This window comes from Pipra filicauda, unplaced genomic scaffold (genome assembly GCF_003945595.2).
Source record: "Pipra filicauda isolate LSUMZ 115617 unplaced genomic scaffold, ASM394559v2 scaffold77_size3566232_pilon, whole genome shotgun sequence".
NCBI classification, from domain to species: domain Eukaryota; kingdom Metazoa; phylum Chordata; class Aves; order Passeriformes; family Pipridae; genus Pipra; species Pipra filicauda.
In genome coordinates this window covers 1,986,318-2,050,563 of record NW_024104953.1, presented here as the reverse complement: position 1 = coordinate 2,050,563, position 64,246 = coordinate 1,986,318, and the positions used below count along the sequence as shown (strand labels likewise).

At 43.0% G+C, this 64,246-nt stretch overlaps 2 long non-coding RNA genes across 2 annotated transcripts; both read right to left on the bottom strand.

The window, feature by feature from the left end:
* Nucleotides 1–5,138: 5,138 nt before the first annotated feature.
* Nucleotides 5,139–27,112, bottom strand: LOC114002197. The gene is made up of 6 exons (XR_003545794.2): nt 26,893–27,112; nt 20,193–20,347; nt 19,533–19,650; nt 11,878–12,041; nt 8,264–8,457; nt 5,139–5,198 (listed from the first exon to the last, which is right to left on the bottom strand). It is a non-coding gene; the product is annotated as an uncharacterized LOC114002197 (long non-coding RNA).
* Nucleotides 27,113–29,332: 2,220 nt separating this feature from the next.
* On the bottom strand, nt 29,333–57,615 carry LOC120324931. Its single transcript, XR_005566641.1, has 6 exons — nt 57,532–57,615; nt 47,835–47,959; nt 46,344–46,500; nt 36,251–36,338; nt 32,980–33,067; nt 29,333–29,398 (listed from the first exon to the last, which is right to left on the bottom strand). It is a non-coding gene; the product is annotated as an uncharacterized LOC120324931 (long non-coding RNA).
* Between the last annotated feature and the right edge of the window lie 6,631 nt (nt 57,616–64,246).

Below are 64,246 nucleotides of genomic sequence, written 5' to 3'. Positions count from 1 at the left end.
CAGATTATGATGTGTGAATTCACAATTCAACAGACATTCAGCTGGAGGCCAAACTACATCTCCTGCATAAAGCAAAACTGCATCATTTGTCTAGAAGTGTCCTGAATGAAGCAAACAACCTGAAATAAAAGGTTTAAAATCATCTCCAAATGAAGAGTAGGGGTAGGGGGCAAAGGAAGATGGGGTGTTAGCAAAACAAAAGTAAAAAAAGATTGTTTGAACAAAATGGCTTGTTTGAACCAAAATTAAGTGGCTTCACTGTAACTTTTTTTAAAAGAACTTCAATCTAGGTCCATCTCTAAAGAAAATACTGCTTCAACATGAAAGGTTGTAAAAGTTCTGCCTTAAAAACATCTAAATGAGCTTTTTCAAATTTTCCAGGAGTTTTTTTTCTCTCCCTTTAAAACAGCTCAAGGACTTTGATGTGAATTTCTGACTCGTATCAGTTCACTCCAAAAGACCCTTTTTGTAAAAAAAAAAAAGCAAAAACAATAATTCCAGTTTGATCTTCTTCCCCTGCCCTGCTCCAACATGTCCTAATCACGCTGCTACCATCCTGCAGGAGAAGTTTTCCCACTGCATCCTAACAGCAGGAACTGTATCATATCCATTTCCCACACTCCCTGTCTGCCTTACACATCCGGGCAGAGTCTGTGCAGCACCTAACAGCAGGACACATTATTCTTCTTTTCCCTTAGGCATTATAATACTTAGCAAGATTAACATTTTCTGTGTGATTAGCATGCTAAAAAAGGAGGGCAGTTGTTATTGTAGCATTCATAAGGGTACAAAGATATCCATCTATTGAGTAGATCCAAACACTGCCGCTGGGAAACAAACCCTTTTCTGATATTAGTCTTTCTTTTTCTCTACCTGTTTACTGAGAAGGGCTGAAACACAACAAAACATGAGTAATGGTCCTTTTGCTTTCCTCCTACACTTTCAGTTATTGTTCCCCTGCAGTTGCCTAATTAATAGCTTCCAGTTATGCACACAAAAGCACAACATTGCTGTTAATTATGGACATTGTATTGCCAGGATAAAATAAGAATTGTGAAACAATAAAAAAGTTAAAGACCAGCCCTACTTGTTTCAGTCACCTCAATGCTGTGCAATTATCATTGTTTATATCCGAGAGTACCAGATTTTGTCAAAACTCTTGAAAGGAAGTAGACAAAAAATATTCTGCAAGCTGCAAGTTCACAGAATAGCATTCACCCTTAGAGAGAAGTGGTGTTCAGGAATAAAAGGAGGATACAGTTGCAGCAGACCACAAAACAAGCTCTTCAGCCAGGGAGCTGCAGCCCAGGACTTTATCGTGTCCATAATTTTACAGACACAGTCACTATATCATAGAATGACGCAAGTTGGAAGAGACCTGAAAGATCATTTAGTTCCAATTCCCCTTCCATGGGCAGGGACACCTTTTACTAGAGCAGGTTGCTCAGAGCTCCATCCAGCCTTGAACATTTCCAGGGATAGGGCAGCCACAGCTTCTCTGGGCAACCTGTGCCAGTGCCTCACCATCCTCAGTGAAAAATTTCTTCCTAATACCTAATCTAAACCCACTTTCTCTCTGTTTGAAGCCATTCCCCCTGGTCTTGTCACTACAGAGCCTTGTAAATAGTCCCTCTCCATCTTTCTTGTTGGCTCCCATCAGGTACTAGAAGGCCACGATTAGGTTACCCTGAAGTCTTCTCCTTTCCAGGCTAAACAAAACATTCTCTCAGCCTTTCCCCATAGCAGAGGTGCTCCATCCCTCTAATGGACTTGGTGGCCTCCTCTGGACTCGCTCCAACAGCTCCATGTCCTTCCTGTGCTGGGGACCCCAGAGCTGGAGGCAGCACTGCAGGTAGGTGGGGTCTCACCTGAGTGGGGCAGAGGGACAGAATCCCCCCCTCCCCTGCTGCCCACACTGCTTAGGATGCAGCCCAGGACACAGGTGGTTTCTGGGCTGTGAGTGCACATGTCTGGGTCATGTCCAGCCTCTCACCCACCAGCACTCCCACCCCAAGTTCTTCTCCCCAGGGCTGCTCTCCATCTGTTCATCCCCCGGCCTGGATTGATACCAGGGGGGTTGCTCCAACCCAGGTGCAGCACCTTGCACTTGGTCTCGTTAAACCCCGGGGGATTTCCATGGGCTACTCCTCAAGCTTGTCCAGGCCCTCTGGATGGCATCTGGTCAACAGCACCACTCAGCTTGGTGTCACCTGCAAACTCCCTGAGTGCTGAGGGATGCCCCAAGCCCAGGTGCCAGACTGGGAGGCAACAGACCTGGAAACAGCTCCTAAGGCTGACCTTGAAGCAAGAGCCCACACGTGTGGGCAGCCATGGCCAGCCCAGCACCCGTTCCTGTGTGTGCCCACAACTCAGACATTGCTCCGCCACGTATCTCACACAGTTATCCCTCCCTGACACTCCATGGTGAATTCCACACAGACATGCCAGGATTTTCTGCAGAACACTGTCAGTCATGCTTGAAGTCGCCAAGTATTTCTCAACGCTGTGGTTTAACCCCAGCTTGGCAACCAAGTCCCACAGAGCTGCTTGCTCACCCCTCTCTCCTCACCCCCAGCAGGGTGAGGTGGAGAATCAGAAAAAGGTAAAAGCTGTGGGTTGAGATAAGAACTGTAATAATCAAAATAAAATATTATTATAGTAGTAGTAATAATAATAATAATAGTAGTAGTAGTAATAAAAAGGGAAAATAGCAAAAAGAGAAAGGTGAATAAAACCCAAGAGAAACAAGTGGTGTTTCATCAGCATGTTATCAATGCTATTCTCATACTAAATTCTAAATATTAAATTCTCATACTAAATACTAAATTCTCATACACAGCACTGTACCAGGAAGAAAATTAACTCCATCCCAGACAAAACCAGGACACTTGATAACACTTCTGTGCACGTGACAGCCACAACTAGGTAATTTATTATTATTATTTTTGTGGTGGTGTGAAGTTTACTGCTTAGTAGGGTGGGACAAAACAGCAGTTGCTTGGTTCATTTGCAATCTAAAGCATATTTAAATCCCAATTTTATATGTTCTGCACCATTTTGTCCTCCTAGTGCTGGCAACATCTGGAACCCAATGAAATGCTGAACCAGCATTGCATTGCCCAGGACTGCCAGCTGGCTGCTGGCATCAGCACTCCTCAGAGGGTCTTTAAAATGAGATATTTTGCAGCAAGATATAGTCCCCAAGTAGCAACTCCCCTCCAAACCCACAGTCTGGGATGCCCAGTTCTTCTAAGCAATGTGTTAAAGCAATTCAGCAATCATTACTATTATTTTTAAAGTGGAATTCAAGCTGAACATTTTGGGTTGGATGGAGGGGAGCTAAATGACAGCAGAGGTAAATTTTAAAATAAAAGTTTCATTTCAGTGGCAGTGGAAAGCTTAATTTTGAAAACCTCACAATGAAATAATGCTTTGGTTTTGTTATTTCCTCAAGCAAAGAAATATGCAGAAATCCACACAAAAGCTCAAGGGTCTCCATTGACCTAAAACTCCAGTTCTGAGCTGAGACAAGAAAAGACAAATTCCAGGTATTCTTCAGCAGTAATATAGCAAGGAACACCAGGTAGCGCAGTGTGAGCCCGAGAATCACTTGGGACACCATTTCAGAGTGAGTGGAACATGGGGTTTCATTTTTCTGGTCTTCTCTCAGGTCGCCACGTGGGGCCTGGCAGTCAGAGGGAGCAGCAGATGTCCAAGGCCACGCTCCGGGTCTGTGTCTGCAGCAATCAGGGATGTTTGACCCTGTGATTCCCACGTGCAGTTGGGTGCTCACCCTGGGAGGGGATTTGCTGCTGGCTGGTGTTCACACACATGGTTATGAGATTAGTGTATCTGAACACGGGCCTTCGTGGTTCCAGACGTTACTAATTTGGGATTATTGTCTACAAATAGTTGTGGCTTGGGGGCCTTTGTGGCTGTCGCCATTTGGGTTATGACTTTTGTTAGTCATCACTCAGCTCTGATAAATCTACATAAGAAAAAGATCATCTTACTAAAGCTGATAAGAAATTAGACCCTCTCATGTTCAAAGACAGCTGACATCTTGTTCCAGGCACGGATGAATAGGGCTGACAGTGGAATAAAAAGTTATTTGCCTTAACCAAACTCTCTTTATAGGGGAAAATATAATTCGCAAAGAATATGTAGCAGATTGCTCCGAGTAACCATAAAACTAGATGGCTGGCAAACACTTATCTGAACAGCTTATCCTCATACTGTTTCCATTACTCTCCCTGGTTAGGCAAGAAATCCCAGGAGACAACATGTTCTCTGGGAAAAACTCAAGACCCTAACCCAAATGTCAGTAGCAATCATATAGATGTAGAGCTGGCTGCCTTTTGGTAAATGCTGATGCCTTTTCAGAGTTGCTGGTTTGGCTTCTTTTTGAAATAAATAAAAATATAAATAAATATAAAGGAGGGTAACTCACTCGCAAAAAGCTGAGATACTGTTCTTTAAGATGATACATTTTGGCAAAATTTGCTTTAATTTTAATTGTTGAAGAAAACCAGAAAGTGTATTTTTTTTTCCTGAAATCTGCTGCCACTTCTTGGTGCTGTTTCTGCCTGGCAGAAGGAGAAACAGCACAGGAAGGCAGAGTTGCACCTAATATTATTAATTTTTGTGTTCTTGCAGGTATAAGGCAGAACATAACCCAATGTCCACCTCAGTGAGGTTCATATCGTATCCTCTGGGTCTTTTTGCATGTTGCATTTTGAAAACCGAATGACGGATTGTACGTTCACACCAAGGTTACTGAGCTATTCCACAGTGCCTAAGGAAAGTCTGTGAATTCCTTTTACACCTCCTCCAGCAGCACATTTCTTTTATCACCAATAACACGAGCGATGGACTGAAGTTCACCTTCACAGAGGTTGGAGCAAGGTGTGATGTGTCTCCCCCATCCTGCCTGGGTGACAGCGGGGCCCAGTGCCTCTAGGTGCAGTTTATCCTTGTGCCACTTCTGAGCCTGAATTTCACATCAAGAATTCACACCTCTTTTTTTTTTTTTTTTTTTTAAATCAAATAAACTGGGTTGAAAAGTTTAAAAAAGAAAATATTCCTTTTAAAGGCTTTTTGAATTTGTCAAAAATTTGTCAAAAAACAATATTTAACCACTTGGGGGGTTCTCCCCCATTTGGTAATTCTCTGAACTTAAGCTTTTCTGGTTGAGACACCTGGGGAAAAAGAAAAAAATAATTAAAGAGTAAAGAGATTGAAAGCCAAATCTTTCAGTGGTTTACAAGTTGGTATTTTCCATTATATTGAAAACCAATAAATATAAAGTTATTTTTACTCCCTCCTGGAATAAATCCATTTTCAAAAGCTTGGCTGGCAAAACCCAACAAGTCAATTTGCACCTAAAATCTTTCACTCGCTCACTTTCATTCCACTTTGAGAACTGCAGGAGAAACTCAAGGTTGCCTGATGTGTGAGTGGTTTTTTGGTGTTGCTTGTTGTTGCAGAATATGAGGCATAGAAGGCCCATGACTGAGGCTCCCTTTTTCCTTTCCTAACTGTATTATGTTGTCATTTGGCTGCACAGCAGGGATTGAAAACTCTCCTCCTTTGAATTACTGGCATGTCAGTAACTCACTTACCACATGCTGCTTTCTGAAGGAAAAACACCCTCTCAAACCCATCAAAGTGTACGTTTTCCTTGATATGGACAACATTTCCTATCCCTTATTTCAGTGACAGATTAAGTCATTTGTGCAATGACCTCTGACACGAGCATTAATACCTTGGTCCTGGATTTCCATACTGTTTGCTCACTTTGCCACCGGTGTTGGTGACAGTGTGCAAATATCTTGATGCATTAGAGAGCATCTGAGCCACGCAGGACTGCTTCTTCTGACCTCCTTCCTTCCAGTTGGTTCCTTTAAAAACACATTTCCCTGTGCTACCAGACAAGCCTGGCCAGGTTTTGTTCCAGCTGTGAAGCAGCTTGGATGGGGGACAGCTGGAAGATTGGAAGTCACAGGGCAAAGTGTGCCCAGCGTGAATTTGCCCATCACAGGATTGAAACGACGTCTGTAAATCACAGTCACTTTTAATAAGCTCCTGAAAAATAAAATCCTGGGCATTAAGTCTCCTGGAGGGAGCTGTACCTCCCACAGCAAAACAGCAACATGCCCCCTTTCCCTCTGCCAAAGTAAAAAGGAAAAGGACGAAACTCCTGAAAGCTCCACACAGTGCAAAGGAAGCTGCACATCTCCTCACATCCAGCAACCACACAGAGATCCACACTGACTGGAAGAACGGCTCCACTGTTTCTTCCCTCATTTATTCTCCAGAGAGATGTTGTTAAAAATATTTTGCTTTTGATGTATCTGCATAGATTACAGGCAGAGAAGCTGCTGACCACAGGGGGATACACACAGAGCTTGCCTCTTAACTGCTGGCCCTGAGTCTGTTCCAGAGCCACAAAGCTGTGCAGTCCAGAGCTGAACTCGGGGTGAGCAGTTCAAACAAATCCCAAATCTCCAAGCTGCACTCGGTCAAACTGCTCGGCTCACCTTCCATATCAAAAGCATACATAATTACAGAGATGAAGGGATACACCAGCCCTGATGTACTCAGAAGGATGGTGAACTTCAGCCTTCACCTGGAGATGATTCTCCTTTGCTTAGATCTGCTTGGGAATGACATGATTGATTTTTTTTTTTTTTTTAAGGAGCATTAAAAAAGCAGTGACTGCATGGAGCTGTTATTGCAAACAGGTTCACATATCAGCATTTCCTGAAGAACCACTTGTATTGCTTTTCTGCTGCTCAGTACTACCATTTGTACAATTTGCAAAATGAAAGCTGTTATCATTCAGAAAACTAAAATCCTTTTGGCCCTGTGCCATGCAACACCATTCACCTACTAAAATTAGCAGTAGCTTCTTCCTAAGGAAGTTTTCAGAAGGGGAACAAAAATACTTAGAAATGTTTTCCCATGAAACCTGCTGTGCAGCCACAGACCTGCACTTCTAATGTATAGCAGACCTCAAACCACACTGGGATCCAAACTATAGTCTCAAATGTTGCTGGAAAAACTTCTTGCAGCCTGATGTGGAACACAAATACTGTCTTGAAAGACAAGGTACAGCTCTGTATCCTTTAGCTACAAGACAGAATTCCCTCCTACAAAAGGTACCTGAACGAAGGGGAAGCAGTGTCAGATCCTGCTGAACCCACAGGGATTCAGATAACCTTGGTGTGGACACTGAGAGGGTTTTTGGGTAAGTTTCTTGACCTCTCCACCTTTCCTTGTGTTAAAATAAGGTGAGCAAGCCTAAGGTCCTTCTGTAAAGCACTGCATTGAAACAGTGACTTCAAAATTAAGGTCAAAAGAAAGTAACTTCACTGGGCTTTGCATATATTTCAACTTATGAAATAAATATTTTGCTAACCTGAGGTTGAAGTAATTTTCCTTATGTCAAATATATATTTCTTTTGAAGGAAGTGGTTTATAAAACATTCTGGCTGCAGGGGAGGAGAAATATGTGCATGTGCAGAGCTGCCTTACTGCTGCCCTGGTACCTCTGCAGCACTTGGCAGCCTTTGCTGGGGCAAATACTCTTTTACTGGGTTTGGTCAGGCCTCTTGTTAGCAGTAGGAATACTTGAGGTGAAATGACACAACAGGTTCGGTGTAATTCAGGGTTCCTTGGGTGAGAGTTTGTTTACTGTGTAAGGACAGTCAATAAATATTTGCATCAGAGTTGTCACTGACTGTGGGATGTCAGAATAAAAGCACCCAAAATCCATCTGTCTTGGAGAGAGGTGCCCAAGCCTCTCATGAGGACAGACAGGCAAGTCTCCGAACACATCCCAGTCAAGGCCAGGCATCCTAAGGAACACATACCTTCAGGCACGGGGCTGTGACATATGGCAAACACTGAGCTGTGACAGCAGTGAGGTGTTTGGGAGAAGGCACATGACACAGCTCACAGCCAGAAACAAGGATGAAGCCGTGCAGGCGTCGGTCAACACGGATTCCACACGCTCCAGCTGGTACAGAACCACAGCCAGGCTATCCCACAGTGCTGAGCACAGCCAGCACCTGGCCTGCAGCACTACCAGAAAAACCCACAGATAAAAGCTGAGGAGCAGCCTTTCCCAACTGCCCCCCGTGCATGAGCAAAGTATCACATTAGATTTCGATTTTTTTAAGAAATGTGATATTAGATTTTCTCATATAAAGGCTAGAAATAACACAGAACACCCAAAGCAGCAAAACCCCCCAGATTTTACCTTTCATTTCCTGGCCGAAGCACAGCCTGGGTAAGAGCAGAGCCTACAAAACAGACTTCTCAGCACAATCTTGGCAGCCTCTCCTTGCAAGCAGGTCCTGCCCTCAGCCAGGTTCCAGCTCACCCAGCCAGGGGCCCGGCCAACTGTGACTGGAGCTCCTGCAGAGCTTTTCCCACTAGGCTTTCTAATTAAAACTGAAAGAAAGAGAAGACTAATTCAGCAACAGCAGAACAGCCCAGACGAAACACCGCTCACAGAGCAGAGATGCTGAGCACGTGTTTGTGCTCTTGGCCCCACACACCCCTGAGCTCGCCTTGCTGCAGCAGGGCTGCTTCAGCCTGTGGGGCTGGGGTGGTAGTGTAAGATCCTCAGGCCATTTGGCAGAGAAATCTCCATGCCCCAGTTTCCCCACCTGTGAAAAAACCCCAATATTTTTCCTGTAACAGCTGTGAAAATCCAAGCAGGAAAGGAGAAAAGGTGCTTGGCTTCAATAACACAATCAACGCAGCAATGCCCAAGTAAAACTCCTTCCATGCCTGTCCTGCAATGTTGTCCATGGCTGGAATCATCCCCAGATGATGGGAGCCTAAAAAAACAGGCAGCTACTGCTGGTCCTAAGGCTCAGATCAGTGGTCCCATTCCCACCACGCTCCTCACCCAAAGCCTGAGCTGATTGTGACTCCACCACTGAACCACCCCACGGGGCACTGAGGTTGTTGAAAGGCCAAGGGTTTGGTGTTAAACACTGCCTGGTGGGTCTGACATGGCTGTGCCACCTTCTGCCACACTGGCAGAGGGCTGAGTGTGGCACTGCCTGTGATTATAAAATTCCTGTGTTCTCCACAGCCTTGTTTGGCTGTATGGAGTGTGCATCTCTTCTGAAGAGCATCCAGGTAAGATGCCTCAGGGCAAATACAAAAGCACAGAGGAACACTGGTAGAAAAAAAGCCAAGTGTCAGTTCAGAGGAATTATAAGGGATGTGAGGATTTCAACAGAGAGTAATTCAGCCTGGATATACCCACCCTCTGAGGGACAGAGAATATTGGCAATGGTGCAGCAGCTGTGACTAAACCAGGCTCATGCTGACATCTCTGTGATGGCAACAGACCTGCCCTCATCATGCTGCCCAACATCCCTCCATCCATCCCTCTCTCCATGCCCATCCCCAGCCTCTGAAGCCCAAACTCCAGCCCCATCTGGATTTAACATGGCACTGCTGTGATCTGCTGAGGTGCTGAGTTACAGTTGCCTAAAGCCTGGGGTCTGCTGAGCCAGGCCCTGCACACTCCCACTTTTCCTCTTTTAATACCTGAAAGAAAATGGCTCAGGCAATGCCTTCTCTAAATGGAGCAGACACATTACTGTCTTTGGTATAGGGTGAACAAAAGTGGCTAAAATGGAAGGTCTGACAGTTTTTCTATCACAAACTGTATCATCAGAGTTTCACTTCTCCGCTGCAAACAGCTGTAGGCTGGGACTTGGCAACAGGATGTCCGACAAAAAGCGCATTTTTATTTTCTGAACCTTTATTTTGTTGGTGCCCATCCCTGCATTCTGCACACACAAACGTTGGGCTGCTGTTAGAGATGCTTTTGCCATCCTTATGGGATGGAGGAGACAAGACAGCCTGTGTTTAAAGGTGAACTTAGTAGTGCAGGCTCGTGGCTGACCCCTTGATGATTTTAACATAGCTTTAGGAGTGTGAAAATAGAGCTATGGGCTAAACCTATAGTGCCAATGGAAAAGAGCAATGAGATCCCCCTCAGTGTGCTACAGACACACGGTGGTTGGATGTGACATGTTTTTCTCTTTGTCTTTGTTAAACTGACAAGCTGTTCTGTGGAAATAAACACACCCAGCACAGTCGTCTGTCTGTCCAGGGCGCTGAACTTCCCAGCAGGATTCTCAGCTGCTCTGGTACCTGCAAAAATCTGATGTGTGAAATTGTGGGTGGGAGGCAAGTGTGGGGAAAGAAAAAAAAAAAAAGGCTTATGGCAGAAAGCACCAAGGCAAATCGTGTTATGGACTTTGTTGTTATTCTCACTCTGGACTATCTCTGTCCTCTAGTGGAAAATCTCTCCCTCAAAACTGGATGTGAGCCTGACCCTGAATAGCTCCTTGCTTTTCTGTATCATATGTTTTTTCCTCTCCCTTTTACTGTCAGAGGGGATTCTTTGATGCTCTTTCTCCTACAGAGTCTGTTTTCCAGTTGCTATGGCTGTGAACAGCCAGAGAAGCAGCATTCCCAGGAACCAGAGAAAAATGTGGTTGGTGATAGCTTAGCACAGTGTTTCAAATATCAATTGTCCTGACTAACAGATCACACAGGCTCTGACATAAAGTTCAGGTCTCGGCATTCAAGCCTGGCCGCAAAGAGTAGGAATTTGGTAAAAGGACAGATTTTCCTCCAGGATTACCCCAGCGTGTCCAGGCTGGTGAGAAATCTGCAGTCAACTGGAGGAGTTTGTCACGGTCAAAACCAAAAAGCAAAACATCACGAAAGATGAAGATTCTAGCAGATCTTTGCTTGTCCCTGGCAATTTCTTTGATGTTGTTCCAGGAGGTGTGGTGGGCTGTTCTGCCCAAATGTACATTTGTAGGAGCTTAAACCACCTTCGAGAGCCCTGTACGAGACCTGGAGGCTGTTCCCTGGCAGGAGATTCAGCGCTGGGATGGATTTTCTCATGGAAGTTCAGTTTGATGTTAAACACCTGACTTGAAGGTGTTTAACCTTGAATCTGGGGACTTTTGAGAGCTGTGACCAAAAGCTGCCAAAAGAAGAGACAAAACAGAGACACCCAGGAGGTGCCCACAAGGAGTGTTACACTGCAGCCTTGGGAACATGAGAAGTGGCAGTTGGGAATGGATATTTTACATCCAATTCGTTGTTCCTGAAGGTAAAGGATGATGAAAGGCATTTCCCTAAGGTAGAAAGAACTTTCTTGTGTACCAGTTTAACCTAACTCCCAACTGTGGAAGCTTGGGGCAATCCAACAGCCCTTGCTATTTTATATTTTCCCATTCAGTATGATCAAGCTGTACTGAAGACAAATGGAACTTTTTAGTCTAATAGTGCATTCACTGGAAAACATTTATTTACTTCAGTTGAAACACTCCACAAGCCCCTGTCAAATTCCTTTGTTAGAAAACAGCACAAAACAATCGAAGGAAGAGTCCCTACTTTCTCAAAACAAAACACCCTGACCTGCTGATCTGAAACCAATTCATCTTGAGGTTCACCTAGCTTTTATTTCAGAAGATAGAAAGGCCATCTCATTCCCAAATTCCATAAACTTTGAGTTTAAACCAAACCAAAAAGCATCTATTTGTGCACTTGTGCATTAGACGCTCTTGGCACCTGTCAGCTTCTCCATTTCAGTCTACATCTTATTATATTTTCAGTCTTGACACTGCCCTGCAGTGACAAGTTCCACAGATGAATTGCCACATGTTAAGAAAGGATTTTCCTCCCTCCCTCCCAACTAAGAGCCTGCCTTGAACTTCAGACTGGTTTCCTTATGTGTATTTAAATAAATAGCAAGCTTGCAAGGGAATATACACACTCATCACTTAGCTCAAGGTTCATAATAAGCATGTAGGAGCTCAGACTTACTTGGTTCCGTGGGTCTGTGCTTTAGATAGCTGGAAAAACTTCTGATTACTTTCTGTTCCCAGAAATTGAAGTGTAAACCTCGGGTCCATCTCAGAGCCTCAGTATGAAGCAGGGAACACATCCAACTGACCCACAAAAATCCTTTCTCGGGCCACTGCATTGTGCTGAAAAGGGGAAATATTTGTGAACAGAGAACAGCAGCTCAGAAATAATTATTTTCTAATGGTACCTGCTCTACTTGGGTCATTTTCTGCTCATTTCCTTCTGCTGTGTCAATGCCTCTGATCCTCCATGGTCTGGTTTCAACGTGGGGAACAGCAGGCATCTTACACATCCATTTGTGCAGGGCTGAATTTGGATGTCAGCAATTTGTTATGGATACCTCCTGCTGCATGATAGGGATGTTTTCTGCAGAGTGACAGCTGAGTAATCTCTCCCTGCATGTACAGCAGATTAAAAAACCTGAAAATCCTCTGTCCCTACAGACTGCCAGGCAAACAAGCACAAGGAGACAACGATCAGCTGGGGCTCTAGAGATAAACTAAATAATTACCTGGTGCTTATTAGCAGCTTATTAACACAAATCTAATTTTATCACTGCAGGTAGAATTCTGCATGAAAATGTTTGATGAGCAATGACAAAGTTTTCACTCCTTGCCACACAGCCTGCAACACCCTTGAGAGAGCAGAACAGTAAAATCACAAAACTCCTGGTGTGTGAAAGGGTAAAAGATTACTGTTGGAAGCACCTAAAAAGAAGGGAATTGGTCCTATAAATTTACAGACATTTGCTTCCAGAAGGCCAAAGTTAAGCATTCACTCTGTGAAGCCAGAGCAAACATAATATTGCTGAGATTTTCTTTTGCATTAAGTGATATATATATAGATATAGATACATAGAGAGAGAGAGAGGTGTATATATATTTTTCTTTTGAAGTTACAAGAATAATTTCCCATCTTCAGTTATTTAGGAAGAAATGATCCCTGTGACTCAGGACAGAAGGGCTGCCTGCTTTTTAATAATCACATCTTCTGGGTTGAACCTGAAAGCAGCAGCAGCCAGAGCTGAGGCTCAGCAGAAGCTGACCCAGGCCACCCCTTCCTCACTTCCCCACATCACCATGACTTCCAGGCAGAAGGAAGCAAAGCAGTCTCTTTTCTTTTTTTCTTTAGTGCAAACAGGTAAAATATTTAAGCTTTGAAATAACTAATTACCCTCCCTTTGAACTCTCCCAAGGACAGTTTTAAAGAAAAGACGGAAGATTGCTGATAAATGCATATGCTTCTGGGTAAGAAGGAAAGCAGTGAGGATCTGAGGAGCAGTGAGGACGGCAGCGTGCCAGGCAGTGTCACGTCCCTGCCACCTTGTGACAAGGCGCTACAACTGCAAAGCCCCAAAGCCGGCAAGCCCTGGAGCTTTCAGATGGACCTTGTTCTCTCCCCGGCTCCCCAGGGGGAAACACAAGGGCGGATGTCCAGAGTCCCAGGCAGGGATAAAGTTCCTGCCATGCTGTCTGGGGACAAGACCCTCTCTGCAGGTCTATCACAAGCTTCATTTTGTTAACATCCACGTGCTGTGTTAGAGCTGGCAGAGGTCAAGGCTTTTTAGAATCATAGGTTTGTTCAGGTTGGAAAAGCCCTCTAAGACCATCGAGTCCAACCATGAACCCAGCACTGCCAAGCCCACTGCTAAACCATGTCCCCAAGTGCCACATCTACACATCTTTTAAATATCTCCAGGGATATTTAAAGGTGACTCAACACTTCCCCGGGCAGCCTGTTCCAATGCCTGACCACCCTTTCAGTGAAGAAATTTTTCCTAATACTCAATCTAAACCTCCCTTGGCACAGCTTGAGGCCATTTCCTATTGCTTCTTAACTGGAGATGTCTTGTTACCTAAAGTTATCTGCTTGTTACTTAGAAGGTCTCTGGGTTGCCTGTATGAGAGAAGAAGTACTCCCACCACATGGAATGGAACCTCAGGAGTTCCCACACGGAGGCAGGGAGAGCTGTGGTCCTCACCAGTGCTCAGATATCACTTTTCAGTGGTTGGCTCTGCTTTTCCTCCCAGGCAGAGCTCTGCAGAGTGCTTCGAACTTGGCTGTTCAGGAGGGGGGAAAAATAGGTTAGCCAAGTTTTTTATCCAGACTTATCTGATGTTTTTGCCTGCTTTGCCTCTTCCTGACTTCCTCGGCCTAAGAAAACAGCTGCCTTTGGCCTTCTAAGGGGAACTTTTATGTAATGCTTGAAAAAAACAACAAGAAAGCGAGTGTCTTATTTTTAAAGACTCAGCCGAGGAGACACGTTATCGCAGCTTCTCCGTCCCCACTGCCTGCAGAGCTGTGGCACTGAGCCAGCACTGCTCCTCCTTCAGTTTATTCCCAAATCTGCTGGGAGAGCTGAAATCTACTTTGGTTTTCCATTGTTCTGGTTTTCCTGCAGAAGATCTTTCACTTAATGGAAAGGGCCTTCCTGCCTCACACGCTGTGTGACAGGTTGCACAGGCTGCGGTGGCCTCTGCTCCAGCTGGGGAGGGGTTTCTTCTTCCACTGGTTCCTGGAGAACCAGGTTGCCCAGAGAAGTTGTGGCTGCCCCATCCCTGGAAGTGCTCAAGGCCAGGCTGGAAGGGAGCTCCAAGCAACCTGGTCTAGTGGAAGGTGTCCCTGCCCATGGCAGGAGAGCTGGAACAAGATGTTCTCTAAGGTCCCTTCCAACCCAAACCATTCCATGATTCTGTGAACTCGGCAGAGCTGGGCACACAAACAGATTTGTGCCTCTGATGCTGTAAAGGATGAGGTGTCGACTGTGAGAGAGCTACACTATCTTCCTTAATATTTACTTTGCAGAGATGCAAACACTTGAAGAGTTTTCCAATGCTACAAAGTTTCAGTGCAGGGAAACGGAGCCATCAAAAGCATGTTGGATAAGTGTGCAGACAAAAATTGTGGACTTGGTCAACTGTCTGTTTTCACAGTTTAGGTAAAGCATGTGCTCACTACCTTGGTGAGGTCTCTGGTGGCTCCACAGGACGTGGGTGAGCTCACGGGGAAGCTGAAGAAGGGGACTGGCAAATTCCAGGGACAAATGATAAAATGCAGTTGAAAGAATTATTTGCTCTGATCAACACCATGATGCTCATCTTTCCATGGATATTGCAAGGGGTTGGTTTTACCATCAACGAGAAGACAAAATACGTGGTTTTAAAGTCCTAAAAGCAACCAACTGAATAAAGGAAGAAGGAGGAAAGCCAAGAGGTTCACCATCACTGTTCATGTAAGAACACAGGGTAGCAAGTCAGGAGATCAGAGTTCAAAGCAAAAAAAAAAGGACAGTTATTCCTGAAATGGCTTGGTAGCCTATGGAAGGCATTGCTGGAGGATGGGGTGGACACAAATAGCTTACATAGGCTAAAGGAGGGGCTCAAAAGCACATGGAGAAGAAAACCTCTAAGGGACCCTAAATACGTAAAAGCTCATCCCCATCAGGACATTCTTGAATGAAAAATAATTATACAAAGAAGGAGCAGTATCATATGTGTTTTCCCTTGTCTTTCTAGCATTCAGACATGACTTTAGCTACTTTTTAAAGCTTTAAAAATAGTATTTTTAAATAATATGAACAACATTTTTACGCTATTGCAGAAAGAAGAACTGCCAACAAGGGGGCCACGTCAGTCTTTGTGGAGCAGAGCCACAGTAATCTGTGACAGAAATTTGATAGGATAAGTCACCCCACAGTGAGTACAAACTTCCATATGAGTTGGCAATTCAGTTCCTCTACATCAGAACTCTAACTAGGATAAGCCAACCTCAGGCATCACAAATGGCAAGATAATAAGAGACACATTGGGGACATGCCTTGGTAATAACAACAGTACAACTTTCACATCAAGTAAGAGTATGGATGGCACAGAGAGGTTACAGAGCCTTTGCTCCCTCATACTAGAAGTCCTACAAGCCACAGTGGATGTGTACATTCGTTTGAAAATTAATTCAGTGTAATTGAAGATGCTTAATTCTGCTAGCAAAGGTTCATAGAGGTTCTTTAAATAATAAATAGGCTTGTAAAGGTGCAAGTTGTCTCTGTCCCCACGCTGAGCCAACCAGAAGTCAGTGAACATAGCCAGCACTGTCTTGGATCTGGGCTAACTTGCCTTTCCACCTTCTGCCCCTGGTAAAATGGCAGTGACAATCCCCCGTGCTACCTAAAACAGTCCCCAGCACGTCTGGCCAGGGTTTATGCCTTAAACATCCCTTGTTCTGGAATTCAAAGGCACATTACAGGACAGTTTATAGGCAGTGTAAGTATATCTTAGAGGCAGTGCAGTCATGGGTCCCGTTGTTCTCAGCTTTGGGGGGCGGGATATTCACACCCCATTGACTTCCAGTGTGAGTAGGAGACTTTAAAGCCCTGTCGGCAGCAGAGGCATTTTCTAAACCCTTCCTGCCTTTGTTAGCACCAGCTCAGAGTCATGTAATCCTGCAAGCTGGAGGTGATCAGCCACCAGCAACGGATTTAATGCCATGGCAATTACACCTCATAGATTAGATTGGGGCCTGATGACATGGTGTTAAGAATGCCTGTGGCAACCAGCAACCTGTCTGTCTTTAGGCTGCTTGCAAGCAAGGAGAGATTTCGCCTGTCCCACGATATTATGTGCTCTTACACTGTACAGGATGATTAGCCACAGAACCTTTAAGAAAAGGAAAGGATTTTTGAGGAATCCTGCTGCGAGGAAAAGATATCTGAGGGAAAAGGAAATTATATCCAATGCTTCTGAAAATCTCATAGGAGCAGGCTGAAGAAATATTTTTCTCTAGGCATGATAATTTGAGAAAGAAATAACTGTAAGCAATGTAGAAATAAATTCTAGATTTAATGTGTCAGGATGGACAGGATCTTTAGGACTTTACCTTGTGTAAAATTTTGTGGGGTCTCCATGTGAACATGCACAGACAATAGGGATTGCTCCACTCAAGTAACAGGCCTGGGGGCATTGCACAGCAGCCTGGGTGAGGGGAAGGTGTCCCTGGCCAGGGCAGGGAGGTTGTAGCTAGGTGGTTTTTAGGGTCCCTTCTAACCCAAACCATTCTATGATGCCATGAAACAGAAGAGTTGCAACAGAGAGGAAGGATAACTTCCTTTGGAAGGTTAATATTTCTCTATAGTTGGAGACATTTGATGGAAGAATGGCTTTGCTCTTACACTGGTCTTGATTGAAGGTGTTTCACTGTGCAGAGCATGGTGTGAGTATGTAAGAAATCAGGTTCTGCCCATGAACCTTGTGTTCACTGCACGCTGTACATAAGTCTGGTGCATACAGAGTTCTTTGGCAGATCACATAGGACCTATAGGGGAACAAAGCCTGTCTTAGAAAGCACAAACAGCCTCAAGTATTTCTGTAATAAGAACAGATACACTCCTGCTCACCGTGTTTGGAAATATCCATAATGGATGTTTCCAGCAGATGGCAACAGCAGACCAGTTTGTGGCGCGAGGGCAGCATTTGAAGGCTGCAAAAAACCTCTCTGAGCTTTACCCAAAGCATCTTCCAGATCTGCTTCTTCCACTCCCAGTACTGTGCCTACTTGGTACCCCAGGGCACTGTTAATATGAAGTGCAGAAGAAATCAGTGCCTGCAGAAAACTTCAGTACAAACTCTGGAGCTTCTGGTGTGTTTACAGGGCTTAAAACATACCTGCTGCATTGTAAACAACCAAAAAAATCTATCTCTTCTCCCTGAGCAGGCATAATTTATCTCCTACATATCTTTTTACAAAATAATAGTGCAAGGGGTGATTAGAGTGGGAGCACAGACAGACGTGAAGAATTAAAAATACAAAGTGTCCAGTGATGTTTTATCAAAAGGTGTCTCTTCCCTGCCATGTGCAGAAGCCAGATTCATGGACTAAACTTTTCTTCACGTTCTTGTCATTGCTTCTGAGCCATCTTAAACAGCTGCTCTTGGGAAGTGCTTGTTACTGCCTTGGAAAAGTGATTACCCTGCTTGAAATTATAGACTCAGCTCTTGGCCTCTGGAGGAAAGAGTTTTGCTGTGGATCCCAGGTGCTGCAGATGCTGATATCCATGGAAGGATCAGGGAGACTCCACAGCCAAGCTCCACCTCGCTCTGCCCAGGCCCTGGGGAAGATGTGGGAGTTATATTTAATAATCATCACCCCTGTACCATTGTTTTTCCATCAAAATTATGAGAGCACTATTGTTTTTAATAAATAGCAATGTTGTTTTGTCATTTGCAAAGTATAACATGAATGAACCTCGAAGACGTAACACAAGATAAATTTACAGCTGAAGGATCCAGTCTTTTCCTCCAAAACTCAATCAATGTGTAGCTTTTCCCTTAAGCTGAAGTACAGGCCAGATCCACAGAATCATTTAGGTTGCAAAAGACCTTCAGGCAGTGAAAATGAGCATTCAGGTGTAATATGAAGCTTGGGGAGCACTGAAGAGCCTGTGAACGTCAACTGATACTCTTTGGAAATGAAAAAAAGTGGAAAGAATTAATTCCAAATGAATCCCCTGCAGAAACAATACAAGGTACAGATGAGGGGGGAGAAATGCCTGAGAACCAAAGCTGGGCTTCAGTGGGATCTAAAGTAGGAATTTTGCAGTTTGCCTGTACCCGATTTAGTTTTCACTGAGATCAGTGAGCAGTGACCACCCCGGTGCAGGAGGTGTCCTGCCAGCTGTGGCTCAGGAGGAGACCTGGCTGCAAGGAAATTCAAGCCCCTCCAGGTTATTATCCTCAACTCCACCTCAGTGTTCTGGAAAAGGAGGCTATTGGTTGTCATTATTACCATTTTTGATAAATGGAGGATCTGCTGCAATGTTCAGCCCTCTTCCCTCAACTGATGCTCTCAGTTGTGGTGCAGGTGAATGCCATCATTCTGCCATTGTTTCACTTCCCTGGGTATTTTCTGTGCAGGGAGCTGCAATGCTATTGTAACTCTTTTCTGTTCTAACATAATTCTTCAAGAAAAATGAGTATGTTGAAGAGAAAACTGCCTTCTAACTGCCTTAAGATCTTTTATCACTCATGGTAACTCCTGGCACACTCACTTGCTGAGTGTGTTATCTTTAAGCTGTTTACAAAATATGTGAATAAATCCAAGTCCAATATGGAAGGTTCCCCTTTGCTCACATTTTGATACAGGGGTGGATTATCACTTTGGAAAGAACTTTACCATTAGCAGATGCAAAAGAAAAAAATCCAACCTACAAAAGCCTGCCACACCACAGCACACAAAGCTACTGCTTTTAATGAGTTAGACTGAGGGCTTTTCTGTTCCTTTGCTCCTCTAATGAGGAGGACTGTGAGGTGTCTTTGAACTAGCTACAGACTTGAAAGATTCAGTAAACAAGGATTCTTTATACCATTTCTGGTAAAAGCTTGTCCTGACAGATGCCTTCTTCCTCCTGAGGTTTAGACCACAGTTTGATCTTTTTTTGTTGTTGTTGCTGTTTTTCTTTAACCCCTGAAGCATTTCACAACAGGATGGGCAAAGGCCCAGCAGTAATTAGACTGATTGAGCACTGGAAGTGAGACAAAAGAGATGGCTGGAAATCACTGTTGTTCTCCAACAATGCTGGGTCCTCAGGTCTCAGTCATTACAATCCAAGTTTTTGAGAGTACCTGGATCCTGGATCCTTGGGTCCTGCTGGAGCTTGGGGGCTGCCTGCTGAGATATCCTCATACAGCTTGTGTATTCACTGGGACAAATCCTCCTCTCCCTGCTGCTGCTGTGTTGTGCCTACAGAGCAGAGAGGGAAGGAGGGGTGTACAGAGGTGTACAGAGATGGCAGTGTACAAACTTCCAGGTGTCACTCACCTGCACTGCAGGGGAAACCTTATTTTTCAAAAGTTTCCATCATGCCATACAAAACACTGAATCCTTCCAAATCTGGAAGTGATAGCCTGGCATGATGCCCCAGGTCATGTCTTACATAAAGAGTTATTTGTCTCTTTATCCCACTTTTACAATTACTCACCAAAGCTACCTTAAATCATAACATCCCAGCCTCTCATGACCTCTCATGACCATGCTTTCTATTGCTTAGCTCAGGTACCCCTTCCTATTCCTCAGGATTCAGAAACTATTGAAATCTTCATGTTTTCCTGATGGTTCCCTCCTTGCAGCCCCTCCTCACACCGACTGGATTACCTGGCAGGTTTTCTAATGTGCAAGACATGGCAGGGGGGGCTGAGGTTGTAGCTTTGAAGGTGCAAGAATAATTAGCCCTGAAGACCTGAAGGCCACCTCATTGTGTTGAGCACACACTCTGGACAGTTTACCTGACTTTTAAGCTGCACAGGTCCATTTCCATGTGCCAGGGTTGGCCTAGTCTCCATCCATGCTGTGGGAAGGTTTTCATCTGGTCCAGGGTTGATTCCACTTTCCTGGCTTGCACATACTCATCAGCACGAGCAACCTTTGATGCCACAGCAGCCTGCAAGAGGTGTGAATGAGCCCTTTTGGCAGTGTCAGCATCACCACTGAAGCCTGTGCTTGCATCACAAATTTTGCCACAGCAGTCCTACCCAAATTTTCTGCTAGCAGCTGTACAGTCCAGCTTCTCTACTGTTTCTCAAGAAGGAAGGCTCTAGGTGTGTGCCCATCCCACAGTCCCAAGGGAGAGACCCTGGGAGAAGCCCTCAGGGCTGGCCTGAGGAGAACAAAGGGTCTGATCTTGAATTTAAGGGTTGTTCTACCCAGGAGACCAGTAAAGGCCAGGATTCATGCTGATTGTGCAGTGTAACAACCCCTCAGAGGGACGTGGCTCTGAATCCCTTTACTTACCCTGTTCTCTGAGGTTTATCATAAAAGAAACAGGTTACAGTTGTCTTTACTCTGCTTAAAGCCTGATGGAATAGGTTCAGAGCTCAGTTATCACGAGCTTTTCCCTGCTGAAAACTAGCAATTTGCCAGAAAACTTCACAGGACAAAACTTTTATCCCCAAAGTAATTTATAATCATTCTGAACTTCAGAGATGTTCAATTACAAAAGTCAAAGGAAAACTAGAACATGCAGACTGAGGCACAGCTGCAAGGGACAGGAAAGGTGGACACTGATACTGAAACACCTATAAATTTCAACTGCTTCTCAGCAATGTTATATTTCTGACGGGAGAAGGGAATAAACAAGCATACAGCTACTTAGGCCTAATGAAAGCTATAGAGAGCTTCTATCTGACAATAAAGGCCTTTTGGCTGTAATATTGACATTTTTATGACTATTAACTCATTGGAGACTTGCCTACACACAAATAAATGCTGCTTTAAGGGACCAAATCTTCTTTACCAAAGCCAGTGTACTGGGGCATACTGGCCAGCTTATTTTCATCCAGAAAAATCAAATAAGCTTTCCCAGTACAAGGATCCTCTCTAGCAGCAGGACTGCTGCACTGTAATGCTGGCACTGGTGTAATCAGAGAGGTCAGGAATCAGGTAACACCACCAAAACTGCTTTATCTTTACCAATTGAAAAAAAAAGAAAAAGTTAAAGCTGCTGGGGTTAATGCATTGGGGGGTTTGAGTGTGCTTTATTGGTGTGGTGTTCTTGCACCCCGTGCCAGGGCATGAGCACAACAAGCCATGATGTTTGCCTGGAATTAATGAATATTCAGTTACGGGCAGCTTTAAGCACCAGACTGAGTTGGGACACAGCACACGGTAGTATAATTTGTTGGAATAAACTGGTCTGGTGGAGAACAATGTTTTGAAAGATTTTGAATGTTTGGGGAAAGAGCTGGCAAAGCCTGCGACGCAATTCCCATCATGAGGTAACCTATCATCAAACACTGGCTTCGAAAACAAAATCTGGCAGATTTGAAGTTTACCACATTATGTCTCCCAATCTGCTTTCGTAGCCTTTCTCTTCCTCAAATGCTGAGGCTGTGTGGAGTTTTCCATGTTGTGCTGGGAAAACAGAACGTTTTGCCAATGCGCTCCTTACTTTTGGTTATTTTTAAATCTCTGCAAAAAGCTCCCACTTTCTTCTGTAGCCAGTGCCTATTGTTTATGGAAGCAGTTTCAATTTACTTTCTATAAGAAAAAAAAAAATAAATTAATCTACTGCCTCGAAAGCGCTGCAAGTATCCGCATTGTTCCGCTGCATTGTTTTCCTTACAAAAAAGGAATTCCTTGGAACCACAGAGGCATTGAGTCTACTCAGCTCACTCTTTTTCAACTCCCCCCTGCTCTCAAATAGTGGCTTTCAAGCAGTGACCTTTCTTTTTCGTGGAGGCCAGCTTGTTATTGTGGGTTGGATTTCCCTGCTGATTGTTCTGCGTTTCCTCCCGCGCTGCTCTGCGGCTGCCGCTGCTCCCGGCAGGGTGACCAGAGTGACCACCCTGTGCTTGGCACACACACAGCCCTGGGTGGCTGTGGGTGACCATGGCCACTGGCAGCCTCTCCCACCTTCACATGGACGGCCAAAAAACCCACCAGCTGCTCATAAGAGCCGCAAATTATTAAAATCTGGCAGAGGAGGTCATTAACCACCTTGTACACATGGTGTATAATCATTGTCTGGATGCTAAAGAATCCAAGAGCAGCTTTCTAGAACTGCTCTCAAAAAGCTTTGTCCACGGGCATCTTAGCAAGACACACATAAAAATATGAACTTTTCTAGTGAAACAGCTGATACACTTCTCTGTGGGAATAATTACTTGTCATCCCCCACATATTCTCTTTCTTGTAACAAGCTTTTTCCCTTCATATTAAAAACCTTTTGCAAGGACATGAAGAATCCATCTCTTTTCACATAGTACTTCTGCAGGACCTGAAATAGTTTGTGTCACTAAAAAAACACTGAACCCACAAGCAGAAAGCATGAGATACGTAGGAATCAGAGCAAGCCTTGAAATCAGTCAAAATCTCTAATATAATCTTTAAACAAATATCTTGGATACTCTAAGCAGAGAGGAGCAAAGTCCTCACACTTCATTCTTTTTTTGAGAAAGCAAAGTTAAGCTGTAAAATACGTGTTCACTGTGCTGAAAGATCTCATCTTGATTTCTAGATGCTGCCACTGAGCCTGGCAATGAGTTCTGCCAAAAAATAAACTGGGACATCTCAAATACACTCAGCAGCAAAGCATGTGCATCTCGATTCCTTGAGGACTGCTGCAGGCCCAGGGATCTGGAGCTCTGAGGAAACAGGCTTTATTTTAGAAGCAACATGCTCTGGTGTATTCATAAGAAAATATTCTCAGAAATTCCAGTTCACCAGGAGTTTCAAAGCTGCTTGTTTCAGTCTCACTCAGGATGTAACCCAGGTGTGAAGAGACAAGGTTTCTTGTTTTCGTGTGAACTCGAAGTGCTGCTTTTCATCCAAAGCCCATCAAGACCTTACTCTCAACTATTGTGTACAAGGCACAATTAGTGGAATCATCTAAAGATTCATCTTATTTTGAAGTCATTTATATTTCAGGGTTCAAACTGGGACAAAGTGTATTCTTTCACCCAAAATATTTGTAAAATTTTTCGCTTCTGTTTCTTTCCCAAAATTAGTTTCTGTCTGCCACTGACTGCATGAAAAACCTAAATGTCCAAATTTTGAGAAATGTTTACCTATTTTTATGTCTATCTGGTTAATTTTACAAACTTCGGGTAAAGAAGGAAAAAAAAGGTGATTCTAATATAATCTTTTGTCTTGTACTTAGTTCATGGAGAGGTGTGATAGGATGCTGAGAACCTGTGCTAGTCAAACTTTGAATGCACTGCACTAACGGTATAGGTAAAGCTTTAAATAATCAGAAAAATAATAAAATAAGTGGGAACAAAAAAGAGAAAATGACCTCCTCACACACAGTGAATCCTTCAACCTTGGCAAATATCTACTGTGTTCAGAAAACAGGCTGTGAGACAGAAGGAAGGTGACAAAAAGGAGAAAAAACAACATCTGAAATTTCAAAATGTTTTCTAAAAGATGAAAATTTAAATTTAAGGGAAATATTTTGCTGCACTAAATACTTCTTATACAAAAGTCTATTTTACAAGATAAATGTCTACGACACAAATGTTGGCCATCTGTAAGTGCAGCAGTGAGCTAAGGCAGCAAGATGGAAAAGGTGTTGTGGCAAATTGCCTTGCCTCCCTCTCTGGAGCACTGCATTGCAATGAGCTGGCCCGTGGCCCAAAAGCAGCAAATGCCATATTTGTGTTGTGAGAAATGCAAGGTGCTTGGCCTGGGAAAAGTGGCTTCCCAGAAGCACAGCCAGACCCCTTCTTGTGTCCACACTTGCTGTTCCAGAACCACTTCAGTAATATACTTCTCACTGCATCCCAAGTGAAAAATTTCCTCATCTCTATTTCCGCTTAGAGACAAATCACTTTTTCCTCCTTGCAAGTAATTTGGGCTACAAATACAGCAATGAATATTCTACTTAGTAGTAAAAAGGGAAATAAATATGTATGAGTGGCTTTCATGCTATTTGTGTGGGCCTGTGTGTGTGAGCTCAGGCAAACATAAACACGCAAATATATCTTGTGTCTACAGAACGTCCGTGCGAGTTCAGTGGCTCAGTTCCAGCACACCTATAGACACCCATCCTCGACATATGAAAAATGTTTAAAAAACATTCTTAAAACCCTCTGAAATCTCCAAAAACATAAAAACACCTGCCTCACTTAGGAGCCTGCACTTGTTTTATCCAACAGTGTTTATACTCGGAATGTACATCACACTGCTCGTGTGAGACACCATTATTCTAAAGTCCTCCAAAGTTTATTCTCAACTCTCTGAAAAAGTATTAACTTCCTTCTTCAATCCCTCTTTTAACACATCTCCTCACCCCTTCATTGATTCCCCTCCCTGGAATGCTTCTATTCATCCCACTAATGAGAGGCAGATTGATTTCTATCATTTCACCTTCGGTTGCCTTATTGATGCACTGACTGCCCAGAGGGAAGAGAGTCACCTTTTGGTGGCAGTGACAGAGAAACTCAGTCAGAGGACACTGATTGCACTGAGACAGCTGCAATCTGAGTTGCAAGAAACTTGGGGCTATTCTGATTTACACAAATTCAACATCCTTTCACCATAACGATGAGGATTTTCTGAGAGATAAAGCTAAATTATGAACTGATCAGAGCTTCCTGGCAACAGCGAACTTGGTGTTTGTTTTAAAACGAATGGCTGTCTTTTCAGAATCTGAGATTATCTGCTAAGTGATTACATACCTATACACATGGCAAAAGATTAGCACCTTCCACACACACCTTCCATCAGTGTTATTCTTTCATGCCCAGTCACCTCTGCTGGTCCATTCTGAGATGTGAGCTGTGAGAAACGCAGCTGTTGAATTACAGGGAAAGTTAAGAAAGTGATTTGGAGGGCACATCTTTCCAGCAGTTCAAAGACTGTTCAAACAATTCTGTTTCTTCTGTCTCTCTCCTGTTTTTTTTTTTTTATTTATTTATTTTTTTTAATTTATTTTTATTTTTATTTTTTTATTTTAATTTAGTCTTCAGTGTCTCTCTCTTTTCCCAGGAGTACATGTTAAAGGAAGTTCAACTAATCAGGAGGTTATATCCCATTTCCATGTTATTCCAGCCTTACTCAAAGAGATGATATATTTGATAGCTTTTAGCTTGGCTCTATCACTCTGCATTTCCCCCTTTTATCCACATTGCACTTATAATTTGTGATGGGCAAATCTCAAAAGATTAGAAGCTGGGCTTGGATAAGCAACTGTATGTTTGAAGTTTACTTTTCAATTTTAAGAGATCAGGGTCACTGCAAAAAGTGTCTGAATTATCTGCTTCAAATTCATGGGATTTGAATGACCAAAGACTTTGGGAAGAGGAACAAAGTGATAACTGTATTTCCAACTAACATAGCTACAGTGCCCAAAAATTAAACAGGCCAAGGGGATTTATTATTTTCAGTAGCATCGGGAGAAATGAGAGCTGAAGGCATCAGAGGATTTTTCTACCTTGGAGTAGGACTTGAATGCTGTGTTCCATGTAAAGCTTAAAGGCTTTATCCTTTGGATGCTCTGGCCAGAGAAGGGGCAGGGGGCAGAGCTAAATACTGTGAATGCTGTACAGAAATTAAAATCTGTGTGCTCCCCAAACAGACCAGTAACTGGAAGGCACCTCTATTATTCTCTGGGCTGCAGAGTGCACTCTTAACTCACCCTCCCTACAAGACTCTGTTATTGTTACTGTGGAAACCTTAACAGTGATTTTTCACTGACATTTGGCACTACTTTAAAATCAACTTTCCATAGAGATAGATCAACTCCAGCATTGGCCTTGACTGTATTTTCTCACTGAGAAAGCAGACAGGAGATGAAAATCAAAGTTTAATCCTGTTGCCTGCTGTAGCAAAGCACAATGCAATGCCTATCTGGGAAGTAGCATCTCCCTTTTTATTTATCTATTGTATGTCTGTGTCTGAGACAAGTACGTTCTTGCTCTGTTTCCAAGCAGAATAGCACCACAGAAAATAGTTCTGAAGAACAAAACAAATACATCTACATTTCTTGTAATGCTGTTCATCAGCTAAAAAAATTATGGCTACAGAAAACAGAAAAGTCTGAGTGAAACTGGGGGGGTGGTGATGAAATTTTGCTTTGTCAAAAAAATTCTCATCAGGGGCTCATGAGGGTTCCTGTGGGTTATAAGCAGAAGACAAGCAGTTTACAAGGTTTTGAGCTTTATTTTTGCAGACCTGCAGAAGTCCAAGACACAAACATTTTGGGGCAGGAGTTGGGGAAACATTACTGACATTTGCCACAGGCATCTAAAGTGGAACCCAGACACTGCAGCTCTTTTGCACAAAGAAAATAATTTCTCTAGTGCAGGCACAATGGACGCTGAGCTCTTTGGAAGATCTGGCCTAAAAAAAGTGGGACAATTAAAAAAAAAAATGGTTTCCTCTAATGGGTGGTATGAGGCTTGGGGAATGAATGTTTGTGGAGCACTCAGACCCTGGTATGAAAAGGTGCTGTAAAAGTTCAAAGTATTATTGTTATGGAATACTTACTCAGCAAGGCAGGGGAATATCAAAGGCTTTCTTCTCCCAGCTGGCTCGGGCTTATCTCAAGGAACTGTTGGTGGGTGGTGATTGCTCTCAGGGACTGGTGATGACAGAGGAGTGAAGGCACTAACTTTGCTTGCAGAGCTGCTCTGGGCACCCTCCTGGACCCGCCAAGGCTCCAGTTCCTCCTTGGTGCTTTTTGGTGCGCACACACACCCTGTTCCCAGAGAAAAGCCTGGAATGAAAACAGAGAGCTCTGACACCTGGCTAATGGAGGCACTCAGGCAAGGGCTTTCACTTGAAACTGGTACATTGGGAAATAATTGATACAAATTGCTTCAGACATTCAAGGCTGCTGGTTCTCCTTCCCACAGGCTATTTTTAGGCCCAATTAGGCAGATAAAATGACACCGGAATTAATTTGGGTACACTCGAATGTTTGGGCTTGCTTTTTCTTTTTTTTTTTTAATGCTTCTCTCTAGATATGTGGCAAATGTCTGAATTATAAAAGGCAGATAAAGGGGTTTTTATTTCCCTCCCTTCTCTGCTAAACAATGTTCAAGCACTGAAAGACTTGCTCGCTGCAAAACTACTTAGGGCTGATTGCTGGGGAATTTCCTCTCACCACCTTAAACCCAAAGCAAATAACAGAATATGAAATAACACATATTCTTGGCATCAGGTTGCACGAGAGCTCCCCTTGGTCTGCTGCAAAGCAAAGGCTACCAACCCACCCTTCAGAAGAAGATAAAATACAATTAACAAATTCATTATATAAATATTTTGGGTGGGGAGATATGAATTGGCTTATCTCTATTATTGTTATCATTATTATTAGCTGCTGTTTGCTAAGACTGAGTTTTTCAAAGCCCTCTTTCACATTAAGAAGACCAAATCCCCATGCTAAATCCCACCCCTTAATTTGATGTTGATAGCTTTTGCAAGCTACTGGGGAACACAAACAGGGAGAGAGGTACAACTGGTGAGATAGTATTATTCAGTGTTATTACAGGAATTTATGGACAAGCCATTCCCAAGCCATTTGAACATAATTCATACATTTCGGCTAAAGGGAGATCCGTAAGTGTTCTCCAGCCAAGCCCCAGCCTGTGTAATGTTTTCTAAGATAAGCAGCTACTGCCATGGAAAAGGCAAAACCTGCCTGCTGGCCTCTGTGGTCATTGTGCTGAGATCAAACTCCTCCAAAACCTGAAAGCTTCCCGATCCTCTGGAATACACAAGTCATGAACTGCCCCTTCTGCGGCCAGGCTTGAGGGCCCAGAGGCTGGCTGGCATTTCGCTCAGATGGGTGAAACGCTGGCTGTGTCCAAGCCAAGAGGAGTTTTGCCCCTGAATTCAGTGGGGCAGCACTCTGCCTTTGTAGTAGGAGCCGATGAAAAGCTCTGCCTCATAATCACATTCCTGTGGCTTAACATGTGAGCGCACGTTGGCCGTGCGGTGGTGACGGCTCACGTGCACAGCTCTCAGCCTGCAGGACATGCCAGCCATGCCACTGGCTTTGCCCCACAGGGGAGGAGAGGTGAAGAAGTCGGGTTTTTGCACTTGCCATGTGCGGGGCTGGTAGGATCAGCTGCCACAGCGGGTCTGATGAGCAGTGGCTCATCAGCGTGATACCTGATGGGTTTGAAACAGCACGTGATCCTGAGACACAACCATCCTACCCCCAGGGAAATGGGTGCTTCATCTTCTGATGTAAATACAGCACTAGTTCATAGCATTCCAAGTGGAAGTGAGAGCCAGGCCTCCCTCATTCTGATATCTTATGTCACAGTCCCAACATTTCACTGTGACACCTCATACTGAGTACAAGAATTTGAGTCTGACTGCAGTTTACCTTCACATAAACCAGACTTTAGGAAGTATCTGATACTTAGGAAAAAACCCTCCAATAATCAGCAGGAATGAAGGTTTTTTTTCCTGCATTATTAGTACCTTTTGTGGTATCACACATACTACTTCTCCCTTAATTTCTTTCTGAAGGCTGCATATACATGACATTTGAGTTTTTTCTCCATTGCCTCTCCTAAACATGTCTCAGCACCAGTGTGGATGGTGACAGAGGAGTAATTAGTACTTCCTAATAATGAATTACAAATCTGGGGCAGAAAATATCACCAGCTGCTAAAGACTGAATTGCTCCAAGATGCATTTATTTTAGACAATCCATGCTGTAACCTTATCTCAAAATACTGGGTTGTGAAAGCTACTTACAAGAACAGAAGTCCTGATCCTTTGAAAAAGTCCTTTTAAGGGCAGTTTTTACACCTAAAGACTTCATAAGGTACTTGGCTTATTTGCTTCTCTAAAAGGGTTCATAGTTGCTGTGAATTCCTGCCCCTGTGCCTACTTCCTTGCCTGACATCTAAGCACCATATTTTCCTTTATATCTCCACTACTATTGAACCCTGCTTTGCAGTGAATCTCTCCGTGCCATCTCTTTTTTCAATCCCAGTTGGTGATGCAGAGATCCAGTAACACAAAGATCATTTGTCTGGAAAAAGAACAAAACACAATTTTTGATAACAGTATGTTTTCAATTCTTGCAGGAAACATTAGCAACACGTCTTCAGCAAGGACTCTCCCATGACGAGCCATGAGTGAAATACTGAGCTTCCAAAGCAGCAAAATAACAATTTCACAGTCTTCTCTGTGACAGAGATAATGGATTAGTCAAAACCCCTGTCTTCTAGCAGCTTCATAGCAGGACATCCCTGCGAGGTCATCTCGTGAACACTAAAAGCTGAATTTCACAGAGAAAAGTCACTTCTTCATAGTCTTTTCAGAAACCTTTGTAAAAAGGGACAATGGAGGGGAGAAGAAAAAGGAAAAACTGCTGAGAACATCTGAAATGTTCAAAAAGAAAGTTGAGGTTTATCTGCAACAGTGTTGTGTTGACATTAGGTAATTTTCTTGACTTTTCTAGCAGAAATGACTCCAAAGGAGTAAACACTTTGCTTCAGTCTCATCTTGTAATGCCCATGAACATACCAGAGATGAAAGGTACCTGGCTGAGTTTGGGTAAAAATAGATGGGATTTTGAAAAGCGGGAAGAAATGCCTGGGAAAAGTCACCTACATATGGTCTTAATCATGCCAATGGATAACCCCCACATTACCCTTTAAAAGGTCATCTGATAAACATCAACATTGGGCTTTTCTCACAAACCCAACACCTAAAATTGCTTCAGGCTACTGTAATACAGCATGAGAAGTTAAATTAGAAGCATATATTTGGTAATAGCACCTCTGAGAGGGAGTCTTCAAAAGCCTGTGCCCCCATTAAAGGATTAGAAGTCCAGCACACATATCAGCAACTATTCTCCATCCAAAGAGAAACAGAACAGGAGACAGAAATCAGCATTTTGTTCTGATTAGCTGCTCTGATTGATGTAAATGTCTTAATTACCCTTTTTTTTTTTTTGTGTTAAACACTGCTGCAAGCCTGCCATTGGGGGAAGTATTATAAAGAATGCCACTGTGAAGTAGCACTTTCAGGCTTTCCCCCATCTCTCGTGGGTCTGGTGGTGATCTTTCCAGAATAAAGCAATCTCCAAGGAGCCAGGGTTCAATTGTTTTCAGGAGAACCCAAAATAAGACAGACAGACTTGGAGATAAAACCATTCAAGAATAAGAATGGGGTCATTAAATATTTCTGGAAATGGGCTAATTTTGTATGAAACAATGCAAGAGATACTAAAAAAGAAGCAGGGATAATTAGACTACATTCAAAAGCACTTCCTTTTTATTTGGGCATCTTCCCTTCTGGAAGCAAATCCATCCAACTTTCCCAAGTGCCAATATTTTGAAGTAATTTGCCCCAGAGGCAAACAAGAAATAGGTCTGATTGTCCAAGAAATAAGGATGAAGGCAAAGGGCACATCCTAAGGATTGAAGACTGGATGAGAAACTGGAGGGCTTAAGGTGAAAGAAGTTCTCTGTATCAAGGTCGCTGAGGTTAGGGGGGTTTTAATGAGGGAGGAAAGTCCTAACCATATGTTTTTATAATTTTGGTGGGTTTTCTTCTTGCTCCTGACTCAAAAGTGGCACAAGTTCAATGCATCACTCCACTTATCTAAACAGAGGTCTGAGTTATGCCCTAGCACTTGTAGAAAAGCTAGATGGAAGTGGAAATTTGTTCCCATTTTGACAGCCTCTTGCAGCTAGTCAGAAAATTCTCTGCACGTGGGTTTTCATAGAGTTTCCTATTTATTTCACTCCTGCTTCAACTCTTCAGTTCACACGTCAGGAAACACAATTTCCTCAGTGTTCTACGACTCTTGCCCAAGAACAGATGATAAAGCTCTGCTTTTACTCCTTCAGATTTCAGGATTTGTGAGGGGTAAAGGCTTAAATTCTGAACCTGTTAAAGGTGAGCAGGGCAAGAGAGAAGAAGCCTTGCTCTCTCACAGATACAGGGGTTCTGAACTCCTAAATTATCTGTCTCTAAATTATCCTCGTGGGTTTTCTCCCCTGGACTCATGAGAGCAGTAGAGTAGTTCAACTAAATTTTCTTTCCCAGCTCCCACTGAAGAGGAAACACTTGTGAGCCCCTTTCTGCCAGTGTCCCCGTGTTTAACAGGCCCTGCCCCCACAGACTCCTATCTCGAGAGCGTACAAGCAGAGCAGGCTGCTGCAGCAGCAATCCAGAAGCTGGAGCTGTCAAACCCAGTCCTATTAGATACCAAAGGGGCTAATAAAAGAATGGGTGTTTGCTGTATTTCTGGAAGGGATGGTTGCTGAAAAGGCCAGAGAGAAGGATCCCGAGACACCTCAGCTCCCAAGTTCCGATGGATGTATTTCTAGTTGATCAATCTCTGTGTCTTTGTGGCTGAAGTAACTTCCCACCTCAGGCTTCTGACAGCTGGACAAAGCAGGGTTTGAGCCGTGCCTTGCTTTAAGTAAGTGTGGAGAGATGTTTTCAGTCTGACCTTGCCAAATCAGGCCCTGGCTTGGGGTGTTCGCTGAGATCCAGGAAAGATTTTCCCACTGAGCTGCAAGTGGGAAAAAACTAATTCTATCCACAGCAACGTGATGGAGCATTGAAGTGACAAGTGTTTTGGGAGATAGGAATCTACCTTATGATCTGCAGAGCCTCTAGCTTCATAAAGCAAAAGAAAATACTTGTACATGTTGATTTGGTGGTGGTGGAGATAGTTAAAAGCCAATTATAAATTATAATTTTCAGAGACAGAAGGAATATATTTAACCACACAGTGGGCATGTTCATGATTACCCTTCTATATTAAAGAGAGAAGATTTAGCAAGAGCAAATATGGACATTGTTTGGGTTTTTGTTCCTAAGTTCACATATTTTGTTAAAGCCCATCAGATAATGAGATGTAAAAGCACACAGACAGATATAACAGGGAGCAGCAGAACAGCACAGAAGCAATGAACAGAATATAAATCCACAATCCCAGACAGCAAAAGCAAATGTTCCACATTCAAACACTTCCATGTTTTTTCCCCTTCTACTTGTCTTCTCCTGTTCTTAAAACAATTAAAAAAGCAATTCAAATCAATAGCAAAACTCCATTCAGGATTTTACCCAGGATTTCCATGCCATACAATAGTTCTCCTCCTTCACTTGCTGCCCTGCTTCTTCCCTCTAGTCAGAGTCATTGCTGTGCTATGCAATTATAATGTCATTGGGCTTTGCAAGATCACTTTTGAGACCTAGGGCTGTTTTATTTCACATATTGCTTTGAGTATTTTTACTATCATCATCAGTGGTGTCCTGGGAAAATATTTTGCATGAGTATGTCACATTAATGGTAAATACAGTAGCTGATACTTCATAGAGACAACAATGAAGTTGTTCACATATTGCAGAGAATTTCTGTCCTGCCTCAAAATATCAACTCTTCCATAATTTTAACAACAACAACAATAATAATCATAATCATAATAATCAAGTCCTTTCTCCATAGGAGTGAGAAAGGTGTAGATGATGGCAAAACATGCTTCAAGGCTTGCTCTTGAACCCTCTTTTCACCTGGCCATAGTTAATGTACGGAACCAGAAGTGGGCAAGCATGAGCCAGAACTATGCAGTGGGCAAGCAGGCACCTCACCTTATCCTGGAACTGCTTGGTACCAGTCTGGCTCCACATTTCTGTATTTTTCGGTAGTGCTCAATCAGGCACAATTGCAAAGACAAGCCTGGAATGAGCAAGGGAAAAATGAGTTGTCAAATATTGCATTTAGAGGATTTAGCAAAGTGTATAAATAAGTTATGGCATCGATATCCAGACAGATTGCTCAGCCAGGGGACTGGAAATGGAAAAAGAAAAGTCTATTGATCAAATAAATTAATTTTTGAATCTAAAAGTGGTTTTGATAGATTAAAAGCCCCTTTCACTGAATCCAAGTTTACTCCCCTAGGCAAAACTTCAGCTTACACATATGCTGAAACTTCTCCACCTCAGCCAGTCAAGCCTTGCTGTTTTACACAGGGGGAAGCTGTGACCTTGATTTCAACAGCCACGTCGTGTGTCAAAGGCCAGGAATCCCGGATTATCTCACAGAAGTCAGTTCCCAAACTCCTTACTGGCATATTAAACAGCGACATGTTCAAACAAAACAGTGCAAGGGAAAAGCAAAACTAACTCTTGCTGGTTGAGCACACCCTTAGATGTGTCCCTACCAGCTCCTGTGAGCTGCCTTTTCCGACGAAATCCTCCTTTGGCTCCCGGAGAATTGGATATTTCATACTGATATAAGAAACCTGCTCCCACAGACAGCATTTATTTGCCAGATTTCCATTAAGAGAGCAAGGATCAGCAGCTGTTATTGGGACTTCTCAGTGCAGCAGATAACTGAGAATAATGTTCGGTAGCTGCAAATGTGGGATCAGAAGATGCGGGTTCCACGTCAGGGTCTGTTGTTGATGTCCTGCACATCAGGCAGGTCATTTCATGCCTCAGTATAACTCAGAAAATGATACTGAACTCCTTTGTAAAGTGCTTTGAGATTCACTGTGAGAAAAAGGTCTCTAACCCCCCCAAAATATTTCATGAATGACTAACTGTAGGGATGATAACACATGAAATGTGTCACAAAAAGCCATTTAAAAGCATTGCAAGTTAACAAAACATCGGTGAACTGGAAGCTCCATTCTCATTGTTTTCCCTCTCATCTAATAAAACATCTAAGATGGCTTTTTGAAGTCTGGACAAGTGAAAATGGGATTACTAATTGCATCTCACTCATTTCTAGCTGGAAAGATTAATCACAGGGAGCCAGATGGGGTTTTCTTTTGGCCCTTGACTGACTTATCCTAAGTGGCCAGAGACATTAGTAGGATGTATCAAGGGGAATCACTCAGCAAAAACAGTTCTGTCTGAAGCAGAAAAGTAAAAATTAGTCCTTTGCTCCTTCTGAGCTTGATTCTTTTGCTCATTCACTACTTTCCAACCTGCAGCAGGTTGACCCTGAATCCACTGTGCTGCTTTTAATTCCTTCTGGAGCCACTTTTCCTACCTGATGACTTAAGTCTCGGGAGTGGGTCTGTCCGGTTGCTCAGACCTTAGGTGGGAGAGAAGGTGACTTGAAGGGGATTCTCCACAGCCTTGAGTTATTCCAATAAACACACAAAGCCTGACTGCTCTCCATCACGGATTTCTGTGTAATTTGGCTGTGTGGAGGGTGGCTTTCAGCGTGCTTTTACATGTGGTTTGGCCATGTTGGGTCTGTTTCACAGCTTGCTTTTACATGTGGTTTGGCCGCAGCGAGGCTGATTTACTGTGAGTTTTTACATGGGGCTGGGCCATGCTAATACTAAGGGCTGCATGTTTGGGATTTTACTACCCCTTGTACTAAGACAGTGCAGGTCATAATACTGGAGAACAATTCAGATAAAGTGAGAAGTCAAAACCAGCCTGGCACTGTTCCCTGCAGCACCATAATAAAAGTGCTCAAGCAGTATTATGGCCCAGCTTCCTCCATCACGTGCAGAGCGCTGCTACCCCGACTCCTGATCTGAAGTCGTGTGTTTTCTGTTTCAGATGCAGGGGATTAGATATAAATCCTCCCCTCCATTTCAGAGGTGGGATCCAAATGGCTTCGAGCCACGTCAGCTGCTCTACCTTTGTGTGGGTTTAATGCATAGTCAATAACATGTTACATAAAGAATGTGAATTATTAAACCTTCTCTTAAGCAGCCCAAGTCACCAAATGCAGCTATCTACAACCAATATTTCTCCAGGCAGTTTCAGCTGCACATATATTTTAAAGTGACAAAACTCACATGAGAAGCACTATTTTTCCCAGCTAGACCATAACAGTCTCACAGAAATCATTATTGCCAACCCACACAGAGCACGCTGGCAAACTTTAATGACTAACTCTGAGCTGTAAACATGGAAGTGTTATTTTGATGCAAAGATTCAGGCATGTCTTTTGTCTAACATGAACTCCTTTTGAAATTTTGTCTACCCCTGCTAACAGTAAGAACTTTTGTCTATATAATAATAATAATAATAATAATAATTCATTTCAGAGAAACAGAATTATTCACTAATTTTTCAGTCTGACTTTTCTCTCCCCTGTACATCCCTGGTTTTCATTGCCTGGATCAAGATTCCCATTACCTGCAATTTTCTTGTTTTATGCTTCAAATGCAAGATGGAACAAAAGCCTTCCAGATTTCCCATCACTTAACTCCCAGTACTGTTCTAATTTTGATTTTCCTTCCTTTTATGTGCAGTAACTTAGATTTACATGTACACAGGTTTTATATCAATTGCCTCATAGCTTGTCTTTACTTTTCCCTGTCAGGTCTCAGAGGAGATAAGGCTGGGAAGGAAAGTAAAGGGGGAATTACAGTTATAGTGAATTCTCTTCCAAGAATACACCTAGAGAGACAGATATAATTTCCAGATGCTGTTGTAGGACTTAGCAACTTAACAGGGCATAAGGTGTCACTTAAAACTTTTAATTGCATACCAGGGGCTGAGCTGCAAAAAGAGACCAACAAGCAGAATATAGTAAAAAAGTACAGTAAATGCTACTCAATGTGCAAGTTGTCTAGAAAAAAACATGCTCAGCAGAGGAGTTAGGAAAGGCAGAACAAATCCTTTTACCTTTGCTCAGTTCTTGAAGTAGAAAAGACAAATCTTTGTGCAAATGCAAAGGAATTACTCCACACATTGATGCTTTGACACAAAGAGAGCATTTGATATCAACAATTTTTAAATGCTCTCCTGCATTTGCTCTTTGTAAATGCTGCTTGTTGGTAAAAGTGTTCTGCCTCCAGTCCCACTGCTCTGCCCTGGGTGAGAGCTGCATCTTTCAGAACAGTTGTGTGACTGAGCACAGAGTCTTCTGGATGTCACTATGTTTTACCTCTTGTGTTTTCCTTCAGCACAGCAAGTTCCCGAGTACCTCCCTTTCCTGAGTTCAGAGTCGGTTTGCAGAATTTCCTCTCCCAGAACTGGAAGACAGATTAAAAAAAATAAGTTTAGAGGAGGGTCTTGTTTTGTTGTTGTTTGTTGTTTTCTGGCTTTTGGGTCTTTTAAAAACTTTATTTCTGAATTCCATGGAATAAAAGTTTTGGTGATCTAAATACATCTCTTTTGGTTTCAGAACTCAGACGTTTTGTTTCAGTTAGGATTTATAGAATGATTTACAATTTCAGTTCATTTTTCATAAGCAGATGCAAAAAGAACTTGTAATAGAAAGCATTCATTGGAATTATGACATGCCCTTAGTAGATGAGATGCACTTTAAATCGCTTTTCTTTCCATTTTTTTTTTTGCAGTAGAGTTCATGACTTACTGTGCAATGAGGGGACACTGGAATTTAACAACTTTAACCATGTTTCATTTATCTTTCTAATCATGCTGTAAACAGCCTGTATGAAGTCACCCAGGTCATCACATGCACTCATAAAACACAGCAAGCAACACTGGCAAGGGAACCTGCACAGTCCTCTCAGACCAAATTCCTGTTTAAGCCTCTGAAGATAAGAGTCAAATTAAGCTGTTTCTTCTGTTAAAAAATGGCACCAGTGGAAGTAGGAAGGCTCAGTATCATTTGAGGGCTCAAACTCTGAGCTAATGCTTTTCAAACCCTTCCACATGTTGGCTGAAATAAACTCAGGGGTTTTTTTAACCACTGTTATCATATCAGTTTATGTCAGAGAGTCCAACATCTGAAGTGCAAAGATTCGTTTTTAAATTAACCACATTTTGCATGTATTTGATCTGAAATTTTTACTGCCACTCAGCATTCCATTTATTGGATCCCTCAGGAGACGGACTTGGAAGTTTTAAGGTTTCAAAATCAATCATTTTGGAGTTTTCTCCCAAAACTTAAAACTTCTCACTTTCAGGTTTCCCTTCCAAAAAAAAGGAAAGCTAGGAGCCTTTTTAATTTGTTTTGGAGCAAAATTTATGGTTTTTCACTCAAAGCATCATTCCCACCTACACTTGCAGGAAAAAGGGCTGGTTACAAGCCTGGGATACAGCTGGAAGAGCTGCCAAAAACAGAAGCGAGGTTTCTTCAGCTTTGCACCTTTTGTGGATTCTGGTGTTTTCCCTGGAGGTTCTCAGAGATAATGAGTCTCTGCAGGCTCCCACAGGGCAGAAGACATTTTCAAACTCAGTAGGTTATGATCATACCCACAGTATGTCTATATCTGTTACCAGCAGCACCAGTAATATTTCTGTTACCAGCAGCACCAGACAGCAAGAGGATGGGCTATGCACAGAATAATAACTATAAATTATATTTATATATCATTTATAAATATATTTATATATGATAAAAATTATAAATGCCCTGCAGGCACAGAGCACCAACAGCTTTTCCCTCGGGAAGTCAGTGCTGAGCTTTGCTCTCCCAAGGTTTGTTCCCGTCATTCCTGATGGCCTGTGCTGGAATGACATCTTTTGTGACAAAGCCAGCTGGAGCTGCCTGAATTATTTCTTCAAGTTATTCCTTCTGCCAGCCCTCTTTCCCATCACAATACCACCTGCATAGTTGCATTGGCAGCTGCTGGGAAAGTGCTGCACTCGTTGACCGCCAACATTCCTGCTGAGGGCAGATATTGGCAAAGAAAGATTGGCAGGTTGTGCTGATTCCAATATCTACTGTGAGCAGAAACCTCTGCTAAATTGCTCAGGCAGTGCTGAAACACAGAGATGCTTCCAGACATCTCCAGGGAAGGTAAGATGAAGAACGTTTTGAGGATACTGTAATGAAGAATAATGTTCTCCTTTTACTAGAAGTTCTTATTGTCTTCCTTTTTTCTTTTTTGAACAGGGTAGCTGAATGACCACTGAAAAAATACCTCTTCCACTTCAGTGCACTGTTAAAGACCCCAGGCTGGTGTCAGGGTTCTGCCATTCCATATCTTTGCTAGCAAAGGATGCAGGAAATGAGGGTACCACAGGCAATGCTGAATGTCTCAACACAAGGAAAGGAAAAAGAAGAGGAGAATGAAGAGCAAATTGCATGTAGGTAGAGTTTCAGAGGCATGCAGCAACCTTAGAAGAATGGATACCACCAGCCCCTGAGAGTAATATATGAAGATAATGCCTTTTCCACCCACTGCTGTGATTAATGAAGGCTCTGTGGGACACTCAGGCTAAACTGGCTGCCATGGCATTTCTCCAGGCAGCCGCTGCTCCACAAATAACAAATCCTGTCCCGTCAGGGTAAGCCAATTATGGAAGTTTGACAGAGGTATAAAAAGAGTATGCTTTTCTCTCCTTGTACCCAAACAACCCTTCTGCTGAACACAACATCTCTACATGTTCATGTACAAATATATATTGCTGTTAATAGAACATATCACTGAATTTCAGTTACCAAACATCCACGGCATCAGAAGGACAGTTAAGCATGATCTGCACTGACCACTCAACATGCTCTGAAGATACTGAGTTCCAGGAGCTCAGAAAATAAAAAAGGCACCACGTCAGTAAATGAAGTCAAACTTTTTCCTATTATTTTACTACTCATGGATGACTCCTCAGTGTTCTTTCTTAAGTGCTAAACTCTTCCCTAGACCCTGCTGGTTGATGACTTTGAAGAACTCTGCCTTCCCTTGCTGTTCCTTTGCCTACAGAACTTGAATTTTGTCCCAAGGCTACTTCTCAGGTTGAAATTAAGGTGTTCACACTTCTCAGAATTGTTTCAGAGTGAAGAAGGCATTGAGAGGGGATGCCTCTGCCTATAGGGTGATTAGAGCAGAGAGGTTCCTAAATTATAATCAGAAGAAAGAGTCTGCCATTAAATAATGTAATGCATAAGTAATGAAATAGAGGAAGGAATCAAGGTAGGAGACACGATTTCTGGAGATTCCAGAACAACAATTCATTCATTACTGGGGATAAGCCACACCGAAGGTGCCCAGAGATGTAAATTTTGACTAATGTTTTTAAAGCTCTCCAGAAAGGATATAGGAAACCATCTTCATTTGCATTGAAGAAATAGGGACTCAGGAGTCACAGGGTTGTGAGGACTGAGCAGGATCCAAGCTGTTACATTATAAATGCCCAAAAAAAAAGATTACTGATCTAGAGACAGTCACAGGTTGCCCTTTCCCCTGCTACTTTTGGGCTCATGAGCACTACAAACTAGCAGTTAATGGAATTGCCACTCAAGACTGCAACACCTAGAGAGCCTGCAATGTGCCACTGGTCAGAATTTCCAAATGAAATTATGTACCTTGGCTTTATAATCAAAGAAATTTCACAGGCTCCAGGCTCTCTTGCAGTGCACAAGAAAATCCCACTTAGCAAATTTGCCTGCCAACCACCCTGTTTCTGGAACTGAGGTATTATTTAGCTGAACAATTACAGAGTGATTTCAGTGTTCCTGAGATAAAAATCAACTAGAAATAAATTCTTTGTTTCTCCTGTTTTCCTCCCTCTCTAAGTTTTCTCTTTTCCTCTGATTTTTAACAGCAGTCATTACTCTATTACAAATCTTTTTCATCAGCACTTAAACCTCAGCACTGCAATCTGAACAGGCCATAATCTACAGTGAGAAAACCTCACACATGCAGAAGCACTGAGACCTTCCTAATCCAGCTGGAAAACTCCTGAGGCAAAGGAAACAGGGAAAAACTAGGTAAAAAGACTGTCTACAGCAGTACATCCCATTGGAAAGTTCAGGTTTCACATCTGCCTTGGTTGATGTGCAATAACAACAATTCAACAGTTTGCCATCCTCTGTCTTATCCAGTTGCTTGTGTTAGAAATTTAACAGCATTAATAGAGAGTTTATTTGACTGCTGGAGAAAACATCTTTCCCAGGAGTTATGCTGGTGAACATTCAAATGAGAACTCTGGAGGCAGCCCACGTTTGAGGCAAAGAGAAAAATGTAAGTGCTTTAAATCAAAGCACAGAATGGCTTTGCTTTGATTTAAAATTCACATGTAAATAGATTTTTAATTCGTGAAAGCCCCAGACAAGACGCAACATGACCCTCCACAAAATTGTTCCTGAGCTTCAGTGGTGAAGTCCTGATTATGATGGTTCCCATGTTGCATCCAATTGCAGTACAATTTTTAGTGTGGTCTTCCAACAAAAATCATCATCTCAGCATGTTATCCTGGAAATATAGCTGAATAAATCACAGTCTGAATTGAGATTAAAGAGGGGGAAAGGGAAAACTTCTCACCAAGATGTAACCAGTAGCCCTTGAAAATGAAATATTCTCACTAAAATCCCACCAAGTTTACTCCTGTGGGCAGACTGCATTGAGTCTTGTAGGTTAAAAAATCATTGCTTCAATTAAGACAAATAGTTGCACCAAATTTGATTTAAATTCTGAAGAGCTAAAGAAAGTGTGGGGGGGTTGATTAACCATATAACAAAAGAGTAGATTTCTCAGTTGGATTTCCTACCTTCCTCACTCCTCACCAATATAGTCCTAATATATCATCCCCACCTACTGCTTAGATTTCATTTCAATCATTAATCAGGTTAATCATTAATTGGTTGTTAATCATGCACATAATCTCTATATGGGGACAGAAAACCATCTTCTGAAACATTGTGGGCTTTACTGTGGCCTTGGAGAAGTGATTTTTTCCCCCCCCTCACAGAAAAAGGAGAGTCTAAGTAGTTTTTTCTGTCATCGTGGAAGTGAATAATTGCACAAAGGTCTAAAATTTACTCTTTTGGCCATATTTAACTCAAAAAGAGCGTGGAACTTTCTGGGCACTCTCATCCATCCATTCCTCATTTCAGCCCATAGGCAAATCAAAATCAAGGGTTGAGCATGAGATATATTCATCTACATTAGTGGTAGTTTATTATTATTTTTAGAATCACTGCTAAGAGCCGGTTCCAAATTCTTAAAGTCCAAAACTCTTTCTCTTAGTCATGCTATGCTGGAACTACAGCCTTCAATAACAAGAGGCTTGGTGTGTCTGACCAAAAATAGGGAAGGATGGCAAATGGTTTGGATGAAAATGGTCTGGGTGAGGGGGGAAAAGCAAAGACAAGCAAGGACAGGTAAACTGCCAGCTCTTACCACAGGGAAAAAAAAAAAGTCCCTTAAAAGATCCTTGGAAATTTTAGCCCCTGAACCACTGTTGAGTCCAGGCTGTCAAAAAGACTCACAGTACACCCCAGATTGTGTATAACAGTCCCAAACTGGGCCTATTAACTTGGATCCAGAGCCAACAGCAGAGGCCGGGATATGCAGGTGGCCTGTTTTCATGGAAACGTTTTCCCCACTGCTGCAACCTTAGCAGCCTGTTCTTGAGTCAGATAGAAAGAAATATCCTACCCTCCCTGACCCATCCAGTCTCCTGGATGGAATTGTCCTTGCTGGCATATTCCTTGCTGCCCACCTGCCTTGACTTCTAAAATAACCGTCCACTTCCTCCAAGCTCCAGTGTGGAATTCTCCAGAACCATGTGAATCTAAGTCAAACACTCAATGGGAGACAATTTTGCTGACTATAGTGAACTTTTATAGCATCAGAAACAACTCAGGTTAATGTTTTTTTTTTTTTTTCCCCCTTCCTCCTTGGACATGAGCCATTTCAGAACTTGTATCTGAATATTTGGTTCTCATGTATATTTATTTACTTAGGAGTGGCATTCCTATTTTTATAGCTTTGAGTTTTTAACTTTTTTGTTAGCAGTATTAACAAGGTTTACAGCATATAAAGTGAGCTGTGGCATTTAAAAAATGTTGGCCTAATGTAACACCAGCTTTTTTTTATATACATGTTCAATGGCAAACTCCTACTGACAGGCAGAATGCATTTCTATGTCTGGGCAAGTTTATAGATGGTGTTCCCACCTCTGGGCCACAAGGTCACAAATTTGTTTCTGATTCTATTAAAGAAACACTCAACAATGGTAAGTTTGTGTGCTTCTTTTCTTCCCCCCCCCCCCCCTTTTTTTTTTTTTTTAATGAGAGGGGACTGTTTTATGTGATCCACGATCTTAAAGATACTCCAAGGAATCTCTGTTGAACGCTGGGCTTTTTCACCCCCATGCCCTGACCAAATAAGACTGGCTGCAGATTTGGGAAGCTCTGTCTGTTAGCAGTTAGGGAAAGCAGATTTCAGGGAAGTCTGACATGACTGAAAAAAGAACAGGCAAAGCCTCTGTCATCTATCTGTGTGTCTACCCTGCTTTCAGTGGGATTTCATCTCAGTGGGATTTGCCTCTGCAGCACAAGGATGTGCAGGAGTCACAGAATCACAATACCTGTTGTCTGTTCCTCAGCAGATCCTCTGTACAACTCCAAGGACCTCACCCAAAAGCTTTGCTGCCTGGCCCTCCACCTGTGGGATGGAAGGAACAATATTCCTCCCTTCCCTGCCTTCACCTCTTCTGCAAGATTGACAGGCAAGGCATTGACAGATCAAGGTACCAGCCTCTGAGAAGGCCTTTGCACCACATACATTATTAAGGATATTTGCTTAACTCACGGCAAGGACAGACAGAAACGTGGATCAGAGATGGCTGCTATTGGCCTATGAAACAGCAGCCTTATTTTTTCTTGGAATTAAATTAGGTGTGTTCTCCTTTAGGCCGTGTGATGGCTCCAGCTGCAGCTTCCTCACCCTGAGTGTTTACTGCCTGACACCCGGCCTCGTTTAGCAGGAGAGGAGGCAGCATCCAGCCCGGCCTCAGCCATCACCCACCCCAGATCCCTTCATGCTGGAACGTGCTGTGCTCTGGGACTTTGTGGCAACAAACCTACAAACTTTTGGCTTGACAACTGAGCCGGGGCCAGCAGAAAGATTGAGCTGCTGGGGTGAAATTAAGAGCATGGGAGAGAGAAAAAAAAATGCTGGTGCATTTGAAAGAGGGAGGATAAGCTCCCATGTCTGCTGAACGAATTCCAGCATCATCTATTACTGTCCAGAAGGCAATCAGGAAAAAGCAGAAGGGCAAGAAGCACAGCCTTTTTTGTGGGATGCTTTGGCTTGTTGTGGTTAGGAGGATCAAGGCTAGGTATCACATGCCTCCACTGAAGGGAGATCGCCTGGAATAAAGCAAGGAGCCAGAATTCCTAGGCTAGGAAAAAGGCTGATCATGTAGAAACAGAGCACAGGAAAGAGAATTTGGCTGCAGTGTCTGACTGGAGGACTTTTAGCTACATGAGAGGACTCCAGGTCTATTCTTTCTCTAATTTCTTTCTCTAATTTCCTTATGCCCCTAAGGAAGCTTTTGGTGGAAATTTGCTTCCATTTATGGGAGGACTGGAAGAATGAGGGCCAGGCTGTGGCTGAGCATCTGGCAATCAGAAAGAGGGTTCAAAGGAGAGGAAACTGCTCAAGCAGGATCTGAAAGTGCTATTCTGCACTGAAAATTGACCCCTGCAAGTGTCAGACTGCCACTGCTGGTCATTACAAATGGGTATTTTTGCAAAGTGACAGTTCAGGAAACTCTCTGAGGTTTGGATCCGGTAACACGACTTTGCTCTCTGAAAATCATCATCACCACACAGATTCTTGTGGCCCCAAACTGATCTTTTGTGCAATATCACCTGCTTCACATTCTGTCCTCCAGGATAATTCTGAGTCTGGCTATTTAAAGGCAATATGACAACAACACATAACACATAATGTTCACTATTGCTGAACATCTTTTCCCAAAAGAGACATTGCTTCCTAACAATTATTTCTGTTTTTCTATGCTAGATTTGGTCACCTCAAAGATAATGGTTTACGATCACCATGCAAAACCTTTACTAAAACAGTTTGCAAGTTGTCTTGCCCCTCCTGAGCGTGGAAAGTTTTCTTCTGGCTTTGGAGAAATTGGCAGTTTTCTTAGGTTTTTAAAAATTCCCACAGAAATTCCCTTAAAATAAAAATCTACAGGTAGGGAGCAGGTATGTATCTCCCAAAATGCACAGGCAGTTCTCCACCAGAGCAAATAATCTACCTCAGTTACTGTGCTCTCTATTCATTGGGTTATTGATACAAACCACTCAGGCAGTTTATAGTTTTGTGAGAAAAGCAAAAAGTGGGTTTAATGTGTTTGTATATTTGTCAGAAAAGAGTCCAAAACAGCCAGAGTGGCTTGTCCATGAGAGACATGATTAATAAACAAGCAAAGGTCAGTTGTGTTGCCCCATGTGCTGGCTTTCTGCTCTGGATATTTTGATTGTTCTGGGAACACTGGTGAAATATATCCAAGGCAACGGGGGGAGTTTTGACTTTTTATATTATTTGTTGGCATCGTGATGCCAGTATCTATATTTTCTATATAGAAAAATAGCAGATATTCACCTCTGATGCTTATCCCCACCTACAAGACCATCTTGGGAGATAGTTTTCTGTAGACCCTCTGTCCCATTAGGCATATAGAACAAAACACTTCCAAGCACTGTGACTCTCATGTTTCTGCTGAGGAGTTTCCCCTCCTGCAATGTTCTGCATACATGAACTCAGTGCTAAAACAAAATACTGCAACTCATTTTGCTCAGCAGCATTCCCTACAAAGCACTATTTATGTGGCAGTGCCAGAAGAGTTTGTTCCTGGGAGAGAAGGATGAGTACCAGGGCTGCTGTGCACATCTGGTTTGGTTTGGATCCATCAGCATCCACAACACACACTGCAAACACCACAGAAGTGGCTGTTCTGAAGTACAGTATCAGATCTTGAGTGTGCACTAAACTAGATCCTTGATGGGAATAAATCAAAGTAACTACACCGAAATCAATCCAGCTGCTGCTCTTTGCACACGTGTTAAATCTGGTGTGAGGCTGCCAAGCACCACAACCACCACTCCAATGTCTTATAACCAGCCATGAACATGCCACAATGCTCTTCCAGTAGCCATCCCCTGCCCTGTGCTTTGAGGGGTTCTCTCCCTTCCCTCTGCCCTTCTTTCCCTCCCTTCTTCCCCCCAGAACTGGCATCACTCAGCATTTTGGCCAGGAGACCAATTCTCCAAACTGAAAACATCAAAGCATATCTCTGGTTAGATCTCATCCCAACCCTCCGAGCCTGTTGACTTGGAAAGTGAATAACTAATAAGGCAGCATGCCATTGTTTTCTGTTTATTATAATGGAAATAATTTGTTGGCTCCAAGTCAGGCACTGATTGTTCCTTTGATATCAATGCCAGGAAGCAAAATAAAATGGATTTTTAAAAATCACCTTTCACAGAGAGTGCCACAGGCATTTGAAAGATGAGACTTTTTCCATGTCAAAGGCTCCACCAGAAGTGCCAAATACACAAGAAGAAAAATTCAAATCCTTAACTATTAAAAAACAACAACAAAAAAAAGAGCACAAGAGAGAATGTGAGAGAAGGATTGCCTGGGCAGCAGGATTGCCTGGGTGAGCTAGCATGTCACAGGTGTCCTGTGAGTGTTCATGAGGGTGCAGCAGAGCTGGCTCCATGGTGAGGAGCACTTCCTGAAGAATATGGAACACATCCTTTGCATTTTTTTCCCCCTCAAAAAAAAAGCACAGGTGGGCTGGATGAATTGCTCTGTCTGCCTGGCAGCTCTTAAACTAATAATGAGAGACTTTAGGAGCCAAAAAGATGGGGGGGGTGCTTTGCCTCAAAACTTGACCCACTCATAAATCCTGCTTGTGTGTTTCTTTCATGGGTTTGGGAGTTTTTATTAAAGCTACACTGAGTGGCAATTTCATTGCACTTCCAGTGCCTTCTTTTCCCACAGAATTTTAGGCACAGGCTTTCTTTCCATTGTTCGAATTTCTGTCAGAGTGCTACCACCCCTAGCTTACAAGGGGATATGTTGGGCATTGCCACTGCTGTAACAGGCACAGAGAGGAGCTTCCTCATCGGGGTTTACAGCTGGATGCAGATCTTAGGCGATCCAGAGCACAGTGGTGTTTGGTTTTCATGACGTGCTGCAGTTTGATTTGGCTCGGAGCAGAGGATAGAGCGGAGTGCCAGATTCAGATCTCAGGCCAAACTTGGATTTCGTATTTCAGCTACCAAACTTCATCACGGTTTGGCAAAGCCGTGCTCTCACCTGCTCACGCCATGTGGGGAACACCTGTGATTTGCTGGAAAGGAGGTTGCTCGTGCCGTGAGAAATTCCCTGTTGGAAAGCCGGATGATGAGAGCCTGTTTCGGCTGACCCCGTGCACGGGGAGTGCAGGGCCACTGGAACATGCTTAGGTCTTCAACTGCAAAGGCAAAAAAACAACAGTGTAAAGAAAACTGTCAGGAGCAGAGAGACTTTTCATGTCTTTTGTTGGTGTCATGACTCTTGGAACCAGCGTTACCTTTTTATTTCTAACACTGGGATTCAGAAGCACAGGAGCAGCACGACCTGAGAGCAACCCGGGAGAACTACAGAACTAAATCACTTTCTACAAGAGCCTGCTCTTGAAAGAATCTGCCATACTGCCTCTAGCTGCAGTTCTTGGATATCATTTTCTGAAGAACAAGCTGGAAGACCTCTTTTTCCAAAAATCAAACTTTGCTTAAATGGCAAAAGATCTGTGCCATGACCTGCTAAATATTAAAGCCCTGTCTGAAACAGATTTTAGGCCTGTACTTGGCTCTAAGTGCATCCTTATTCTGCAAAGTCTTTAGGCAGGTGATTAACTCCAAGGCTGTAGCTACGTCCCACAAAATGGGGTAATGTAATTGGGACCTCATGAAGTGCTTATGACATAGGTGCTTTTCTGAATTGAAAGGTTTGAAGGGCTCCCACCAAAATGCCCTGGGATTAAGTAAAGACTTTCCATTGGCTTCAGCCAGCTCTTAATTTTTATACTTATTACTGGTTTATAATGGGATATTTAGAGGGGAAAAGGAAGGACCTTTTTCTCCAGATAATACCATCTACTCTAAATTACTTCTGAAAATTCAGGGTGTGATTACTGACCTGTAAGTACTTTATGATCACACTTTGGTTTGAACTTTTATGAGTGTATGTAGGTTTACTAACTCTACCACTGCCCAGTAATTTATTTCCCAGGTGGGCTACGAAAGTCATCTGGAAGAAGGAAAACAGTGTCTGAGGGCTTGCTGTGCAAATGGATGATTGTGCTAGCTGGATTTGTGTGTTTGGAAACAGTTTTCAGAGGAGAGGTAGAATTTGGTTTTCTAATGAAATCTAGAAAACTAAAATTTTATTTTATTTTATTTAAAACTCAAAAGCAGCGTTTCAAATTCTTGCTTATTTTATTAAAAGACTCACAGTGACTATCTGCTGCTCTTAGGAGTGGACAGAAACTGGGTTCAAAGACAGCAACAAGCTACTCAGACCCCAAAAGCTGCTGTGACAAAGGTGTGACGCAGCTCTGAATGACTCAACAGGGTCTTTGCAACCCTGTCGCCCTTTCCTGGGGCATCCTTCTTTCCCCAGAAGACAACCAACCTCAGGGGATTCGAACAAACTTTCACACATGACCCCAAGGGCAGCACAAAAGCCCCAGGGGCCCAAAGGCAGCTTCTTCGTGCTCAGTTTCTGCCCCTTTGCTGGTGGGAAAGACTGAACCACAGCGCTCACCTGAGGCCAAGGCAGATGCTGTGAGACTCAGCAGGTTGACTCTTTTGTGCTGTTTGGATCCCAAGGCACCGTGGTTTGGCTGACAGTAACCTGGGAATCGCTTGCTGGATGTCGATCTGTCCTGTCTGAGGAGACAGAAGTAAACATCAGACCTGAAAATCCAGTCAGCATCGATGTTGTGGCACAGGAACCATTACATGATATTTACAGGTCCTTGGAGACTGTGGAAATGTTATACTGTGCCCTGCAAACCTGATATTAAACAAAATTTCTGCTTCAGCAGCTTATGTGGCCTCTACTCATTCCACTTCAATGCAAAGAAAGGTCTTTATTGCTAAAGCTACTTCTGTTCTTCTTAAAAAAATCTTTTTGGCAATGTCTCTGAAGCTTTAGGGTACCGATTCCCAAGCAATCACCTCCTGGACCCAGCACAGTCCAGAGCGGTGCGACACTCGTGCTAAAGTTATCTTGGTTTAACTCTAAAGCAGCACCTCCCTGAGGACCCCTCAAATCTGGAATGAGCGACGTGTTTCTGCATTCTGTGAGAGCCTGGATTACTTTTAATCCTCTGGACATGTTACAAAGATCAATTTATAGTCTCACAGAGACGGTAAGGACAAGGGTTTGCGGACAGACCAAAAGGAGATTGGCTGTTGTTGATTAGTGAATATTGTTATTTCTGAAGAGAAGAGATTTTTCAGGACAACTTCAACTTTCTTGCACTGGTTGATTAATTTTGGAGAAAAAGTAGTGTGAGCTGGCCCAGATCCATGGACTGCAGTGGACCTTAGGCCAGCAGAGATTTTTGATCAATACAAGTTGTGTGAGCCCTCACAGCTCTGTACAGGTGCTGTGCACTAATAAAATACAGAACATGATGAGAAGAAAGATTTCTTTTACTCTCTCTGCTATTTTTTTATTTACACTACAATGAACTAAGCCAATGACTTTGTTCCCAAATTACTTAAACCTGGAGCAGCATCTTGCTTGTAATTCTGAGAGATACAACTCATTAGCACTTCCAATATGATGCAAGGCTTCCAGTGAAAATAGCAGGAAGGCTAAAGTTTTAACAAAGCTATGGTATGTGCTTTCCATAATATTCAGCAATATATGCTTTAAAATTCTCTATTCTTTCAGGTTGCAGACCCAGCAGGTCGACCATTTACCAGAAGTCAGCACAAGAACATAGCACAGGCATGCAGACTGAATCCATAGACATTTCAGAAGTCATGAAAAACAGTGAGCAGATTTTTTTCAGCTTTACTTGAATCTCACTTGAACCTTACTTAGTAAAACGCAATTCCTAACACTTACAAGGACCCCAGTACAACTGTTTCCTTAACTCTGGCAGGTGAAAAGTAAGAACCACAGAATTTTGTATTATTTCCAACCAAAAGAGGCAAAGGGCCTAAGTGTACCCAAGGTTTCACAAACATTTTTGCAAGAAAGCGTGGCAGGGCACTTTTACAAAATGCTGATCCTGGCCAGAGCTTAATATTCCCGAATTTAAAGCTTTTCCAAGCTTGTTGTTTATTTCACACAACCTCCACTGTGATTGTTTTCTTATCCCCGTAAGAACCGTCAGGACTTTTTAGACTTTCCAGGAATTGAAACGAAGGATTTTTGACTCTTGGAGTAAAGAAAGGCTTTTTTTTTTTGGGAAATGTCATTCCTGGAAGTTCCTTTCACCAGTGTTCCTTCCTGGCGAGTCCCAAGGCACCAGTCACAGGGTGGCCTGAGATGAGGTGATGCTCTGCAGGCGGCCCCCAGGGCGGGTCCCTCAGCTGCCATTTCAAACCACGTGGGCCCCTTCCAGTTTTTGGAAAGGCTTCAGTGACACAAAAGACATTTAAAAGTGTGGCACGTCACCAAGCTGTACTCCACTATTCTGTGGGCATTTACTTAAGTTCTCCAGCTCCACCTCGGCTGTTTGTGTCCCTGTGGAGGTGCCCAAACCCTGGGATGGTGGGACAAGGCTCCGCCCTGCTCTGCATGTGAATCCAGGAGTGATGGGAAGTTCACTTCGAAGACCTGTTCCCAGTCTGAACTAACCCCTTCTGGGAGCCTATGAAAATGCCCACGGAGATGCTCCCTTAGTAGGAAGATCTGCTACAAATGCAAAGCAGATGCTAAAGGTTTGAGAAACACATGTACAAAGAATAAAAACGACATTTTCAAAACCGTGGTCACAAGCAGAAGCCAAAGCAGGATTTGCTCACTTCCTCACCATTGTTTTATCTATACTGCTGCTTCTTGAATTTAATCTTAAATCTTACAATTCATAGCCTTTCCTGGACACCTTCTATCTGGTGGTTAGCACTCTGTAATGTTAAAGGTTTGAATATTAAAATAAACATCCTGGTTACAGGCAGTTATCTGACATCAGTGAAATGGTGAAGTTCCTATTCCCTGAACACCTGTAAAGCTTTCATTTTCCCTCTTCAATAAAACCAAGATGACCTTCTCTTCCCCTTCCCCTGGTACTTGCCTTCCTAGGGCCCATGGGGCTTTCTTGGCCTGCCTTAGTCTCAAATCAGAAGACAGATGGATTTTCAATATGAGCTTTAAAGTTAGTAGTACCCCCTTCCCACTAAAATACTGCAGATTTCTGTGGTAACTCTACTTCCAGCATTGTCAGAAGTATGCAAAAGCCAGGCTTTTCACATGTGGACACAATTTAAATGGATAACAATCCAGTAGGGAGTTATTTTTTATAGAGGGAGAGTTTTTGTGAGATATGGTATGGTCCAGAATTGGAACCTCCTATAAACTTCTGGGGTTTCTCTTGTGGAGGTCGATATGTTCTTAGGACACTGAAATGGATAGTCCTTACTCTCTCACCCCATCTCTAATAGCTCAAATATTGCTAATAGCATTTTCATTCCCTCACTGACAGCTCTGACAGGAGCACTCAGTGGCTTTGACTTCAGCCCAGTGCAGAGAACTTTCTTTAAAGGATCTGTTGCACATTTCACAGACCGGACATTTCAAGCAGCTGTGGCTGCAGCCAAGAGGTGCAGGCTTGGTTCTCTCCAACCAGAGTGAAAAACCCATCTCCACAAGCTGACATGTCACCTGAGAAGGCTGTTGGTTCCTTTCACATGAATCTTCCCTCAGAGCATGACAAAAATGGTCACTCCTTAATAGCTCAGGTCTGCATAGACCCAAGTTTCTCTACCTGCCCTCCAAGTTATCCAGTACATAAACGGCATCCAGGTATTAGCTCAGTCCTACACCTGATGCCAGGACATGCACCTGAAGTGGGCCTACAAGACAGATGGAGAGAAACTATTTAAAAGGATATGGAATGACGACAGGACAAGGGGGAATGGCCTCAAACTGAAAAAGAGTAGGTTTAGATCAGGTATTAGGAAGAAATTCTTCACTGTGAGGGTGGTGAGGCCCTGGCACAGGTTGCCCAGAGAAACTGTGGCTGCCCCATCCCTGGAAGTGTCCAAGGCCAGGTTGGATGGAACTCTGAGCAACCTGGTCTAGTGGAAGGTGCCCCTGCCCATGGCAGTGAGGCTGGAACTGGATGGTCTTTAAGGCCCCTTCCAACCCAGGCCATTCTATGATTCTCTGATATTTTGGCACTGTAGGCTACAGCACACCTACATGGCTCCCACCATAAAACCAGCATGGCACTGCTGGGAGCTGTTTGGAATCCCTGCAAGGAGAATTTCCCAGCTGGGAACTTTTGCATCAAAGGAGCGTGTCCAAGAATCCAGAAATGATGGCTGGAGCCTGTCTGACACTAGACCTTGTACCCAGCCCCACCTCCAGCTGTTCCTGGCTGGAGCCCCAGGGGGGACCCTGGACATGCTTTATCCACTTGCCACGTTTGCTACATCTGTGCTCCTGCACTGCTCACACGGGGGTCCCCCTTGGGTCTGGACTTGGCCCCATCTGGAGGCAGCCCTTCTCCTGCTGCTCCCTGGCAGCAAGGCTCAAGCTTGTCCTTGGGAAAGGACGTTTCAGATTCTGGTTAAAAAAACCAGTCCTTTTCCCTTCAGTCCTGGCAATGATGTTGCTCTTCATTGCTCCATGTGGATGAGCTGCGAGGATGACAGCTCTGTAATTTTCTTATAAAGCAAACACGCTTCATTTTACCCCTGACAGCAGGAGATCCAGGGCCAGCAAATTACTGGCAAATGCCTGCTATATTCATCTCTTCAAGTATTTTGGCTTTTCCTTACTTCTAATTTGCCTGGAGGCAGACATTTGAGATAACAGCTGTTACGGTGATATTATCAGTCATCTGCATGTCAGAGAATGCCAGGAAAATGCCTGTGGAGTAGATCTCTTGGGTTTTTGGTTTAACTGCTCTGGGGCAAATTCACTCCTTTGTCAAAGCTCTGCTCAAAATATGAGAAGAGAATATAATGGAATTGGTTTCTACCCTCTGATTATGAAGAAATGTCTTTTCCTGCTGTTAGAGCACAAGTTCCCTTCTTGCTCTTTGACGTTCTAGAGCAGCCCTTTGGCAGAACCTGTCACATGTTTTCTTGCTGGTAAGCAATGTCAGAGCACATCTACCACCAGGAAACGTCTCTGTGATTCTCTGGTGATTTATTTGCTATAGAATAACTGGGGAAACCCTAAGAAACTCTGTTAAAAGGCATCTTTAGCCTCCCATGGAAGACACTGCCTAGATTTCTTGGGTTCAGTCACAGTGTTTGCTACGGGGAGAAAGTTTCTTTGCTTCTTGAAGCGAAGGGTCCAATGTCAAGAACCATCAATGAGTAGGTCCAGAACTCTCTCCCCCAAAGCTAAACCATCTGCAAGAGGGCCAAATAGATTTCTTGGTTCTTTAGTGAAGGTGACACAATGCCACCAGGAAGGTGTTGGTTTGAGAATTATTACTCTGCATTCATATGTCTTTCCAGAGAAATACAAGAAGGAAAAACAAGCTTTGGAAACAAACTGTGATGTGCCCCTATTTGGTATATTGATGATGATAAACCAGTTTGTCCAGTTAGAGTAATGATACCAAACATCCTCTGTGCTAGAGAAATTTATTCATTATGCTCTGATTGAAAATAACTTGTATCTGAAGATCTTGAACTACTTTACTGACATTAGGCCCGTGGGCAGATAAATAATTATGCCTATGAAATGACCATTATTCCAAAGACTCAATGTAGATACAGGTCTTTTCTGTGTCTGCAGTCCTGATGGATCTGCAAACAGAAAATAAAGGCTTCTTCATGCCTATTTATCTGCTTTCCCATTTCCTAATATCTATTAATTACATGGTAGCAGCACATAATCTCTTCCATCACCTTGACATTACAGAAGGCTGTTTTGCTGGAAATGAGGATCTCAGTTCTGGTTTGCACCACACTTCTCCTGACCAAGAGACTATTGTGGTCTGTTTCCCCAGCTGGAAAATGAACATATATCCTAAAAGTATAGTTAAGTATCCAGACACCACAGAGACACAGCTCATGCAGAAAACTGTGCAGTAGAAGAAATACATGTGAGAAAGAAAGGTGGCCTTGAAGGCAAGCCTTGAACAGATATCATGAAGGTTGACCACCCAAGTAAACCTTTACCAAGTAAATCTTGTGCTTTGTTTCCCAAAGGTGGCTGTTTCAGCTTTAAAACACCTGCTTCTAAGTATCATCAATTTATTTAAAAAACCAAGCATTTTTGTAGGCTTTGAAGATGCACAAATTAATTCTTCTACAAGTGCAAGCAGCATTTCCTCTTCCCTGTTTCTAGGAGGTGTGTAAAACTCGTTTTCACCCGGGTGCAGCAGTTTGGAAGAACTTTAAATGACTACACAGGTGAACATCCTTCACACTCCAAAAGTTTTCACTGACCTCAAAGAACTTACTAACAGTGGAATAAGGAGCCTTTCTTTCTGGGTCATCCAGAGACAAGAAGAATATGCTGCCTGCTTAAACATGGTGGAACCAAAGAAGCTAAGATGTATGACACAGTAATTTACTGAGCACAGCTTTGCCGACGTGGTTTCCTCACCGCTGATGTGGTAACATCAAGGATTTGTTCAGTGTAGGTGAACTCCCTTTTCCAAATATCTCCAGGCTTTTGAGCAATTCCAGTTTCTGGAACTGAAGTTTCACAGCAAGGAAGCTTTGAGGGCTGGGAACGCAATTGTGAATTTTCTACATGATTGTGGCAGTACTGCTGGGGCTGAATAAACTGGCTGGGAAATATTTTTCTCGGATTTCTAGAAAAAAAAATATGCTCCCACATTTTAACTGTGCGAGTTTGTACTTCTTGTGAAAATCTGGGTAGAGGTTTGGTCCATGAGATGTGCACTATCACCTAGACACATAGTGCCAAGAGGCCAGGGATGTATTTTGTGCTACACTTCAGAGTCTGAACACGGTTGAAAGCAGAGGTTGGTCTTAAAGAATCTGATAAAGACATTGCATTCTTGGAGCTGAGTTTCCAGAAGCAAAGCTAAGAAGAAATTCAAGGTTTCATTACTTTAAAGCTACTGGTTATTACTTATGGTTTCATTTGGATACTTTCTCTCTGATATTATAGTATCAAATACCCTCAAAGCAATCTTCCACTAAGATGTGGTTCCTTAGATAACAAACACTGCTTTTCTCTGGATTCATCACCTGGAATTTAGAAAAGGGCTATGCAAAGCTGCAGCAAGGAAAAACATAAGAGACAAACAAGGAAATGTCAATTAAGATTAATAAGATAATACCTGGAGTGACTGGCTTGGCAGTCATACATTTCCTTTGGCATTTTCTGGGTAATTCACTTCTGTGAGATGAATACAGTGATGGAAGGTAAGGGGGGACGACTGGTGAAACAGAAATTTTCATAGAAAAGGTCTCTTTCATACTTTTGGATTTTTTTTTTAAATTAATTGTCACTTATCTTTTGTTAGGCACGATGACAGACAAGTATCCCACACCCAGGGGATGGAGTGGGAATTCAAACACCCAAGATGGTTGTTGGACACATACAGGTAGTCTTTGTTGGTGGCACCTGTGATCTTCTTTCTGAGGTTTTTGGGCTCTAAAGGAAAGAAGACAAGACTTACAAAGAGTGGAAGGGAATCTGGGAATGACCCTGGAAAGGTCCCTTCTCCAGAAAATAATTATGAGTTTCAAAAGTAATCATCTTTGGACAAAATATGGAAACAGTCTGAGAGCAGAAACCAAAACAAGGTGTCTCCTGCGCCTCCTTTCCCAGACAGCATCCCTCATCACCCATGATTACTTTCCCCTTTCGGCTCTATTCATCCCTTTCAGCACAAGGGCACAGCTTATGATGGAGCTGGGAAAAAACCCATCCCATCCTAGCCCATGGCCTGCTACGAGATGTGGGTTTGAACCCTCGAGGCAAGGAAGCCACGGATTCAGGTCTCCCAGATCTCCAAGTTGGCTCCCTGTGGGACTATTACGTTCAAAATAATCTGCCTGCCAGGAGGGCTTGCTGGAAGCCTTGCAGGATGCACCAGGCAGAGGGAGGAGAAGGCCTATGTTGCAAGACAAATGTGATGGGAATTGAGGTGTCTAAATTCCCGTACAAAAAGAGGAACTTCCCGTTTCTGTCCTATCTGATCTATGATGTGTGCACATTGTTTCTAGGGAGGGAGTAGGAAAACAATATTTTAAAGGGTAAGCAGGTAGATGCCACTCTTCTCATACTTAGAATTAAAATTAAGTGCCTTATCTGCTCCAAACTGTGCTAGGCAATGTGGCAGATCAGGTGAAAATAAGCTATTTAGCTCCTTTTTTACTTTCATTACTTTATATTCAGACTGTGTCGCTTTTTGTCTGTTGTGTGTAGCTGTATTCTTGTTCACAGACACAACTGCACACAGGACTACAGCTACAAATGTTAAAGAAAAAAACCTGTGAGGGTAGAGGAGACTGGAAGGGAGATTGTGCAGAAAGTTGATAGAATTAACTAAGAAATCTCCCCATTAGGATGAAAGCCAGAGGAGGTGCTGGCCAAGTGAAATAAAGAGCTTACCACTCAATTAAGTCATGGAGCCAGACATTCTATAGCTTTGTTCTGGAAACCCGAGTCAGGGACTGGAAGACAAGAGCAGACTACTGCTACCCAAGAGAGACCACCAACCCTCCTTGAGGAACACTAGAGCACTTTAACATGGGCCTGCTTGCCAAAGTTTGAGAGCATTGCTGCAAGGCAGGCTGACACCTCCGGGCCTTTGTCTCAGACACTGCTTCAAATTTCCCTTTGCAGAGGTGCTGGGTCTCCTTCAGGTCCCTTTTTAAGCACAGCTGGTGAGGTGGACCTGCACTGCACTACTCAGAAAGAGCTTCGAGAGCTTGTAAAGGTTACCACCACTGATGTGGGGGTCTTGTCAGTCTTGGGACCAGGGTCTGTAGTAGCCTCTGAGTACTTTTGATTTCAGCCTGATTTTGTTTTATTGACCAGAGAAATAGAAGGGACAGCTCAGAGGGAAAAGAAGATGAGTGGTTTTGGAGTGGTTGCCAGCATGTGATGGGGCCCTGCTACTTGCACTGTGCCCCAAGGAGGTTGGCTGGCTGGCACAGCAATTGGCATATTTCTCTCCCGTTCCTTTGGATGCAAGAAATCCACGTAACCTGCAACCACACGCCTTCATTGTCAGAGACCGTGTCGTTCTCTCTTGCTTCATCTGAAACAGCCCGTTATTCCTCAGTTCCTCCCTCTGAAGGCATTGTCTGCTGTGAGTGACCCGCTGCTTGTTTTTGTGGAACACTGCAGGGAAGAGGGCCAAGGATACCTCAGTGTTTACATACCGGGATGTAACGGCCTCGTGTTGCCTGCAGATGTGTTCCTATCAGTGCAAGCCCAAGGTCAGATCCTGTCGATGAGTGGTATTTCTGAGCCCTTGTTACTCACACACACACTTGCAAACCGTGCTAGACTTGTCACAAGCTGTTTACGAGAGGCAGAGCCCATGGCAAATCAGCAGCCCTGGCACGCAAGTCCTGCTCTGCTCCCCCTGTTCTGGCTGATGTTTCTCAGTTGTTTATTCTGTGTGAGGCAGAACACCACTGGCCATTGGCAGTGCTTTGGAGCAAAAAAACCCATCATCCAGCAAAAACACTGGATGCACGAGACTCATGGACAGTGGCTTGCAAAGATCTGCTCACACCAGTGGGATGACCCAAATATTGGAAGAAAAACATGCTCTGGTTATTTCTTGGGATGGATCTGCAAGACTGATTCTCTACCAGTGACTTCATATCGACCTTAATGCTAAGAATACTCAAATGCTTGAACACCTGGGGGAACAATGTGGCATTTTAAACAACTGCTTTTCTCTTAAAGTATTTGATCTGTCAGTGGTAAAATCAGAGTGTCAGCACTTAATTGAAACATATGTCTGAGGCATTCACTGAGGGGCATGATAGAGAAACTGTGCAACGCATATATTTTAATTTTAAATAAATCAATGTGATAATCTGGGATCAGGTGGGATTTTGCAGCTGGAAGAAAAGGACAAAGGGAGGCCATTAGTTATAGTTTTAATAAATCAATTTGTTAATTAGGGATCAGGTGGGATTTTCCAGCGTGAGACAGAGGACAAAGAAAGCTCATTAGTTGTGTTTTAAATAAATCAATATTTTAGTTGGTGTGGGATTCTCCTGGAAACACAGGACATGGCAAAATGGAGAAGACAGTAAAAACTACCACAAGAGAATATGCCTGATGCAAGAAATAAGAAATGTTTCATACTTACTTAGGGCATCCATATTTTCTAGGCATCCCATAGCACAAAACCAGTGTGGTCAGGCTGGAACTCCTGGGAAGTTCAAGGAAACAAAGATACAAGACCTGTATTATATTCAAGGAAATAAAGAGGAAAGGTTATTTCAGATTTGTGTGGTTCAGCACATCTGACAAATTGATTTCAAAGCATTACAGCATTCAGAACCACTGGACATGTCTGAAGACCTGGGTGCTGGTCCTTTACCTGAACCTGCCACAGGAAGATGCTGGCTGCAAGGTATGATGACTTCTGCCAAGTTCTCCATGGCAATAAAGTTCACGGGGTGCCGAGCTTGTCTCCCCTGTGGCATATTCAGACAGCATTGTGTTGATGCAGCATCTGAAAGCAAAACATTATCCAAGAAAGAAAGTGAGACAGGAAGAAAGAGAAAAAGGAAGGTTAAAAAGGATAATGTTCAAATGACCAAACCAGGCAACATTCAGCCTATTTACTCTTTGATGCTGCAATGGAGGAGAACAATTCAAAGCCATCAGGACATCTTAAGGAGTGCCAAGCACTACAGGAGCAAAAGGCTTCATCATAATCAGCACCCATTTATTCCCTGTGTGCTGCACATTAAAAGGAGCTTTTGAGGCAGTTTCATTTTTGCTGCTTTTCTTCTTGTCTTGTTTCAGTTCTGTCCTACCTGCACTCCCCAGAGGCAGCCCTGCTTACTGCTGAAGGACAATAACACATCTTGCAAGGCTCATATATCCTGAGGATGCATCTCCTCGTGTTGCCTGCTGCCTGCACAACGAGATGCAGGTGATCATTACCTCCTAGGAAGGCCAACAGCTCATCTGTGTCAGTCACATCTGCCCGTGGCTAATAGGTCTGTAGTATTTGCTGTGCATTTAAAAACCATCCCCTTTCAAAGGTCAGAAGATCAAAAGTTCAGATTTCCTTGGGAATTACCAAACTGCTGCTCTCTGCCCCAGCAGGCTCCTCGTCTGCGATGGCCAGGAGTCGGCAGCAGCTTCGCTCGCTGGTGCTGTTGTTTGAGCAGACACACAAAACCAGAGACCCAGTCAGCTGTGGCAAGAAATAATAAAGATATTGAGCTTACACACAGTCTTCAAAAATTTCCTCAAAGGGTCCTCAGTTTATTTTCTCACCTCGCTGTGAGGCTGAGCTTTAGCAATATGGCTGCCAAAGGGGTGATTTACCCCGCGGCTCAGACGGGCTGTTGTGATGGATAGTGGATACTATTTCAACAAAGGAACGGGGCCTCGAGTTTTAATCAGCTATGTAAACTCACAGAACCTTGCTCAAAGTATTTTTGGCCCTTCCTTTGTGAGCAGATTCTCAACAGTGAGTAGGAAAACATCACATAGATGACTTACAATGCTGCTCTTCTTTGGAGAGCAGTCACGCCGAGTCCAAGCACAGCAGCATCTTCAGAGGTTCAAAAGTCAGCAGTGAGATTGAGTCTCTGCTGAAACCTGACCCACAAGACAAAGAGCAGTTTTATTCTCCAGATTTTTCAATAAAAACTTTAAAGTCATTTTAAATCTCAAGAATGCAAATAAAGAGCATAAGATTAGTATTCCAAGACATTTTTTTTTTCTCAAAGCAGTAACTTTAAGAACATTTCATTTCTTCAACTGAAGGGCAAAATTCTATTGCCCGACCATTTAAAAAAACAAAACCCTCAGTGACTTATTTAAAAATTATTTTCCCTACATAACATCAAAAAAAAAAAAAAAAAAAAAAAAAAGAAGGAAAAGAGGGGTCCTTGTATCTCAAGACAAGGCCATTTTCTTCGGAAGTTTCCACCAAGATCTAACAAATATGAGTAATCCTGTAGTTCCTAGTCAGCCACATTGCTTTCCTCCTTCAGGGGAAGTACAACATCCCTGGAAATGTGAGACATGGAATTGCAATTCAGAAGAATATCAGCCAGTGAAACACTCAAGTACATACTTGAGTGTTATTAGCATAATTGGGACACAAGTGTATTATTGAAGTTAAGTATGATTAAAGTTAAGTTTCTTTAAGATAAATGGATTAATGCAGATGTTTAGGTAATTTTGAGCATTAAGGACACCAAGTTTAAGCAATTTGTCCAAATTTACCCATGATTTTTATAGGAAATCACCATTTCTGATCTCACAAATCTCAGTCTCAGCCCTTCAAATGCCTAAAGGCTTCTCATTCCACTGATGTCACTATTAACACTGCCTATTTACTGCACGTTCCCATGATGCCTTTTGGAAACCTCCTCAAGGAAACAACAGTGCTCTGTAGGCTCATCTTGAGGAGGGAACTGGGCTGAATTGGCCAGAAACAGTGATTTCTGGACACCGACAAGCTCAGACACCAAAGACGTGTGCCTGGCTGTTCTGTAAAGTCAGAGGAGAGCCAGGGACTGCACCTTAGTACCTCTTATTCTGCACAGGCTGTGCCTAATCCAGTGCTGACTGCAAATGGTTGAAAGCTCCCACAACAACTATCCAAACCCCCACAGAGAAGTCCAACCCACCATGGTCCTGTTCCTTAGTTCACAATAATTTCTTCCTCTTCTTTGCAATCTGTGATGAGAATTTGAAAATCAAAGCCATTAACCTTCAAATGCTGAAGTGACTGACAGTCTGTGAGCGAGCATAGGGTCTCACTCCCTTCAAAATCCACCAGAGAGAGACAAACACACCCAGGGCTCCAGCCTGACTTTATTGGAGTCTTCCACTTGATATCCACTTCAGTGATGTGAAGCTCTGCTGGGTGGCTTCAGATTTGCCTCCAGACTGTTATTAATTGGGAGGACTTGTTTTCCTTTATTCTTTCTGCAGTGTTAGCAGAGACACTCCGGCAGTGGAAGCTGCCACTTTGGGAAGAGTTTTGATTAAAATATACATTGCTTTGATCAGTGGCTTCCCTGTAGTGTAAGATAAACATGATCAGCAGTTTTGGTTGATGTTCATTCCTAAGGCACATGCTGTGAAGTTAATGCACTACATTAAATGAAAGTTTAAAAGGAAATTAGTGCAGCCAACCAGGATCTGGAATTATCCTGAGACTAGAAATCTTAAAATCTAAACCAAAGAGAAACCAGCACTGCCTTTCCCCCTCTGCCAGTAGGGTCTTCCACAATGGTAAGTCCAAGAGGTTAGGGATGAGATCTTTTCTAGCCAGGCATGTATGTCAGAGGAGGAAAGGGATGTGACCATGCTCCATAACTAATGTAATGCTTTTTGTATTTTCATTCAACACCAGAAATATCACAGATATACACTTCCCTTTGGTTGGTGAAGCTTGTTTGAATCTCCCAGCTGGAGCCTGGAAGAGCTGTCTGAAGTGTAGCCATGATCACTATGTCAAGACATTAAAATGCTACTTTTTCCTCCTTTTTTCTTATTTTTTCCTTTTTTTTTTTTTTTGGTGAAGTCAAATTGGTGTCTATTACAGGAAACCAGTATAGCTGTTAGTACAAATAGCATTCATGGAAATCGTTTGTTTTCTATACTACAGCTCCATATACAGAATTAAACTTTAGGAATTTGTTTAAAAATTTCTAATGCTTGAGGCTTTACATTTCTAGGGAAGAGAATGCAAAAAAAATTGCATGATTAAATAAAGATCTGCTCAGAGAATGGCAAGTAGCTTAATGATGTTGCTTACAAGCTCATAAAAGAAACACAGATGCAAGAGGAAAACTTAGGTTTTTTTAAGCTGGACTTTTAATGACATCTTATTATTTCCTTGGAAAAGGGCAGTTTCTCTGCTCAGCGTAGGAACCAGCCCATCCTTCCTTTTCCCATCCCCAAGACTGTGCCAGATCCTGAGTAAATGAAGGTTGAGTATCACCAAAGCCGATGGAGCTGCCCCAAATGAGGTCTGGGTGTTGGATTCTCCCACTCCCTGCAAGGGCTGGGGGCAGTGGGTGGGTGCTGCTGTTGAGTGTGGCCCATTGGACCGACAGCTCTGTGCACCTCTCCGAGCACCTCTGTTCTGCCTCTTCGAAGGCCTTTGCTGATAAAGCAATAAACATGCCATAAAACCGTTTTACAGGCCAGGTCTCACTCCGCTCTCCAGCTTTTTCTCATTAAGGGCATCGCTGCTTCAATGAAGTTCAGGCTGCAGCACATTTAACATCTGCATTCCTTGACGTGTTTGGAAATTATTTGAAAACAATTGGGAGAGAAGGACCAGGTTTAGGGGGGGGGGGGTGCTGAGTGCTTCAAAGAGAAAGTAGATCAACGTGAAAGGCCCAAATTACATAACTAGCCCCACCAAGGAAATAAATTAATTTGTTTCCCAATGGCTTATTTATATAACCCTTTAATTACAGCTAACCATATCACCAGTGTTATACCATGGGAAAATGTAAAACTGTTAAGCAACTCCCCACTCCGCCCTCTCCAGACCGACAACACAATCATTAAGCAACAGCTACATGTCAGGACATCGCCTGCTCTTTTGTCTTTCAAAGGTATGGTTCAATAATGTGGGTATGAAAATGTGACCTCAACTCCAACTCTTTTGCTAGGGCTTTTGTGTGCTCCTAAACCCTATCTCCCTGCTGGATCGTAAAAGCGGGACAGCATTTGACCTGCTTGCAACACAGAAAGGGATATTGTTCAAAAATTCACCATTTTCCCAGTCTGCCCGTGAGTCATAATCAGCAGTCGAGTCCCGTAAACTGCGGGTGCTGCTCAGCCTATGCTGGCTCCTCAAATGTGGTAAGTTTAGGTAGCTCTGTTGACTCCAATTAAAGCATTTCTAATTGTTTCTAATTCAGCAGGCACCAGCTGGGACCCTGCCTTTTGCCCTACAAAGGGCGCAGTGTGTTAAAGCAGCTCCTCGAGGCCTAATGAACGCGAGCTATTAGGAGTCATTAGACCAGCCCGAGGTGATGAACAGGATCTCAACAGGAACAGGGAAGATTTTGCAGGTGAGAAACAGTAGAATTTGCTGAAACCGAAATAATCAATCCACTTCAGAAGAGAAAGTCGTAAATATTTCTAAGAAAAATAATCTCCTGATGATAGGGGATAAAGCTGGTTGTGGCATGTGGAGAATGCTGTCACTTCAACCATGGGGCTGCAGGAAAGATTTTGTTATAAATGATGAAAATTCTTCCTGATGTTTTTATGTTTGGATTGGCTTTCAATACTTGGGTTAGTGGAATCTTTCAGGTAAAAAGATCTTCTCTGTGAAGGGGTAAGTCTTGGTAGCTTTGCAGCACTGTGATATGAACAGCTTTGTTTAGGGACAAAGACAACTCATCTTAATGCAAAAACAGCCAATAGAGTTGGATACTAACACTCTATATATGACCAAATTAGAACAGATTGTCAGGGATACTTCCCTCAGTCAGACTCTGCCCATCAAGCTGAGTATCCCAAAGATAGGCATCACTCCCACCACGCGTCAATAGGTTCAGGGCAAGGTCTGTGTCAGGTGTTTTGGGAAGGCCTTGAAACCATCTTCTTTGGTTAGAAGAGTCATTCCAGGCTCTGTATTCAAGGACCTAGAACACTCTGTCTAAAGTTCAAAAAGAGCTAAAGAGAAAGCACAGTATGCACAGGAATTACCAACAAGAAAACTCCTCAATTAGCTCGCTAAATAATCCTTTCTTTGTATTTCTTTTTAATTTAAAGATGGCATAAAGTGAGTTTTTAGCAAACCATTCCTGCCCAGAGAGATGAAGCAATGCTGTAATTCCACCTTCTCCACCCTTTGAAGCAGCATTTCTCTGGTCATGCCTGTGATGCCTGAGGTTGGCCTTTAGACCAAGCTCTGTATTAAAAACAGATCAAAAGAAAATTGGTCATCTCCTTCAAAAGGCAGCCGCTCTCCTCCCATTTTTCACAGAGCTGCAACATGAAACAAGGCTTAGTGTGAGGAGCATCTTCTCTAATTCAACATAAATGTTTTGGCTCCCAGTCTCCATTTTCCAGATGGGAATAGCAGGTCAGCTATTTCAAGGAAGCTAAACTATTTTGATCTCAGTTCTGGACTAAGAGGGGGAAAATTGAGGACTTCAAGAAAAAGTGGGGGGTTTGCATCAAGCGAAAATTAAAACGTTGAGCCTCAGGGTAGCTGCTAAAATACCAATGGAATTTTATCTCAGGATTTTACAATGACTGAACAGAGACCCCAGATTATTTTAAGATCTTAGCTATGATTGTAATAAATAAATATATTTCCAGCCCTCATGATGGTAGAATAATGCCATCAAATGTGAGCAGTGTCTATCTACCCCAAAAGCCTGAAAACAAGAAAAAATAACAAGACAGCAACATTCTTGAACAGCATGCTATAATTTTATGATTTCTCATCCACACCTGATTTTTAGTCAAAAATTAAGGCTTGCAATGATGAGATTTATACAGACTCAAATGCCTCTTGCTGGCATTTCTGATGACATCCTGAGTTAGACAAACAGAATAACTGTGCTGAGATGTAGAGGATAAGATTGGTCTGGAGAAAACACAAACTGATCAAAATCCAAATTCCTGAATCTTTACAAAAGTTTAGTTAATGTATGTTTATATATTTTTCTCACAAAGTATCATTTCCTGATTTTGGCTGGAGATAGTAAAGTACCTTGAAAAAAGACTATTTCCTTGTTGCATTTAGCTCGGCAGAAGCCAAGACCTCCAAGAAATCTCTAGGGAAAACAGCCTTTCCTACTTTTCCTGGTTGTTTGACTGTCAGTCTTCTCCAGGATTCCCTGATGATT